The following is a 72,089-nucleotide window of genomic DNA, read 5'->3' as shown; positions in this document are numbered from 1 at the left end:
CTCCCTTCTATTCCAGTCTCGTATTGTTCGTGGAAAGAAGGATTGTCGGTATGCTTCTGTGTGGGCTCTAATCTCTCTGATTTTATCCTCATGGTCTCTTCGCGAGATATACCTAGGAGGGAGCAATGTACTGCTTGACTCTTCGGTGAAGGTATGTTCTCGAAACTTTAACAAAAGCCCGTACCGAGCTACTGAGCGCCTCTCCTGCAGAATCTTCCACTGGAGTTTATCTATCATCTCCGTAACGCTTTCGCGACTACTAAATGATCCTGTAACGAATCGCGCTCCTCTCCGTTGGATCTTCTCTATCTCTTCTATCAACCCTATCTGGTGCGGATCCCACACTGCTGAGCAGTATTCAAGCAGTGGGCGAACAAGCGTACTGTAACCTACTTCCTTTGTTTGCGGATTGCATTTCCTTAGGATTCTTCCAATGAATCTCAGTCTGCTATCCGCTTTACCGACGATCAACTTTATATGATCATTCCATTTTAAATCACTCCTAATGCCTATTCCCAGATAATTTATGGAATTAACTGCTTCCAGTTGCTAAACTGCTATTTTGTAGCTAAATGATAAGGGATCTATCTTTCTATGTATTTGCAGCACATTACACTTGTCTACATTGAGATTCAATTGCCATTCCCTGCACCATGCGTCAATTCGCTGCAGATCCTCCTGCATTTCAGTACAATTTTCCATTGTTACAACCTCTCGATACACCACAGCATCATCTGCAAAAGGCCTCAGTGAACTTCCGATGTCAACCACCAGGTAATTTATGTATATTGTGAATAACAACGGTCCTATGACACTCCCCTGCGGCACACCTGAAATCATTCTTACTTCAGAAGACTTCTCTCCATTGAGAATGACATGCTGCGTTATGTTATCTAGGAACTCCTCAATCCAATCACACAATTGATCTGATAGTCCATATGCTCTTACTTTGTTCATTAAACGACTGTGGGGAACTGTATCGAACGCCTTGCGGAAGTCAAGAAACACGGCATCTACCTATGAACCCGTGTCTATGGCCCTCTCAGTCTCGTGGACGAATAGCGCGAGCTGGGTTTCACACGACCGTCTTTTTCGATACCCATGCTGATTTCTACAGACTAGATTTCTAGTCTCCAGAAAAGTCATTATACTCGAACATAATACGTGTTCCAAAATTCTACAACTGATCGACGTTAGAGTTATAGGTTTATAGTTCTGCACATCAGTTCGACGTCCCTTCTTGGAAACGGGGATGACCTGTGCCCTTTTCCAATCCTCTGGAACGCTTCGCTCTTCTAGAGACCTACGGTACACCGCTGCAAGAAGGGGGCAAGTTACTTCGCGTGCTCTGTGTAAAATCGAACTGGAATCCCATCAGGTCCAGCGGCCTTTCCTCTTTTGAGCAATTTTAATTGTTTCTCTAGCCATCTGTCGTCTATTTCGTTGTCTACCATTTTGTCATCTGTGCGACAATCTAGAGAAGGAACTACAGTGCAGTCTTCCTCTTTGAAACAGCTTTGGAAGAAGACATTTAATATTTCGGCCTTTAGTCTGTCATCCTCTGTTTCAGTACCATTTTGGTCACAGAGTGTGTGGACATATTATTTTGATCCGCCTACCGCTTTGACATACGACCAAAATTTCTTAGGATTGTCTGCCAAGTCAGTACATAGAACTTTACTTTCGAATTCATTGAACGCCTCTCGCATAACCCTCCTCACATTACATTTCGCTTCGCGTAATTTTTGTTTTTCTGCTAGGCTTCGGCTACATTTATGTTTCCTGTGAAGTTGCCTTTGCTTCCGCTGACGTTTTCTAACTCGGTTGTTGTACCACGGTGGCTCTTTTCCATCTCTTACGATCTTGCTTGGCACATAATCATGTAATGCATGTTGTACGATGGTTTTGAACTTTGTCCACTGATCCTCATCACTATCTGTACTTGAGACAAAACTTTTGTCTTGAACCATCAGGTACTTTGTAATATTCCTCCAAATGAAGAAACAATATAATTTTTAGCTTAAGAAGTCATGTTTTAAAGCATAGATTCCTAGGACATTACGTAAACAATTTCGGAAAGTCGGTAGAGGAAGTTGGTGCCACTTACAGATACCTGCTGACGCATTGACGAATATTGGTCACAATTAGCCGAGCTTAATGAGGATTTCTTACTTTCTTTGGAATCATTATCAACGTGCCCACCTGCTGTGACCACAACCGGACTAGTTCCTTGATCACAAGCGGAGATAGAATCTTCTATATATATTCCTTATTCGAGCTTTGTAGCTCACAGTTACCGAGCACACAGCAATGGTTGGACAAAAGCTGTTCGGACAGGTAAAATAGTTTCACTTGACTATTTATACTTGTTTCGGTACGTCTGTATACCTTCGTAACATGTGGTATGGTCTTAGATATTTTGGGTCTAAAACCCATCAGTTCGTTATGAAGAGCAATGTCCCATGGAGGTTAACCGTCTTACATCAGTTCATACCTTAATATAGTTTTCAGACTGATGAAACTACTATCTACAATTCCCGCACCCACAATATTTCCTTAAGTTTCATCTCAAACGAGCTGTTACTTCTAGTGGCAAGTGTATATATTCCGGTTATTTATTTTTGTTAATTGTAACTGGTAGAGTATTTAAATTAGCAGTGTGCTCTCATATTTCGTCACCGGTGTTTCTAATCCTGAGATGCTTTCCCTCAGTCCTGGAATTATCCCTTCTATAAGGGCAAATGACTCAAGATGTAACCAAGTGCTTCAAATACTACTCGATCACTGTAGGCCAAATTCATTCTTCTCCTACCCATACCATGTAAGTATGTAGGATACATATAAAAAACAGAAATATTACATATTCACGACGCACAATTCTCTCGTTACAGACATTGGCGATGTCAGCGCTGGTACTGGTAGCTGTGCTGGTGATGATCGGAACAGTGGACGCCCAGGACAGCTCGACCACGACGCAGAGGTCGGCTGCCATAGATATCGGCTTGGGAGACACCGTTGGCGGTGTGGGAGACTTACTAGAGGGACTTCTGGGAGGAGGCGTACTGCACGTGAGCCGAGCTGGCAGGGCCCAGCAAGCGTCATCAGCCCAGAGCGGCGCCAAGAAGGTTCACTCGTAGACAAAGAAAATTATCACAACTTACATTAAGGTAGCCACTTTGATATCTGAGAGGGATATGTTGTACATTGAACAATAAATAAGGAATAAAAATAGATATCGAATTCTTTTAATTGTGTCAGAAAACCTATTTCGAACTATTTGTTTTTGCAGCTATTCGTGACACTGACACTCAAGCTACCACTACTTACAGTTTCTTTATTAAACTATACATACAAGCTTTCCAAAAGCCTCAAAATTTAATTCGTGATTCGCTCCTCTTCTCGGATTGGTCCAACTTCGAAAGTGCAGCATATGTAATCCTTAAGGGGATGAGTAATAAGTTGCTGAAAGTGTAGATCTGATCGTGTGGATTGTGGAAGTTAACAACGCGTCCCTGCAGATTCGGAAAAGAAAACAAAAATCTAAAATTGTTAGAAATATTGTCCTTTCGAAGTATGTTTAAAGTTTCGTGAGCAAACAGAATATGGAATGCAGTAGAAATGGAGATAATGGATTAGGAAAAAAGTCTGTTAAGGTCTATTACCAAAAGTAGGGATTACATTACTTTATCTTTGTGGGGATATGTCGTGATTCGATCACTCGTGACATATTACAATTGCGCTTGCGATCTTAACACGAACCTGCGTCTTTCACTGGCAATAGTCAATTAATGTACCGACATTTTCTTGTATTGATGGTACATCCGCTAAGGTATTGAAGATTAATTAACCTGCCACTAGAAAAGGCAAAAAAGGTGAAATCTGTAGCAATGGGTGAGAAGAAACAGATCGAAGTGGAAACACGAAAAGCTATGACAACGCTCATCGTCTTCATCCAGCGACAGTACAGTAATCTTCTACGTCGTTCTGTTAGGTTAAAGCGGCCTGTCTACCTCAAAGAGGTTTAATATACCTTAGTATTTCTTCTAGTAAAGTGCATGTTGCTGTTACTGTAATTCGTATGTGAAACTAGAGAAGCAGAAGATCGTTGCACCCATCGACATGTGGTTGTGCGAACACAGTACGAGACGGAAAGTATCTCTGCCGTGCAGCATAATTGTAATCAAGCTCCAGGATAGATCACTCGCTACAGCCAATCAAGCAATCGATCGGCACTGCACACTGCAAATTGTCACAGTAAGAGCTTACTACCTGAGAGTGATGTCCAATCGCTGCAGAAATTTCAGGTCATGTGGCGCACGCATCTTGTATCGGTAATACTACTGTATATAGCTATTGAATATATTTGGAAGCACGACTGTTTAAGATCTTCTCAGACCATTTCCACTGAAAAACTTTTTCGTATATTTCCATTACCTTCGCAAGGGGTGTAAGATAGAGATTGTGGAATGCACTCTGGACAGCTGAAATTGCGTTTCTGTGTACTTTGTTAGTTGATGCCGTCCCGTATCACGTAGAAGTGACACAAGGTCTCTCATAGACATTGCTCGGTTTCCAGTGTTCGTCGCACGGGCAAATAGTTGTTGAGCTGACGCAAGAAAAGTAGAGCTTGACGTTAAGATTCAAGACAACAACATTGCCGTAGACATAGGCTTGGTGTTCCGAAATGATTGGAACTCGGCTATTTGGAAACTAATGTGTGGGGTGGTTGCGGATGGTGAGTACTGAGGTGACAAAAGTAATGTGATACCAATAAGCGCATACACAGACGGCTGTTGAATAGCGCAAACAAAGTGTACAAGGGCAGTGCAGAAGCGGATCTGTCATTAGTACTCACGTGATGCATGTGTAAAAGTTTCGGACGAGAGTATGGCCTCCTCATGCGAATTGACAGACTTCGAGCATGGAATAGTATTTGAAGCTAGACATATGGGACATTTCATTTTACAAATGTTTCGGGAATGCCATATTCCTAGATCCACAGTGTCAATACTGTGCCGGGAATATCCCACTTCATGCATTACCTCTTACCATGGACAACGCTGTGGCTGACATCTTTCACTTAACGAACGAGAGAAGCGGCATTTCCTTAGAGTTGTCAATACTAACAGACATACAGCACTGCGTGAAATAACAGCAGAAATCAATGTGGGAGGTACGATGAACTTATCCGGTACGACAGTCGGCGAAATGTTGCATTAGTGGGCTACAACAGACGCAAGTGCTTTTGATAAGTGTACATCACCTACAGCACATCTCCTGGGCTGGTTGACCAAATCGGTTGCACCCTAGACAACTTGGGAAACTTGGCCTAGTCAGATGAATTCCGATATCAGTTGGTAATAGCTGATGGTTCTGTTCGATTGCAACACTGATCCCATTTTGCCTTCCACCCAAATTGCGAAGGCACTGTGTAACCTGGTGGTGACACCATAATAGTGTGGGCTGTATTTACGTGGAATGGAATAGGTCCTCTGGTCCAACTGAATTGGTCATTGACTGGAAATGATTATGTTCCGTTACTTTGGGACCATCTGCAGCCCTTCATGGACCTCCTATTCCCACACTAAAATGGAATTTTTATGGATGACAATGCGACACATCAGAACATTCTGGACAGTTCCAGCGAATGATTTGTCCACCTATATGTCACGACATGAATCCTATCTAATATTTATGGAACATAAAATAGAGGTCAATTCGTGCACAAAATGCTCCACCTACAACAGTTTCGCAACAGCAGACAGCTGTCTTCAACCTGGAGCATCGGTGACATGATATCCCCTTTGCTAGATGCAGTTTTGTCTTATCGCCATGTTGGAAATTGGAAATTTGTGGTTAGGTCTTATGGGACCAAACTGCCGAGGTCATGGGTCAATAGGTCTACACACTACGTAATCAAACTTCAACTAATTTACGTGATGGATAACAAACACACCCATGCCTGAGGGGGGACTCGAACCTTCGAACCTCCGCACGGAGTATATCAAGGCACCTTAGACCCCGCAGCTACCCCTCGCGGCTGGCATACCGATTCTGGAGTGTATGGTCTTTCAGCGAAAACTTTTGACGTCCTTTGCAAAATTAAACAACCAACATGCATATGTACTCGTAATTCAACTGAAGTTGACATTTATGTTTTAGTCTGTGCCATCTTCATAGTGTCCATTTGCTCAAGTAATCGATTCTAAAAAGTCATATTTCCTTCAACACGAAGTTTCCGCAGCTCACATTACGCCCGCCATTAGCAAGAAGAAAAGACAACAGACTGAATTATTAGTTTCTTCTGTCATAAATATAGCAGTGGAAAGCTTTCATCTATACTTGTGTGAGGCTTTAGTGTCGGCTAAAATGTCACGGATTGTGCTAAAGAACAACACATTTTAAGAGCTTCCTGCAATATACCTGATACACTATGTGATCAAAAGTATACGGACACCCCCGAAAACATATTAGGTGCACTGTGCTAGCACCTACTGCCAGGTTCGCAATATCAGAGACCTCAGTAGTCATTAGACATCGGGAGAGAACAGAATGGGGCATTCTGCAAGACTCACGGACTTCGAACGTGATCAGGCGATTGGGTGTCACTTGGGTCATACGTCTGTACGCGAGATTTCCGCACTCCTAAAAACCCCTAGGTCCACTGTTTCCGATGTGATAGTGAAGTGCAAACGTGAAAGGACACGTGCAGCACAAAAGCGTATAGTCCGACCTCGTCCGTCGACTGACAGAGAACCGCCGACTGTTGAAAAGGGTCGTAATGTATAATAGGCAGACATCTGCCCAGACCATCACACAATAATTCCAAATTACATCAGGATCCACTGCAAGTACTATGAAAATAGGTGGCAAGTGAGAAAACTTGGATTTCGTGGTCGAGCGGCTGCTCATAAGCCACACATCACGCCAGTAAGTGTCAAACTACGCCTCGCTTGGCGTAAGGAGCGTAAACATTGGACAATTGAATTGTGGAAAAAAGTTGTGTGGAGGACGAATCACGGTACACAATGTGGCGATTCGATGGCAGAGTGTGGTATGGCGAATGCCCGGTGAACGTCATCTGCCAGCGTTTGTAGTGCCAACCGTGAAATTCGGAGGCGGTGGTGTAATGGTGTGGTCGTGTTTTTCATGGAGGGACTTGCATCCCTTGTTATTTTGCGTGGCACTATTACAGCACAAGCCTACATTGATGTATTAAGCACCTTCTTGTTTCTCACTGTTAAAGAGCAGTTCGGGGATGGGGATTGCATCTTTAAACACGATTGAGCACCTGTTCATAAGGCACGGCCTGTGGCGGGGTGGTTACACGACAATAACATCCCTGTAATGGACTGGCCTGCACAAAGTCCTCATATGAATCTTATAGAACACCTTCGATGTTTTGGAACGCCAACTTCGTGGCAGACCTCGCCGACCGATATCTATACCGCTCCTCCGTGCCGCACTCTGTGAAGAATGAGCTACCATTCCCCAAGAAACCTTCCAGCAGCTGGTTGAACGTGAGTGGGAGCTGCCATCAAGGCTAAGGGTGGGTCAACACTATACTGAATTTCAGGCTTACTGATGGAGGGCGCCAAGAACTTGTAAGTCATTTTCAGCCAGGTGTCCGGATACTTTTGATCACATAGTGTAGGTGTAATTTGCGCTAAAATTATTAGAAACAGATATATTCGTGACCACTGTAATTGACTTTCAGTCGATGAGACTACTGACATCTTTGGCAGAACTTTCAGCCTGCAAAAATGTACTGAGAGACAGTAGAAAAAGTTTCAGAATATACAGTTTACAAATGTGGATCACTGCGTACTGCAGAACCAAAATGTAATATGATTGTAGCGTTAGGCCACGGATTGCGGTCATACTCATGTACGCATCTCAAGTCTCTGTTTTTATATGAGTGACATATGAAAGGAAGTTTTCGTAAAAGACATCCCGTTACAATATTATGAAAAAAGAAAATAGTTGTACGAGCGGCAAATATTTGAAGCACATGTGAATTTTTTCGAGTTTTTATGTAGGAATTAATTATTTGTTCATTTTTCACAAAGAAATAAACTAACTGTGCCAAAAATATACTAAAATTTCCTACGTTAATTTTGGAGTTCAGTAAATTTTTTATTAAAGGACTCTAAAAATGCTAAAATATTTTCCAAGAAGATAAAGTCCTAAAATCAATTTTACAAAACTTAACAATCCGGGCCTCAGTTATTCGCGATGGTCGCTGCTTTTAGCATCGGTCGCAGGGCAGGCCCACAACAATGAAGATGTCGCTCGTCGTGACATTGCTGTTGCTTGGCAATAGTCTCCTTTGAGAGCTGAAGTTAGTCGGACGTATAGCCGCGGATTTCGAAAGGAATATAGTGATTAAAAAGTTTACTGTATATCTTTGCGAACAGAAGTTAAGCGAGACTTTGGAAGAAGGTTAACTATTGAAGAAAATCAGACTTGTGAGGTACAAGACATCAAAGCCAATAGAGGTAAGTGAGCAATAGGCATTAATACTGAGCTATCGACATACATCCACGATGAAATCCTGTACTGTAGGCAACAGCTTCAAAAGCTGCTACTGCTGAGAGCTGAATATACTATTAAGAGAAAGATACAGCGAGAATCCGATCCACACCAACAAAGTTTTGACTGCTTTTTACAGACATTTTCTGAGTATTGTGGCGTGGAAGGCTCGTGTGAATCGTGATTCACTCTGCTATGCTCCGTAAGCCACTTTGTGGTGTATGGCATTCCCGCCTTTCCTCTCATATTCACACATGGTGCACGATAGGGTCTCCTGAAAACAAACCCTCGCAACGGCTCTAATTGCTCTGATTTCCGAGTCGTCAGCAATGCAGGAGACCTCTATCGGAGCAAGTAATATGTTTCCCGACACTCTTCAGCACGCACGCTCTTGGAATTTCTGCAGGAACCACGTCGTGATGCACAACGGCCTGCGACTGAAGTATGTATGTAGAGGAAACCCGAACGTTCTCGCTCCTACTCAATGATCCTTTGACAAAATATACGCGGGCTTAGAAGAATGTTTGATAGTAGCCGTTGCCTTTTAGCAGTGATGTAATGGGTGTTGTGAAGTCACGTTGTGGTACGTATTTTGAATTGAACTTCTGTGTAGCTTTACGTTCTGTCGATAATAATCTCGTTGGTTTATACAGAAAGTAATAAATTAATCTTTGCCCATGATTGGATATTGCTTTTCGAGTATTAGTAGCAACACGAAATATTAGCCAAGTGCCTGCTTCTGATTTTGAAGATGTGGAAAACCGTGGGAATGGGGATCAAAATATTCCTCTCGTCCGTTTCTCTGTTAGGCAATTAGCTGATGAACTGAGGGAACCAATGAATGTCATCAGTTTTGTCAGACAGTACAAATTAACTGCTTACTATTTTAAGTGTAGTGCTTGTGGCTATGACATGACATTTTCCTGGGTTTCGAGGAAACACGCGGGCGATTTGTTTACATGACGGAACGCAGAACATCGTTGGAGGGACGTGGTTTGAGAAATCAAGCTTCCTATGAGAATTATTTTAATATTTGCTTACATTTTTGTTTGAGATCTCCTATTTGACTTGCTCCTCATGAGATAGAAAGAGACCATAAAAGTGTTATAGACTAGTACTTATTTTGTCGGGGAGTATGCTCCGATTTCGTTATAAGAAGGGAGAAACTGGTGTACTGGGATTACTATAGAAATAAATAAGAAGAGAGCGAGAGGGATTAATAGAGGGCATAGTGTTGTTGGACGATAGGTCAGTTTATACTATGTTTCAGTTAGTAAAAGGTTGTTTAGCAGATGGGTCAACAATAAGGTCAGATGGCTGAGTCAGTTGTAAGGGATTAGACGAAACCGGGTAGATCCATAGATGCAATTGGCTGTGAACCATTGGGTTGAGTTTAGGGACAAAAATCAGGGGCATGTACAAACACAAGTGAAGGATTTTAGGGTGAAATAAAAAGTACTATTGGGTTGGAGAAAAGGCTAATTTGAGTACTACATAGTCATCTACATGAGCAAGTCTCTAGGAAGAATGTACCACAAAATCGGTGCCTGTCTGAGCTTTTTTTTTTTTGGAAGGTGTGCGTAAGTTAAATTTTCCATGAAAGAGAGTTAAGTTTCTTATTTCAATGATGGTGTATTTTTTGTTTTTTATTTCAATTTTTGCAATTACTTTTGTTTCGATATTTTTGTGTCATGTTTGGTTTTGAAGTATTAGGATTGTTTATTTTAGTAGTTCAGAGATAGCTTTGATTTCTTGGACGTCAACCTATTAATATCCACTAATCTGTTGGTGGTAAGTACTGGTGCCTACCTTATTACTGTAATTTTCGTTTTCATACCAATTTTGTGTAGCAGTGATGTTTCTTGCATTGTGCTCATGTTGGCAATTGTTTGACGTTGGTGTTAGCAAATTTGCAGATAGCAATTGAGAACATGTCGAGGAGGAGGTGGAGTGAAAAGAGAAATGTATTTTTTGGAATTATTGAAGAAGTTGCCGATTCCCGCAAAAGTGGTTACCTCGTGAGTCAGTAGAAGAGCTTTATGTCAGGAAAATAGGCTCGTTTAGCCGGAGGTCTTGGTTAGGATGGAATGTGACAAGTTGGATGTAAGTTGGCAAAGTCAACGAATCTTACAGTGGAAAATGTTTCTGTGGTGACAGGCTGATCTGTAGCGTATCATTAGGTTATGCTAGGTTATAATTCAATAGTTTTCTCGTTAAAGCCAAAAATACTACATGCGGTAAGGGAATCGCATGTAGTGTAGCAAGAGATCTGTGATGGCTGTAACGTGCAGATTTCCTTGAGGTGTCGAAGGAAAGGAATGGCAGCACGAATGTACGGTGCCTGGTTGATTCGCATCGTATGTCGTGAAATATGATGCTTTGCGCAATATCCTACTTGTGTTTACGACATCGCTGAATATTTGTACTATGTGGTTCAATTACGAGTTATTAATAGAAAACTGCAGCTGATATTATGAACCAATGAATGCTGTTGTCATTGCCTGACAACCTACTAACGATTTAACTTTAGTAGTTTGTTCGTGATACGTATTTGGCTTAGTTCCAAATATGATTTGATTTACGAGCAATTACTAGAAACATTTCGCTGTTTCCGAGTATAACATGAACTCCGGTTATCTGGGAAGAAAATATTATTTCTGAGCCGTTATCGCAGTAGCAGGCTTTGGAAAAGTAGCTGAGCCTGTAACTATATTTCTAGTTTACTCTTGAGTGACAGTTTGGACTCTTTCATTTAATAGCCTGTTTTTTTCAGTTACATGGGCTGTATTTTGAGAAAATTTATGTATTTTTTTTATTTTGGTAGTTTCTGGCGTTTTTAACAGATGCCGGCCGAGGTGGCGGAACGGTTCTAGGCGCTACAGTCTGGAACCGCGCGACCACTAAGGTCGCAGGTTCGAATCCTGCCTCGGGCATGGGTGTATGTGATGTCTTTAGGTTTAAGTAGTTCTAAGTTCAAGGAGACTGATGACCTCAGAAGTCCCATAGCGCTCAGAGCCATTTGAAGCATTTTTTAACAGATACCGTTCGTTACAATTCTCAGTTATGATTCGATTTAGCGTCTAGCCGTTTATCTATAGTATTTGTAAGTTCCTAATGAAATTATATTAACAGAAACCGTGAACCTTCGTTGAATCTTCCCAATCTCCTCTATTTCTCTGAACGGACAAATGCCCCAAACTGATGAGCAATCCTTAAGACTCAGTTGAACAAGATGTTTGTAAGCCACGTCTTTCGTTGATGAATTAGATTTCCCCAAGTCTCTTCCAGTGAATACCAGCCTGGCATCTTTTGGATTAGTTTTATGTGATCATTTCACTTTGGATCTTTCGGACAGTTAATTCTAGGGATTTAACGGAAGTATATGTTTCCAGGGACTTATCACCAGTCCGCAGCTGGTGGTCGTGCGGTAGCGTTCTCGCTTCCCATTCCCGGGTTCGATTCCCGGCGGGGTCAGGGATTTCTCTGCCTCGTGATGAGTGGGTGTTGTGTGATGTCCTTAGGTTAGTTAGATTTAAGTGGTTCTAAGTTCTAGGGGACTGATGACCATAGATGTTAAGTCCCATAGTGCTCAGAGCCATTTGAACCATATTTGAACTTATCGCCAATAGCGTAATCGAACAGTAACGTATTTCTTCGCCTAGTCACACACAGTCTGTTAAAATTCACTTGGTTTTTAGGGCCCTGCCTGTCCCTGTACTACTTATCGTCTCTCCCCAGATACTTCTGCATTTGGCTTACAGTCTTCTGACTTTGCAGGCTCATTGACCTTCTGACGTTCTCCACCTGTGTTTATAGAAGACTCTTTTACAGATTTTCTTTCTCTAGAAACATCGTAATAAGTGAGCATAAAAGGAGTTCCACAATTCTACAAAAGACTGTAGTCAGTAATAAAGCTGTATAAATATATGCATCTACCCGACGACCCCTCTTGAATACGCGAATGACCTACGCTTCTTTTCCAAGCGCTTGATACTCTCGGTTGCTACAGCTACTTACAATAAACTGTTACTTGAAGGGATGTGAGTAATCTGTGTAGAATGTCGGTGTATCTCATGCAGCCACACTGTGTTTCCTCTGATGAGCGATCACTTGTTTCAAAACTAGCTCCTCGGTATTTGTGCGATGATGGAAAGAAGCAATCGTTGTACGAACTTTCGTGGTGAAACTTTTCGGAAAATTAAATACAGCAATACGACCTTCTTTTTATCATCATCTATTTCTGGGCCAGTACGGTTGACACAGCGACTGATTAGAAGATTACGATTATTTAAAGGGACTTGCGATGAACTCACACATCTTCACTAGAGTAACGCTTACGTTGGTCTCAGCATGAACCTGTTGAGTTCCACCAAACTGACAAGAACGAGCGTAGGATACCGCTTCGCTAACTTACGTGGAACTAGTTTCAACAGTTGACAGTGTAGATGCAATAATCGAATATGTACGCCGTTAAATTTTAATTCCATCTAAGGTGTGTGCATGTTTCTCCAAACAGCAGTAAATATAAATCCGAAGGAAACAGGTCTTTTCAATGGGTCATCCGTAACTATCCGACCTGCTCCATTTGTAGATAAAACCTTCTCGCCATGTGTGCTACGCAAACAGATCGCCTTACATCCATTGTCAACAAACTTGTATTGAGAATCAGGAGGGGAGTGTTATTTGATCAGTATAGTTTGCTACATACGTATTTTACGCGTTAGAAGATCAATACTCTGCCCCATGCGTGTCCAACCAATGCCGTCGTCGGCTGTACGTAATAATCTTTCTCCCCTTTGTAGCGTTTTGTATCCAAGTACGATAAGTAAGATGAAAAGCTACATTTTAAAAATTTCTTTCTGTGTTCCTGAAACCACGATCTTCAGTAGTCTTATTCGGCCACACATCAGTCACAGACAACGATGTAATTTGCATATAATTAAATGTTCTTAAGTCCGATGTGCATATAAGCTGCAAGATCTCCTCTGAAAGGTCACCGAATTTTCTCATTATGACGTGGCTCCACATTGAGCTGTTTTCAAACACTGACAATTATTTATAGTAAACGCAACTCGCAGTTATTTTGCGAATCTCAAATGTTTGATCACCATCTATTTATCGTCGGATTATTTAAGACTAATGTAGTGAAGGAAAGTGTTTAGCTTTGTTGATCATAGGACAAGTTAATTACTAGAGGGAGACAACCTAAACGCAGAAAATACGGATGGATATGGATGCTAACCGTGTCCGATGTACTCTATGAGGCATTTCAGACAGTTTTCACCATTCATCTCAAAATAAAATAATGAATGATTTTAGTAAGCCCTGGGAAGTAGGTAAGATGGTTCAGACTTGATCTCTAGGACCAAAACTACCGATTGAGGATTCAAAAATCTACCGCCTGATTAAAAGAATTTCTAGAGCTCTGTTGGAGCTTCAGCCAGCGCTGTGAAGCTCTAGATGGCAGACCGGAAACTTGGTTCTGAAGTCTCGTCGACGTCCGGGTAGGGCAAAAACGTACCATTAAATGGATCATGAAGTTTTCAGGTTAACCATTCCGGCACTTGCTTGAAGTGACTAGAGGAGTGAATTAGATTTCAAGTGAGATCACTGAATGACGGTGTGAGTAGCTTTAGACGTATAAACCTCCAGCGCGCTCACCACTTCGCCAGCAATTCCTTCTCCACCTTCTCTTAGTGTCCATAACACTAAACTTACGCCATTGCTCGTTAAGAAAACGAATATGGGCTGCTGGATATTAGATACATTTGCACACCTGTCATCTTTTTCTTTCGAGGTCGTAATGTCACAAAAACGCTGTTAGTCCTCTTATACCATGTGACTGAAAAAGGAAAAAAAATGAAGTAGTTTATTACACATTGGATAGAGGAAGACGTTGTGAGGAAAAAAATTAAGTGGTTTATGACACATTGAGCGTGTCACTGAATAGAGGAAGGTTCAACGTTTTGAGACGGCTGCGCTGTTTGTAGCAACGTGGCGACTGCACCACCAGAGGAATCATTTCGTGTGTTGGAATTTGCGCGATTCAGTCCATTGTTCATGCGCAACGTCCATATCGCCGCCGATACAGTAAGAGGCACCTCTGCTCATGCAGATTTATCATTGCCATACCAAATTCTTGGAAGTCGGTTGCATATGCACAGGGAAGAGTCCTGATCGGCTACGCACGTATGACGGAAAGGTCGAGCGTGCCCGAGATGCGTCCACCCGGAGCCCTCGGGAGTCCACAAGACGGGCAGGCCACGAACTTAAACTTCCTCAGACAACGGTGTGGCGTGTTCTGAAACGACGTCTGAGGATTAAGCCTTACAAGATGCATTTACTGCAGCAATTGCGTTCCGGCGACCATAACGGATGGTACGAATCTGACATTTCATTTCTCCAGAACATGGCATAGGACACTTTTTTCGGGCGACCCAACTTTTCAGACGAATCGATGTTTCACCTATCGGGTAAAGTAAACCGCCATCACACAATATCTGTGGGAATACATAGTCGTGTTGTCGTCCTCGAATACTGAAACTGCATGTGTTTCGTGCCGTTTCTGCTCGGAGAGTTTGTGGACCTTTCCTTAATGCGGAGGAAACTGTGACAGGAATGTCGAGAAATGTCGTCCCAGAACATAATGGAAAATCGGTTATTTCAGTCACCTTCACGAAGATTCTAATGACTTTCTTTTCTTGCAAGACAGTGCCGCTCCCCACTTTTACCTTAAGGTACTGCGTTACTTTGACGCCATGGTCCCACAACGATAGACTGGAAGTGGTGGACAACAAAACTTTGTTCATTGTTTTTGGCCTCCCAGGTCACCAGACGTCACACTTTGAGATTTTTTTCTCTGGGGGTGCATAAAAATACGGCCTTTGTCCCACCTATGGCATCTAATCTTCAATAGCTGGTAAATTGTTGAAGCTGTCACTTCAGTGAACAGGGGCCTGTAGATTCATGTTTTACATGAAATGGACACCCGTTTCGACGTTTCTCGCGCAATGCGTGGTGCTCATGTTGAGTGTATTGTACAGTGTCTGTACGAGCATAAGATTTTCGTCCTCCCCTTATCCAGTGACATGCTTAAAGTGTTCTGTCTTTCATAGTTTGTCTCTAGTAAACAACTGAAAACTATTATTTCTTTGCCGCGCGGGATTAGCCTAAGCGGTCTAGGGCGCTTAAGTCATGGACTGTGCGGCTGGTCCCTTCGGAGTTTCGAGTCCTCCCTCGGGCATGGGTGTGTGTGTGTGTGTTTGTCCTTAGGATAGTTTAGGTTAAGAAGTGTGTCAGCTTAGAGACTGATGACCTTAGCAGTTAAGTCCCATAAGATTTCAAACACATTTTTTTTGTTACTTCTTTACGAAACATCCTCTATATTCAGCTGTCTAAATGGCTTTAATCAGAGCAAAATAACCAAAGTGCAAAGTGAAGAAGGCGTTAGCAGGACGGGGAACACACACACTGTTCGTTGCAGTTTTATTATTATGGCTATTTTTATTTGGATGGGTTTATTTTTCCATACTGTATACAGCTTAAGTCAAATATAAACTCACATACGCAGAGAAAACGAAGTGTAAATAGTGTATACAGAGGCTTTAAATTATTTTACTATTTCTCATAGGTTCGATATATATAGATAAGGAATCTTCACATATCAACTGAAGACTGAATATAGAACAGCTTTGTTAATCCACTTTCGTCCTGAGCTTAGATTATGTGAATGAAAATAATGGTGGTCAATGATTTGTTCTGGGGCCAAACAAGACAGAAACACTAATTTTTTTAACCCTTCTGAGTCAATTTCGTGCCCTTCATTGGGACATGTAGCATGTAGGCAACATCATAAATCAACCTCATTTTTCATCATAGCTATGACATATTATCACTGATTGCTTTAATAAATTTAATTTGTAATCTGTGAACTGAAGTACATCAATATATTTATGTAAGTATCACAAAAAGTTAGTTATTATATCTGAAAATACTCTCCGAAAGTTATTCGTACCAGGGCTTTCAAAAAGTAAGTCACACATTATCACGGCAGACGAAGTAACTCGTATTAAATGCTGCTTTGCAGTTTCAACTGACACAAGTACATGATACTATTTTGCAATATAATTATCAGATCTCTGTAAGAGAACCTCGAAACGTTTCACCAGTCGCTCAGTTCTCCGCCTATCGAAATCAGCATCCTGGTCACTGAGATCGCTTCAAATCATTTGCTCGACAGCCTTCACATTGTCTCCTTCCTTCCAGACCAGCATCGGCCACTCCTGTGCGGCCTTGTTCAAACTGTCGGCACCATTTCACTGTGGTTGGACGAAACATTGCATTTTTTGGCCCACATCCCACCAGAACTCAATGGCAATTTGTGTGCAAATTCGACGTTTTGCCCACTAGAATCGTACTGTCCTCTGTAATTCAACTTTGGCGTTCGTCACCAGTTATTTCGTCATTTCACTCTCACACTGTGGGGCACCTGTTATCTCTACCACAATGAACTGTGTGTGCAGGACAACGCGTCACTCTTCTTGCAAAGTGGTCTTAGCAAGGGACGATATGTGTCTTTCGTACTTCGTTCTGCTATTGCTTATGGAATTGCAATAAACTTCATTCTATCTCTGCAGCCAAAACATATTTTTCATTTAGTGCACTGCACATATGTTAAACCCATAAAATCAAGTAAAGTACATCAGAGTACACTAGTACATCAGAGTACACTTTCATGGGTTTTATTCAACATTTAATATTTAGTTGACACACATCTCGCGTTTTCGTTTGTGTAGGAAAGTTGTGGATTTTGCGACATTTACAAGTTCCTAAATAAGAGCGAATTATTTAGTCACACTTGTATACTTTAGTAGTTTAATTTTTAAGTCTTTGTTTGTTAATTTCTTCAATTTGACGAAGTTTTTCCACTTACGTCAGTGTCTATAGTAGAGTTTCAAGGTGTGTGTCGATAGTCTTTTTCTGTCTGTGCAGTGTAGTTATCCACCATCTTTAGTATGGATAGGTCCTGTGATTTATGTGTATGGGTGCGAGCTGAGTTTCAGAGGAAACTTCTCAGCCTGCAAGATCCGGGAAACAACAGAGGGTGGGAGTATTGGTAGTTGTTAGCTCCAGTGTTAGGCCTGTTATGGGGCCCCTTAGGGACATGGCTGCCAAGCAGACGAAGAAAGCCAGTGTACACTCTGTCTGTATACTGGGTGCAGTCATTCCAGACGTGGAAGGGGTCCTGCCGGACGCCATACTGAGCACGGGCTGCCACGAACTTCATGGGGCTAATAGAAAGCACTGATGCTCAAATCGCTAAAGGCACTGAAAACTCAGCCAAAACATTTGCGAAGGACCTTCTCTGAGGGGCCATCCAGAGCCTCAGTGATCAGTATCCGGTTCACCCTTTCGTGCACCGGATCCAACGCTCTCTTCAGGAGCTGGTGGACGATGGGTCTCCAGTTAACTTTATGTGGGTTCCTGGCCATGTCGGTATCCCTGGGAACGAAGCTGCAGATGCCGGGGCCAAGGCTGCGGTCCTCCAGCCTCGGACGGCTTCTTGTTGTGTCCCTTCATCAGATTGTAGGACGGTCATTTGGCGGCGCATTTTATCGCTGTGGCATGCCTATTGGGCTGCACTTACGGACAACAAGCTTCGGGCCTTGAAACCTCTTCCCGCGGCTTGGACTTCCTCCTCACGTCCTTCTCGGCGGGAGGAGGTCGTTTTGGCCCGGCTACGAATTGGACACTGCCGGTTCAGCCATCGCCATCTGCTGACGGCAGCGCCGCCGCCGTTCTGTCCATGTGGGCAGTTGCTGACGGTCCGCCACATTTTAACGTCCTGTCCGGATTTTACTACACTGCGTCTTGATTTTGTCTTGCCATGTACTCTGGATGCCATTTTAGCGGATGACCCAGGAGCTGCTGCTCGCGTTCTTCGTTTTATCAACTTGACACACCTGACTAAGGACGTTTGATTATGCTGTAGTTTTTTAATCCTATGTCTGTTAATACGTCTTTTATAGTGTTGTCCCTTTTAGTTGCTGTTTTAACCTTGTGCCTCGCGGTGCATTCCTAACTTAGTCAGGGCGCTAATGACCATTGTAGTTGTGCGCCCTAAAACCACAAAACAGTATCGGTGTTCAGAAAGAATAGGCTATATCATTGGCTGTGGCGTGATTGTTACCGTTAGAAGTAGTTTACCTCGTACCTAAACTGAAGGAGATAGATCCTGTGGGTTAGTATGGGTAGCTAACACTCGTGACATCTGGAATAAAGTAATGACTGGATCCTTTTACCGAGCCACCAACCCTGATGACACAGTTACTCAATGGATCTAAGAAAACTTGAGTCTAATATAAAACACGTACCTGACTCACAATTTATAGTTGGTGGTGACTTCAGTTTACCCTCGAGATGTTGGTGAACACACTTGTTTAAATCCCGAGGTATGAATAAAACATGATCCGAAAGTGGACTGAACGCATTTTCTGAAAATAATTTAGAGCACTTAGTTGATGAGCCCACTCGAATAGTAAATGGTTGTGAAAACACACTTGATCTCTTAACAACAAATAATCCTGAGTTAATAACGAGTAAAATAACCAGCACAGGGACTAGTAAACACAGGGTTGTCGTAGTGAGGCTAAATACCGTAACGCACAAATACAACAAAAATAAACTAAAAATATATCTACTCAAAATATCAGGAGGTTGCTCAACAATGCAGTGCGAGCACAGTGAGAGATGGTATGTATCTCGGCCATAGAGCCAAGAAATTGACACAGTAAGTGTGTACTTCTGAACAGCGGGGTGCAGGCGCTACAAAAATTTCAGGTCGTGTGGTGTACGAATCTTATGTAGGTAATACTATTGTATACAAATTTTGAGGAATGTGTTTGGAGACATGACGGGTTAACGTCATGCTCAGTCCATTTGTGCTGAATGACATGCTCGTGTGGTTCCATTACTGTAGCAGAATATAATATTGTAATTGTGGAATGAACTATTGTCAACTGAACATTGCACTTCTGTGGTGTCGAATGTCATGTGGAGGTGGTGCAAAACCTCTCTTAGTCATTGCCGGATTTCCAAAGTTCGTCACACGGACGAATGATTGTTGACCCAACGTAAGGGAAGAAGAGTTTCTCATAAAGGAAATAAAAAACAACACTGCTTGAGTCGGAGCCATGGTGTTCTAAACTAATTGGGGAAGCAGACTAATTGGGGAACTCACATTAGTACTCAGGTGATTCAAGTGAAAATGTTTTCGACGTGATTTTGGCTTCACGATGGGAATTGACAAACTCTTAACCCTGAATGGTAGTTACATTTCGGAAAACGGTAGGTTAAGCAATATTCATAGATCAACAGTGTTAAGAGTGTGCCGAGAACACCACATTTCAGGCGTTACCTCTCACTGCAGATATTGCAGTGGCCATCCTCCTTCACTTGCCGAACAAGAGCAGAGGTGTTTGCATAGAGTTCTCAGTGCTAAATAACCGCACAAGTCAGTGTGGGACGCACGAAGAACTTATGTCGTAGGACAGGTGCTGCTAAATGTTGCATTAATGGGCTAAAGGTGACCGACGCGAGTGCCTTTGCTAATAGCACAAAATCACCTGCACCGCCTGTACTGGGCTCGCGACCACATCAGTTGGACCCTAAATGACTGGAAAACTGTGGCCTAGTCAGATTAGTCCGAATTTCAGTTGGTAAGAGCCGATGGTACTACTCGACTACAGCACAGACTCCATTACGTCATGGACCCAAATTGTCAAGGCACTGAGCAATCTGCTGGTTGCTCCATAATTGTTTGGGCTGTATTTGCATAGAATGGACTGGATCCTCTGGTCCCACTGAAATGGTGATTGACGGGAATTGATTACGTTTGGTTACTGCGGGATCAACTACAGCCGTTCATGGAACTCCCTAAACGAAGGTGGAATTTTTATGAATGGCAGTGCGCCATATCAGAACATTCTGGACAATTGCAGCGAATGATTTGTACATCCAGATCGCCCGACATGAATCCTGTCTAACATTTATCGGACGTAATCGTGATGCACAAAAACCTCCACCGACAACAGTTTCGAGATTTATGGACAGCTGTACAGGCGGCATGGATCGATATTTCTGTAGGTTGCTTCCGGCGACTTCTTCAGACCATGCCACGTCGAGTTGCTGTACTACGCCGGGGAAAAGAAGATTAAAGTCGATTTCAGGAGGTATACGGTGACTCTTGTAGACGTTAAGTAGTAAGTCCCAAATCTTGTCTATCTAATTACTGAAAGAATAACGGATGCGCAAGTCGCCATGAAACACACTGAAATCTCCGACCTCAACGTTAGAGATGCGGATGGAGATTTTCACAAAATTTCTAAACGTCGATCCCATTCGTCTCTTCATCCGCTAAAATAAATTTCAGATCCCAACTGCTGCTAGTGCTGCCCTCTCGTCTCAATACAATGTATACAAGAATACAACAAGCAGAATTAATTCTTCTTACAAATGACATTAGTGTTGTAATCAAACCAAGCATACAGACGTAGAAAAAATTCTAAACAATTTTCTTAGTAGTATGATTGGTTTCCTGCTAATGGCCTCACTCTACATTTTAAAAAGACCACATGTTTACACATACACATCTAGGTGCTCAAACCAATGATTACCGTAACATGGTGGTAGCATTTCGATGGCAACTGAAACAAGAAGAAACACATTTTGAAACTCTTAAAGTAGTTTAGCTCAGCCACATTTATACTTAGAACCATTCTACATGGCTACGAAGATTGTGTAAATACATGAGCAACAACTGTGGGCTTCAGACTGAGCCTTCGGGAACACCATACATGCCTTCAAAATGGTTCAAATGGTTCTGAGCACTATGGGTGTTCACTTCTGAGGTCATCAGTCGCGTAGAACTTAGAACTAATTAAACCTAACAAACTTAAGGACACCACACACATCCATGCCCGAGGCAGCATTCGAACCTGCGACCGTAGTGGTCGCTCGGTTCCAGACTGTAGCGCCTAGGACCGCACGGTCACTCCGGCCGGCACATGCCTTCCTGGATTCCTTTGGTTAGATACATTACCCTTTGGATGATTATACGACATCCGTCACGTTCCTTAAATAGGGGTTTGACAACGGAATATTTTAGTCTCTCAGGAAAATGCCTTGAGTTAGTGGTGTGTAACATATTTCAGATAAGACAGGCTTAATACGTGAAAAAATCTTTTGTTCTCTATTGGAAACACTGTCAAAAGCAGATGAGCTTTTATTCTTGATAGAATATAGAATTTTCTTAATTTCAAAAGGAGATGTTAATACTATTTTCTAGTTTCTTTTGCAAGATACTTCTCTGATTTTTCTCTTGAATTGTTTGTCCCTATATATTCTGCTATATTTAAGAAATTGTTATTAAACATATTTGCTGTCTGTGACTCATTCCGTTTGTGTACCGACCATTCATTTTGTTAATGATGTTATTCTGTTACATGGCTGGTTGTCCTGCCTCTCGTTTCACTACATTCTGTCTGTTCCCAGAATAACTGATTTCTGACACTATGCGCATGTTCACTGAGTCCTTAATAATCTTTCTTATCTAATTGTAGTTGGCAACAGAAACATTTCCCTTTTGGTTTCCGAAGATACTTTAATCACCTCAGTGAGTCATAGTTTAAAGTTGTCGGTAATCTGAATGACTACGTGAACCATCTCATCGCCAAGACTGATGAATCAAGACTGGTGTGTCGCACACTGATCCTGGACGCCGAGGAGAGTACCGAGACTGTTAGAAAGGCAAGCAATGACCCTGAGACACAGCCCGAGACGTATTATATGGATTTTTTACGACTGTGTGGGAAGTAGGGCTGACGCAAAACGTACCCTTGTTCTGCTTTGCACTGTATCGCTTGCATTTACACTCGTCGGACGACACATACGAAATAATGATATCAGCACCAAGCAGAGAAAATCTTAGACATCGTCATTGTCCTCACATGAAGGCCTACTACATCTCTGAGGAAGGGATGCACAGTGGGAATTTCTTGTTCAGGGAAACAGAAGGCCCACTGGATGATCACAAAGATTCGATGGGAGAATGTGAGAACAAGATCAGAACACGAAGATCTTTCAGCGTTGAAATTCATAGGATCTTTGTTGAGCTCTAGATGAGCATGCTGTGGTTTGGCTCCAATCAGGATCTCTGGAAGAGCGGGTGGTCGTTGTATGTGCAGGCCAAGCAGCAACGATACGAGCTGTATCCCATCAACTGTGTCGTAGTGGTTAGCGGCGCTGTCTGGCGTGCTGCGAGTCGCCATTTCAAAACACGACCACATAAAATTTTGAATTTTGAGTGTGTCTGGTACCACCTTAATTATTTAATTTAATGTTATTAGAAATGGTGATCACTGCTTTGCTCAATAGTTTGCTTTCGTAATTGACTGAAGAAATAAGCAAAAATTTACAAAAAAAAAGTAGCTAAAATGATTGCTGAACGCCACTTAAACGGTTTCTTTCGAGGAGGGTATAATCGCTGTCTGTGTGAAGTCGATAATACGTTGGAGCTACAAAGTCGATCACCAATGTTTGCTTCAATAGCTCAATGTAGGTAATGCTATGGGGTATACTATGAACTTCTGAGAAACTAGATTAACCGTAGGCCTGCTACTACAACATGAGTCATAGAAATAAGATAAATTATTTAATTGTTAAAATGCTTGATTTCAGCTATAAAAAAAACTGTAACTATCAACTCCACTCCACACATTGCGTAATAACAGAAACTCTGCTTCCTGCCAGTGTGGGATATGCCTATCGTCGTTTTAAATAGCCAGAAACGTTATCGGAAAACTGTTTACGATTCATTCTTGTTCACTGTTTCTGTCGTGCGCACGCAACAACTGTTAAATACTAAAAACTACGTTCCTTACATGAACAGCACAGTACTATGAAGCCAGTACCAGAGGTTTTTCCGTTCATAATTTCGTATTTGCTCTAGTAATAAGACTCATTTCCTCTCGTTCTCGTAACTTATTTTGTGTTGGTATATTTCAAACACACAGGAAGAGCAGGAAGTAATGTGAAAAGCATGCTTTCGTCAGCAATTTGGTTCCACTTTTATTGTATTTGTATCGTTAGCAAATGAAGCTGGAACTTCGAAACCAATGTTTGTTTACTTCTTGGTACTGCTTCTTGTTCATTAGAATTTCAGCTTTTAACTCGTATGAAGAACATTTTTAATGTTCAAGTTTCCGAAAGACCTACCTACGTGTTCTTAGCTAGGCCATAAAGGTGTGAAAAGAGAGAAGACGCAAGATATGTTATCGTATCCTGCGCACGGCAACAAAGTCAACGATTATTGAAATGTCAAAGAAACAGAACAGCATAGAGGCGTATCTCAGTGCAGAATAGAGTTGTTCTTGTTTTATTATATTGTCAGTGCATTAGTTTCACTGTAGTTTACACATCATCACATTTCGAAATCTTACCTCCTATACATCATTCAATGTGTGACAAATAACAGCAATTTACAGGATAAACAAAGAAAATAATTTTTAAACGATGTTGCCTCATTCTGCAATACTATAAATGTGATTAAGGGACTGGTCTCAAACGCGTAGACCTCGTAAAATCGATATTTCTCTGTAACACAAGTATCTTTCCTACAGTAGGCAGTTGGCTTGTTTCCCCATAATATTTCTCGCTACTAACTCTGTTAGTTTTTCAAGAGTAACCAAACATATCACAACTGGGAGACACAGATACGTTGACCATCTCCTTTGTTTTACTTTTGAATAACATGTTTGGTGATATACCTAAATTTTGTTTGTTTCATGTTTCAAGTATCAATTGCTCGATATATCTTAATCATGTGGAACGAGTCACTTTATGTTAAACATAATTTTTGTAAATATGCCTCCATGGTGATCATTTATTTGTTTTGAGTTTTTTAATTGAAGACAGACACTTAACCAGATAACGCCAAATAATCGATATATTTACCTTTACTCCGTATAAGATCTCTGCTGACATTGTACACTAGGGTAACTGCGTATTCAAGATCTTTGGTTATATTAAGATGTAATAATCATGTTAATTATTGCAATATGGATGAAACAGATAGATATCTACATAACGAGAGCACCAAACACTATTGGGGAGAAGACGACAAAAGTCAATACACATCGCCGACGGTAAAAAACTAGCGTGGGCTCGTCTGAGTATCATCACGGTGAAGTATCAATGCAGTGTACAATGGAGGTACACATGTGGTGGACCTAATGTTTTGGGCTATATAAGAAGGCGGACATTGGCTTTCAGTTTGCAACGTCATGACAAATCCCTTCCTTTTTTACCTCCATGTGTGTTGCGTGATTTAAGTTAAATTTCGTCTCTGGTTACATCATGGTTTATCTGGGATCTTGGTGGATGATGTCAATAAAGTTTTCGATAAAGTGTCTAATTTTGGGGCAGTTTGTTGATTGGGGATAAAATGAGGATAAATTCTTGAGTGTAAACGTATCAGAATTTCCCCCAGTATATGCATCATCGATTGTTTTGGTGTTGCATGTCAAGCATCAAAAACAATTTCCAATACGTCTGTTGTGCATCACTCATTTTTAATGTCGTGGAAAATATGAATGAGTTGTTGTCACTTAATCCTATGTGTTCTCGATATCTTGTGGTGGCATTTCTGTCCCTGGAAGACACTTTCTATGAAGCAGGCCCAGAGGATTGCAAATTACTTACAGCAATAACAATAATCATAATAAAAATAGCAATAATACTGACCATTAAGAAGAGACGATTGTTATTTTACGGTAATCTCATGAGGATGGACGGTGATCACTAACAAAAAGAATATGGAGTTTCATCCGATCTAAGAAAAAAAGGATACGATGATTCGAAAAATGTGAGAAAGATCTTAGGCAGATTGATATCTCAAAGAGAGAAATTCCTGACAGGAACAAATTTAGAAGATTTGTGAACAACTACCAAGGTTTTTAAATGGCATCAATGTCCAAAAGAAGGAGAGGACCATTATCTGAAGAGCATAAACAGGCACTTCTTGGTGGGCTCAGAAGATACTGGCAGAACAAGACCTGGACACTAGAGTGAAGTTGGTTGTTACCACGCTGTCCATATAGGCTCAGTCCAATAGTAAAGAAAAAAAAACTAACAATGTTCGGGACAGTCTATATCTTGTTCGTGAAAATAAATAAGGCAGCATGTATTACACATACACTTAAGATTTGATGAACTGATGGGATCCACCTACTAGATATGTTTAAAGTCCCTTACGGTGAGCTATATGCGATTCTGTAGGCTGTAGGCACAGGAGCACATGAGACGAGACATATTTCTACTCCTTTCTGATTTCCTTACTGCTTTACAGAGACTTCAACAAATGTTGCCAACATTTAAAAAAATCAACTATGTAAAAGACTCTACTCATGCTGTAAAAAGAAGGAAAAGTGTTACTATTTTGCTGAGCACCCGCGTGCATGAGAATGAAGAGAAACTAGGAAGTTGATATGGCGTCCAAGGAGGCCTTCTTTGATCAAATGAAGGAGCTTCGCAAACTGAATAAATCAATAATTCGTTGTTCCGCATTTGGTCTTTACAAAAACAGTTACTGGGCTTGTCATTGAGTAATAACATTGCTGGATGTCATCCAGAGGGATACCGTGTCTGATTCTGTCCAAGTGGCGAATTAGATTGTCAGAATCCCTAGTTAAACTCCTGCTCATAATGCTCCAAACGTTCTCAACTGGGGTCAGATCCCACGACTGTGCTCAACAAGATAGTCCGGAAAGCACGAAGACAAGCTTTAGATATTAATACCATGTGCAGGCGGGCATTATTTTACTGAAATATAAGCCCAGGATGGCTTTCCATGAAGGTCAATTAAACGGACCATAAAATATCTTCGGCGTACCACTGTGCAGCAAGGGTGCCGCAGCGAGCCACTAAAGGGGTTTGACATGAAATGAGACCATCACTCCTGGTTGTGCGAGACGCTCAAGCTGGTATTAGCTGTTGCCAGACACGTTTTCGCTGGTCGTCTCGGCTCCATTGGGAGCATGACTCACCACCGCAGACAATTCTTTTCAGAGCGAATGACATGTGATTGTCATCCGCGGCACTCTAACACCACAGCGGTACTTGCACGCTATTCTATTCCCCGTTTCGTTGCCCTTCACTAAAAGCCACCTCGGGCTTACATTTCAGCAAGATAATGCCCTTCCACACACGGTGAGAGTTTCTATGTTTGTCTTTGTGCTTGTCACATTCTACCATGTCCAGTAAGGACGCCGGATATCCCAAAATTGAGAACGTGCCTTCCAATCAGTGACGGATTTTGATGATCTGTTCCGCCAATTGGACAGAACTTGACTCGATATCCCTGTGGAGGATATCCGACACCTCTGTCGTATAATGTGAAGTCGACCTCCTGCTTGCATAAGGACCAGAGGCAGACCAACGCGTTATTGATTTGCTCAATATGTGTAGCTATTTCTCTAGCATAAATCACCCAATTTTACTGAACCTGTAATTATCTATTTGCCTGTACAAGTACATCAAACCTATCGACTTCTGCCCCAATTCGGATAATTCCTTCGTTGTGGGTCGTTTTCTTCCCTTGTTTCTTTTTGGTCTAAAAACGTACTTTTTTACGTCTGTGACTATGACTTTCCTGTTATACCTGCTTATTTTCGAATTCACGTTTGTAGTGATTTTACTGTGTGCATACGAGTGTGTGTGTGTGTGTGTGTGTGTGTGTGTGTGTGTGTGTGTGTGTGTATGTATGTATGTGTGTGTCTGTGTGCAAGTGAGAGAGAGAGAGAGAGAGAGAGAGAGAGAACGTTATCTTCACTAATAAAAGGACGTTTTTTTCCGTGATCGACAGATGTCACTGATAATCACTCCTGTTGTAAACGCTCTTGTGGTTCCGAGGGACTGAAACACAAATACACACACACACACACACACACACACACACACACACACACACAGACACTTACGCCACGGGTTTAGTATTTTTACAGCAATAAATCACGCAGTAATCTCGTCCGTCAAGCTCGTAATTAGTGGAGTTGGTGAACTGTCATAATAGTTTAAGAAGCATGCTGTTATCAATAGACGGAAATAAGGAAAAGGAAACTGCAGGTACTCACAACTTTAGCCGCTTTCTGAAAGAGTGGTTATCTTTAAAATGAGTCAGTATTTTGCGCAACAATAACTCGTCCACTCCAATGTTAGTGATGCCAGTGACTTCAGTGAAGTTAGGTGCTGACAATGAGTCACCTACTGTGTGTTAATGGGACCTTTGAAGATAAAGAATAGCCGGAACTTCGTTCTGTATCGTTCTTGGGCAACATTCGTTCGGTTTCAAGCACGTATCTAGAGAACTCTGCTAAATTCCACAACTGCAAAAATATGCACAATACGATCCTCGAAGCGATTAATATTAATACTGTTTGTCTTGCTACAGATTTCTACCTTTTTCGGTTCCTTTATTACATTCCTAAAGTGTTCATTAGGCTGCTTTCATAGGGGACATAATGTCACTGGCATCACGCTACCATTATATTCCACGGCGTTACTGAGATGGGACCCCATCAATCAAAATGTATTATCTGCAGAAAATAAGCAGCCGAGGGTTTTCTGTTGGTGGCTCTGTATAATGTGACAAGATAACGGAACTTGTATAACAGCAACGTGGCGTTTACTCGCGACACATTTATATTGTGCATGGTTCTTCTCCCCTGAAAATGTATATTGGATTATTTTTAGGAAACAAATCAATTAAACAGTCTGAAACTTTGTACCCTTACAATCTCATATTGCAGCTTTGGCCTATGGCATAAAGCGCCGTTCGTTTTATTACGGGACTGGGGAGTGAGCAGAGCCACATCGAATCATCACGAATAATAAGCGTCCTTGGGTCTTGTATGCTTCTACCGCCCAGCCTGACTGGACGTTTAAGTGGCTTTCCATGTTCGTTTAGGCAAATGCAAGGCTGGTCTCCAACCTCTTACTCAGAGAATACGATATAGATATTTATATACATCCATACACAAATAAAAGTTAATACATTTTCCATACCAGTGGCGCATACGGATTTCCTCCGTTAGGTTACTGACGATTGTCGTGAGAGAAAAAGTCAAAATAAAAATAGATTTTTGCAATCTATATCCACATGCACACTGTTAACCCGAATTCATGCATGTTTTCTTAGTATTTTGTTATAAGGGACCCCTGGCATCTGAGAGCTCATTGTAGAGCAAAAATGTGCACATGGTCTTCCCAGTTTGTCACCACAATTATCTTTCGTGCTGCAATAATGTTTCCTTATCAGTGAGCAACCCTGTTGTATACAATCAATTGAAAACGTCGGGATTCGGTCTCTCGTAGGTGCCTGCAAACATGCGTGACAATCGCTGAAGTAAAAGCTTAGCATAGTGACGCTGCGTTGTACTCCAGAGCAAAGTGAGGGTTGTAGTTGCCAGTGAAGGACTCACAATGCACATGGGGAGCACAGCAGACACTTACGCTGACAGCAACTATTTTCAGTGGCACTCAGATTCAAAGATATGGGAGTAAGAAGTCAAGCAAAATGCAGTTACAGTACTAACGAGCTATGGGAGCCCACGAGTGTATCTACTCAGAAAAAATCTCTGAAGAACCTTCGAAATTTTGCCTATCTAGTTGTGTTCATTCTATATATACTGAGCACAACTGTACAGTGCATAAAGAAGGGTACAATCGACTTATCTGTCGCAGTACCTTCGAGCTTCGAGGACGAAATGACTGCAGGCACTTGACCGGGCCCAGTCATCATATTCTTAACGTCCTAAACCCAGGTATACATGGCAGCATATGGTAATACAGACATCTTCAAATACGGGCTCTCTAAATTTATTGAACAGAATTTCGCGCACAATACATTGTCTATCTTCTAATAATTCACAATTAATTTTCCCCAGTATTTCTGTTTCACTTTAGTACGGACAATGTAATGTAGCAGTACGGTACAGGACATAACGAACAGATAAATACCAAACGTTTCGGACATTGCGATATTATTATGTGATGTTTATAGATATTATATACATCCAAGACTTTCAGTTGCTTTGTTGCACACTTGCAACGCTTATTAAAACTGATAAACTTAGTGAAATTTGGTGCAAATACACCCCTTTACCTTAAATAAATATTGCCCTATAAATTCCAACTATGTTAGACCTAATGTAAAAGCACACTGAGATTAATATTTATTAGAACAGATTACGGAAAGGCACTAATAATAAGCACAGACACTTACGCGATGTTAGTATCAGGAGTGATAAAGGGATAACAAAGTAGTTAAAGAATGTAAATGTTTTATTGTTTACAGTATCTATCGGTGAAATTTATGTGTTAAAACCGATTTATTTAAATCTACTGATCATTTCAAAATTGTTACCGCTACTTGTGAAGCCATATTCTTTACCCACTTTCGTGAAAGCACATGGATTTCAACTGTAAATTTAATTATGTACAACCAAAACGACACACAGAAATGCTTTCAAATTTTTTATGACATGAAATAAACGTATCTTAATAACATTGTTTTGCGTTTTCGTTTGTGGTAATTTTGTTGTTGGAAACGTCGCACGATATTGGTCAGTGCATAATAACTGAGCCTAAATGATAGTTTAATTACAGGAATTATACTGGAACTGAATTACGCACCCAGCATCTCTTAGACAATCAGCAAAATGTAAGTAACTTAACTGTAAGAATCAAATATGATTATGTTTTAGAATGGTGGGATACCTGAGATCGCTGAAAATGTCAGGATGGACATGATAATCTACCTTTAGAGTTCCATGTTCCTGTGTCACAAAAAATTTAAACTATGGGTATATTGCAGTAACATTATTGGACAAAAATGAAACATCATGAATGGGAAAAGAATGTGTTAAAGCGAATGACTGGTATTAACTGTGTGTTTCATTATCATCATGGACATCGAAGAAGGTAGATACTGTAATCTTCAGACTTTTCTGTACAGTAGTGAAAGACAGTGATTAGGGCATCTGAAATACTTTTTTTTAGTAATTTTGTGTTAATTTTCATTAGCTAGAAAATGAAAAACCATGAATAAGCAGTCAACAACGAACCAGTTTTAAATGGAAATATGGATCTCCAGAATGAGATTTTCACTCTGCAGCGGAGTGTGGGCTGATATGGAACTTCCTGCCAGATTAAAACTGTGTGCCGGACCGAGATTGGAACTCGGCACCTTTGCCTTTCGCGGGAAAGTGCTCTACCAACTGATCTACCCAAGCACGAATCACGACCCGTCCTCACAGCTACAAGTCTACCAGTACCTCGTCTCCTACCTTCCAAACTTCACAGAAGCTCTTCTTCTCGGTTGACACTGAACCTGATAAAGTGTAGCATATTTTCATAAACATGCTAAGAGCATGCGTTACTGTTCGACTTACCTGTAAGTGACAGGTGCGTGTTACATGAATAGAATGTCCGTGAAACAGAATATACATTGTGATGAGGTTCAATCCTATATCTATGTGGTGAGCTGTGCAGCGGAATACACAAATACTGGTCTTGATTGAACCGCCAAAAACTATTTGTTTTAGTGAATGAAGGAGTGCTACATCCGTCTCTATGGTTTGGTTGTCGGTATCTGTCTCAGCTATGCAATCATTCTCGTTCGACTTTAAGGAAACTATTTAATAAAGAAAACTGGTTCTTCTGCATCTAAAAGTCACACATCACGGCTTCATAATCTGCTGGTTAACTTTTCATTATTGCTCATGCTTATTATGATATTTCGAGATTTGTTACTCCACCGCAAATGTTTCGGAAAGTTTGAAGTGAAAAATGTACGAGGTGCATCCCATTAATAATGCAACATATTTTTTTCTGAAAGCAGCTCTTATTCATGATTACAATACGTCATTTTATTCCCCACTCCTTAGGCTACAAAACACTTTACAATACGTCATTTTATTCCCCACTCCTTAGGCTACAAAACACTGTTTTTCGATATAATCTCCGTAAAGTGCGGCATAGTTACGCCAACTTACTTAGAGGTCCTGTATGGCCGTATAGTAACATTCCACTGGTCGATATCAGAGCCTACATCTTGCAGCATCAATAACTTCACCGTCATTCACGTATTGATACTTGTGGAGTCCATTCTTCATCAGGCCAAATAGGTGGAAGTACACTCCTGTCCATTAAAATTGCTGCACCAAGACGAAATGCAGATGATAAATGGGTATTAATTGAATAAATATATTATACTAGAACTGACATGTGATTACATTTTCACGCAATTTGGGTGCATAGATCCTGAGAAATCAGTACCCAGAACAACCACCTGTGGCAGTAATAACGGCCTTGATACGCCTGGGCATTGAGTCAAACAGAGTTTGGATGGCGTGTACAGGTACAGCTGCCCATCCAGTTTCAACACTATACAACAGTTCATCAAGAGTAGTGACTGGCGTATTGTGACAAGCCAATTGCTGTGACACCATTCACCAGATGTTTTCAATTGGTGAGAGGTCTGGAGAATGTGCTGACCAGGGCACCAGTCGAACATTTTCTGTATCCAGAAAGGCCCGTACACGACCTGCAACATGCGGTCGTGCATTATCCTACTGAAATGTAGGGTTTCGCAGGGATAATGAAGGGTAGAGCCACGGGTCGTAACGCATCTGAAATGTGACATCCACTGTTCCACGTTCCGGCAATGCGAACAAGAGGTGACCGAGACGTGTAACCAATGGCACCCCATACAATCACGCCGGGTGATACGCCAGTATGGGAAGACGAATACACGCTTCCAATGTGCATTCACCACTATGACGCCAAACACGGATGCGACCATCATGATGCTGTAAACAGAACCTGGATTCATCCGAAAAAATTACGTTTTGCCATTCGTGCACCCAGGTTCGTCGTTGAGTACATCATCGCATATGCTCCTGTCTGTGATGCAGCGTCAACCGTAACCGCAGCCATGGTCTCCGAGCTGATACTCCATGCTGCTGCAAACGTCGTCCAACTATTCGTGCAGATGGTTGTTGTCTTAAAAAGGTCCCCATCTGTTGACTCAGGGATGGAGACGTGGCTGCACGATCCGTTACAGCCATGCTGATCAGATGCCTGTCATCTCGACTGCTAGTGATACAAGGCCGTTGGGATCCAGCACGGCGTTCCCTATTACCCTCCTGAACCCGTCGATTCCATATTCTGCTAACTGTCATTGGATTTCGACCAACGCGAGCAGCAATGTCGTGATACGATAAACCGCAATCGCGATAGGCTACAATCCGACCTTTATCAAATTCGGAAACGTGATGGTACGCATTTGTCCTCCTTATACGAGGCATCACAACAACCTTTCACCAGGCAACGCCGGTGAACTGCTGTTTGTGTATGAGAAATCGGTTGTAAACTTTCATCATGACAGCACGTTGCAGGTGTAGCCACTTTGTATGAATGCTCTGAAAAGCTAATCATTTGCATATCACAGCATCTTCTTCCTGTCGGTTAAATTTCGCGTCTGTAGCACGCCATCTTGGTGGTGTAGTAAATGGCCTGCAGTGTATGAAGGTGCGAGGTGTGGGCTGTAGGATGGATGAGGAAGAACAGTTCAATGTAATTTGGTGAGTTACCCCGCGAGAGAGAGGTTCGTTCGTATTTTTGTGGTGACGAACGCGCTGAAATCGTTTCTACAGATTCCTGAGGCTGTGTGCGGCCGGCCGCCATGAGGGAGATCGAGCAGGTTTGAACGAGCTTGTTCCAGAGGTGACAGTTACCTCTCTCAAAGAGTCACTGTGCCTTTGTTCACTGAAGGTCAGTGTAGATATTCTGCAAGCGGGCACGAACATGTGTGATGCCCTGGTTTCCCACTAAACGGAACTCAATGACAGCTTTCTACTTAGGGACACGTGCGTTACAAACGCGTTTTTGTATACTACGTTCACTGAAGCGACAAGTCATCGTATAGTTACTAACATCGTGCTGGACTCCCTTTCGTTCTGCGAAGTGCAGCAGCTCCACGTGGCATGGACTCAACCGGTTATTGGAAGTCCACTGCAGAAATATAGAACAATTCTGCCTCTATAATCGTCCATCATAATGGAAATGTTCTCAATGCGGGATTTGGTGCGATTAGTCATATAAAGGTTCGATGGGATTCATGTCGGGCGATCTGGGTGGGAAAATCATTCGCTCGAGTTGTCCAGAATGGTCTTCAAAGGAATAGAGAACAATTTTGGCCCGGTGGCGTGGCCCAGTGTCATAAATAGGAGTTCATTCGTTGTGTCCATGAATGGTTGCAGATAGCCTCCATGTATCCGAACATAACCGAGGACCCAGTCCATTCCATGGAAACACAGCCTATACCATTATGGAGCCACCACCAATTTGCCCAGTCCCTTGTTGACAACCTGGGTCCATGGCATCGTGGGTCTGCGACACACTTGAAGCCTATCATCAGCTCTTATAAGCTAAAATCCTGACTCATCCGATCAGTTGTATAAGTTCCAATCCATATGATCACGAGTCCAGGAGAGGCGCTGCAGGTAATGTGCTGTCAGTAAAGGCACTGTCGCCAGTCGTCTGCTGCCATTGCCCATTAACGTCAAATTTCGCCGCAATGTCCTATTGTACATGTGCATCGTAAGTCACACATTTATTTATGGGGTAATTTCGTGTTCTCGGCACTTTCCTGACACTGTGGATATTGGAATATTGAATACCTTAACGATTATTGAAATGGAATGTCGCATGCGTGAAGCTCCAATTACCATTGTGCGTTCAAAGTGTGTTAATTCCAGTCGTGACTCCATAATCACGTTTGAAACCTTTTCACACGAATCACCTGATTACAAACGACAGCTCCGACAATGCACTGTCGTTTTATATCTTGTGTATGCGATCTTATCGAGATGTGTATGTATACATATCACTCTCCGATGACTCTTGTCACATCATTGCCAGCCCCCCCCCCCCCCCCCCTATTGGAACGTCTTGAAACTATACGGTCCGAAACGGGAATGTTCCAAGATGTCTTGCAACAAATTCCGCATTTTTTCAACTGGCACAGGGCACTATGGGACTTAACTTCTAAGGTCATCAGTCCCCTAGAACTTAGAACTACTTAAGCCTAACTAACCTAAGGACATCACACACATCCGTGCCCGAGGCAGGATTCGAACCTGCGATCGTAGCGGTCGCGCGGTTCCAGTCTGTAGTGCCTAGAACCGATCGGCCAGCACGGCCGGCCCAAATTTTTTTCAACCGAAAAAATATATTGTATTATTCTAGACAGCCTTCTTAACTGCTAGTCAGTTTCCCATTTCATGCAATTCAAATCGCACTGTGTTGCGCACAAAGTGTAGTTAAAATATTGAAGGCCGCTGGAAGGATGGCCGCACTTCTTTCGAGGCTCGAATAAATAGGTGATGTAAAGTGGTGACTGGACACGATGGACTATGGCGTACCGCATCCCTTTAATATGGCGGTTTATGTGGTAAGTTACAGTCGCACTGAATTATAGCTTACATGAAGAGTTACAGTCGTTGTAAAACCATAAGCTTACAATAACAGATTCAGGAGGAGGGTTAGCTGTTAATTGTACATGTTTTTTTCCTCCATGCGCTAACGGTTTCATCCATGAAACTTTGAATTACAATAACTCAGAGTACTAGTATAATAATGAAGAGGTGAGAAAAAAATTGATATTTCTTCACTTAACTGCTCTGAGAAATCTATAAATAATTCACACCAAATATTTTGCTATGTCATATGTGTCTTGTTTCTATAATTTTTTCATACATTCTCTTTTCCAAATTATGCGACCTCTCACCAAAACTTCTATGTTGATTTTCTGTACAGTCCATTCCCAGTATTAACTGACACTCTTACACGGCCATGTTAACGGTCCCATTGATTATCGAGGCCCATGGCATTGTGACTAACGCTGAGCGATATCCGTCCTGTTATTAACGAAGCTGCCGGCAAACTGCTAAATCCCACAGGTGAAGAATTCCCTTCCCGGTCGGACTGCTGCATCAACGAAGTGCCCCATAACAGTGAGTCCATTCACAGCACAGTTGCCGCTTCCCATCATTCCACTAATGGGAACCCAGTTACCACAGTAATGCTCTGGAGCATTTTAAAGTGGAATGACCGCATTAAACTAATTGTAGGAAAAGTCAAATTCCAGGCTGAGATTCATTAGAAGATTCTTAAGGAAATGGATTTAATCCTTGAAAGATATGGCTTATAGAGCAATTGTAAGGCCGATACCTATTGTTTATCAGTCGGTACTTTCACCTTGTTGCATTAATAGAACAGCTACAGAATACTCAAGAAAGGGCGGTGTGTTTCGTCTCAGGATCGTGAAGTAAGCTAGAATGTATTAAGTAGATGTTCAGCGAACTGCAACAGAGGCCTTGTTTATCATGGGGAGGTTTACACTGAGATGAAAAAAGTCATGCGATAGCGATATGTACATACAGGGTGTGTCTAGAAGAGCTTGAAAAAATGTATCAGGACCTAGAGAATGCTTGACTAAACAATTTGAGGTGGGGAATTGGGGACGGAGAAGCCAACTTCAGAAGGTAACTTGTCTACCACTTTGTCTAGCATTACTGTTTTCCAGCTTATTTATAACTAAATAAGTATGAGTTTACACGTACTGTGCTGCTTATTTACATGTACATTCTTGATTACCTGCAACGAAACAAGGAGAACGAGCTTGACTACTAACAACTCATGATGAAGGTTTTATTTACTTTACTTGTCCATAAGGTGGCTCTGTTGTATCGTATCCCATGACAGAACGTGCCACAGGTCAACGAGAGTACTACTCAGTACAAATGGTACGTTCATTATGTCAGTGACGGTATTTGAAGTTAACTGTAACTAATGTAAATAAAAAAGTACACAGTAATAAGATTTTATTCCTATTATCTCCTTAAGCTGACTTCTCCGACTCCAGGCTCCCTATCTCAAGTTGTTCAGTGGAGCATCCTCTATGCCCTGTTACATTTTAGCACGCTCTTATGGAAACACCCTGTATACAAATGACGGGAGTATATCGGATGGACAAGATACGAAACAGCAGTGCACCAATGAAGTAGTCATTTCAGGTGATTGTAGCCGAAGGGACTAACAGACTTTTAAAGCGGAATGTTTGTTGCAACTAAACACATGGGACATTTCGTTCCTGATATCGTTAGGTAATTCAATATTCCGAGAGACTCAGAGTCAAGGTTCCGAGAATATCACACTTCAGGCACTACCTCTCGCCACAGATAGAGTTGTCAATGCTAACAGACAAGCAGCACTGCGTGGCATAACCGCATAAATCAATATGGGGCGCACGATAAATGTACCAGTTCGGACATTTCGGTGAAATCTGATGTTAATGGGCTATAGCAGCCCATGAACGACGCCAGTGTCGTTGCTAACAATGTGACATCACCTGCAGCGCTTCCACTTCGCTCGTGAACATATCGATTGGATCTTAGACGACCGGAAGACAGTGAGCTGGTTAGAGGACCCGCGATTTCAGTTGGTATGAGCTCGTGGTAGAGTTCGGTTGTGGTGCAGACCCCACGAAGCCATGAGTCCCAATTGTAAACAAGAGTATGTGTAATCTAGTGCTGGCTACAAAATGGCATGGACTGTGTTTACATGGACAGCTCCAACTGATACGATCACTGACTGAAAACGTTTATTTTCAGCTACTTCGAGACCATTTGCAGCCAATCATGTACTTTATGTTCTCAAACAACAATGTCACGTGTCTGCGCCACGGTTGATGGAAGAACATTCTGTACAACTACTCGAACGAATGATCTGACCATCCAGATCCCGTCGTACATTTATGAGACATAATCGTGAGGTGAGTTCCTGCACCGGCAACAGTTTCACAGTTATGGACTGGGCATCAAGAGGTTCAACAGGATGAGTTATATCATGTCAGTATAGCGTTGAAATACTGTGAGTGTGTGTTCGAAGAGGAGCTGATCAAAATATTACCTCCTCTTCATATCTTATTAGTTGAGCACGATGAGAAAATGAGAGAAATTGTTGTTCATGCTGTGAGTTATCATTAGTCGTTCTTTCCATGCACCATACACTAATGCAGGGTGGTAGACGGCTTCAGATACAAATTTGAGTATAGTGACACAGACCGAAAGAGACCGGGAAAGGCTTTAGCGCGTGCGGAGACAGGCATACTGGCCGAGGGCGGGTACTGCTAGCCGCCAGGGAGCAAACAAACAAATGGCCCTGAAAAATAACGAGTCCAGCGAGTAAACCAAGATCGAAAACCTGAGACGTAACGAACCCAGAACCAAAGCAAAGCAATGATGAGTAGCGATATCAATTCAACAGCGCAGTGGAATGACAACAAACTGACTGAGCCTTTTCATGTGTGTGTTTTTTGTATGAAGTCTTACTACCTTTGGTGATCTGAACTTCTGCATTGTGTGACAGGAGTAAAAGCTTGATCTTCTACACTCCTGGAAATTGAAATAAGAACACCGTGAATTCATTGTCCAGGGAAGGGGAAACTTTATTGGCACATTCCTGGGGTCAGATACATCACATGATCACACTGACAGAACCACAGGCACATAGACACAGGCAACAGAGCATGCACAATGTCGGCACTAGTACAGTGTATATCCACCTTTCGCAGCAATGCAGGCTGCTATTCTCCCATGGAGACGATCGTAGAGATGCTGGATGTAGTCCTGTGAGACGGCTTGCCATGCCATTTCCACCTGGCGCCTCAGTTGGACCAGCGTTCGTGCTGGACGTTCAGACCGCATGAGACGACGCTTCATCCAGTCCCAAACATGCTCAATGGGGGACAGATCCGGAGATCTTGCTGGCCAGGGTAGTTGACTTACACCTTCTAGAGCACGTTGGGTGGCACGGGATACATGCGGACGTGCATTGTAATGTTGGAACAGCAAGTTCCCTTGCCGGTCTAGGAATGGTAGAACGATGGGTTCGATGACGGTTTGGATGTACCGTGGACTATTCAGTGTCCCCTCGACGATCACCAGAGGTGTACGGCCAGTGTAGGAGATCGCTCCCCACACCATGATGCCGGGTGTTGGCCCTGTGTGCCTCGGTCGTATGCAGTCCTGATCGTGGCGATCACCTGCACGGCACCAAACACTCAAACGACCATCATTGGCACCAAGGCAGAAGCGACTCTCATCGCTGAAGACGACACGTCTCCATTCGTCCCTCCATTCACGCCTGTCTCGACAACACTGGAGGCGGGCTGCACGATGTTGGGGCATGAGCGGAAGACGGCCTAACGGTGTGCGGGAGCGTAGCCCAGCTTCATGGAGACGATTGCGAATGGTCCTCGCCGATACCCCAGGAGCAACAGTGTCCCTAATTTGCTGGGAAGTGGCGGTGCGGTCCCCTACGGCACTGCGTAGGATCCTACGGTCTTGGCGTGCATCCGTGGGTCGCTGCGGTCCGGTCCCAGGTCGACGGGCACGTGCACCTTCCGCCGACCACTGGCGACAACATCGATGTACTGTGGAGACCTGACGCCCCACGTGTTGAGCAATTCGGCGGTACGTCCACCCGGCCTCCCGCATGCCCACTATACGCCCTCGCTCACAGTCCGTCAACTGCACATGCGGTTCACGTCCACGCTGTCGCGCCATGCTACCAGTGTTAAAGACTGCGATGGAGCTCCGTATGCCACGGCAAACTGGCTGACACTGACGGCGGCGGTGCACAAATGCTGCGCAGCTAGCGCCATTCGACGGCCAACACCACGGTTCCTGGTGTGTCCGCTGTGCCGTGCGTGTGATCATTGCTTGTACAGCCCTCTCGCAGTGTCCGGAGCAAATATGGTGGGTCTGACACACCGGTGTCAATGTGTTCTTTTTTCCATTTCCACGAGTGTATTTATTAACGTCGGTCAGCCGAGGTATGGGCACTGTTTGGGGTCTCTGAAAACTGCTGTTATGTGCCTGATATGTTTGTTTAAGGCTTATATGTAAAGCTGCGAAACATTCTTCCGCCTGGAGGGTGGGGCTATGGCAGATCGAACATAGTTTCTTTTGAGTTCTTTATACTCGTGCTATCGTGCAAGGGAAACTGTGCCACTCGAACCTAACTGACGTATTACTCCTCGCAGGACGTTCAATTTGCCAAAATTTCTTCTGGGTTTGTCCTCCATTTCTTCTTTGAGGTACTTCTTTGTCCTCCATTTCTTCTTTGAGGTACTTCTTTCATATTACTTTACCTCTCTTGGTCCCGTTCACACCAAGGCGCTCCTGTGGTCCATGTGAGGCAGCGTTTTTGTAATACCTGTAGGTTCTTGAAATTGGTTTCGCTTGTATCATGTCGAGCCGTGATTTACAGTGGGGTCTACTGTGGCACGGTAGAGCTGTAATTTAGTACGTTATATCAAATCAGAGCATTTTAGGAATTGAGTGAGTACCCTCTTCATCCTCATTCCATCTGTATTCTGTTGGATGTGCGTCGTATAAAGCTACGTAATATCAAGATGTACACTCTAGTACTTGACAGCTTTTAACCGTGGGAGCGGTTGCTCTAATATCCGGAGCTTGCCGTTGACAGTGGGGTTCCTCTTCGGAAAGGCAATGGCTGCTGTCTTGATCGGTTTAGTTATCATTTTTGTTTTGTTTTTGCTCACTGCTCCATAAATCTTAATGGCCCTTGCAACGTCTTTATGAGGTGAACCAGTCTCCTTCCAATAGTAAGGAACACTGCGCCATTTGCATATAAAAACTAACAGGCAAGCGTGGCGCATTGGGAATGACCTTAATATAAAAAGTAGTGGCGATGAGACACAGCCTTAGCGAATTCCGCGGTGACTAGTCATGATGCAGAGTTCTGATCTTCGATGTAAACGTAGAGTAGTTTGTCAGGGAGAAATCTGTAACTGATTATGAGGTAGCAGTCCGGCAACGGAGTGGGCTGAGACAGTTTGACTATTCAGTTCTGGCGACATATTTTATCACAGGCTTTCTATAGATCTAGGAAAATTATGTTGGCTGAGTTTTTTCTGCTAAACCTGTCTAGTTCTGTTTCTGCTACCCTTAGGAGCTGTTGTTCAGCAGAGAGTTTCTCCTGAAACACAAATAGTCCTCGTCTTATGACGTCATGGAATATGAGGCCGTCCTGTATCCGCCTAAGTACTACCCTCTGCAGTACCTATTCCAGATTTACGGAGGAGGCTAATTGGTATGTATAATTTTCCCTCAGGGAAAGGTCTTTTCTTGTTTAGGAATAGGAACTACCTGCTCACATTCCAAGACTCAAGGAAGAGTCTTAGTAGCTGCGTAGCTGGCGTTAGAGCAGCCACGATCGTTGATAAGCTGACAGGATGGGCGTGTACGCGACACCAGCGGTGCAGCGCTGACAGCAGCGCTCGCGATTTAAAGAAGTGCCGCCTAGCAGATGTTAGCCAGATCGATGCCCTCGGGCGGGCTTGCTAACTCGGTGGGCCGGGATGCCAGACTAGTGCAGACAGTAAATATTTAAACTGAATCCAACTGCCACACTGACGACACAACTGGTGGCACCCTCTGTCTTACCTTATATTACGAAAAATCTACACCCGTGTATGAAAATCACCTTCCTATTCAAAATTAGTAGTATGCGCCTACCAGTTAATTATACCTGCCTAACTGCTTTCTCCTCAACTCCTACCCAATAGTATCTATATCTTAAACATTAATTCTGTCAGTGGTATCTCGACCTTTAGGAGTGCACAGTCGGTAACCCAAAAATATACTGTAGACACCACCTCTATGACCTCCTTCGTGACAATAATCCCTCCAACTTAAATACCATGGACTAACACTAGAATATAAACTACGCTGGTACCAACCCTTAAAATGGCATAAGAGACCTATTACTGGTCTCCTTGCCTGAATTGTGACTTACATATCTCTAAGCGTGGCGCACTTCCATCAAATTCATCTGCTCTACCTGTGGGAGCTACAGTTACAGCTGCGAAGGTGTAAGCTCCAATATCATGGCCAACCCCTCAGCAGAGGAGCACCAACGAATGGCAGAATCGGTCACTGTGTAACATACTTTATCCTCAGCACCCTAAGTTTCACTCCACAAATGCCATTATCACACCGCCCACCTGTGTATTTCGTAAAGACACTACTAATTTCGAACGGTATATTTTATATCTTCATTTTGCTGTATACATATGTTTGCAGCTTCAGATAATTTCTAATACAGAGTAAACTGTAACTACAAATTATTATATTATGATGGAAAGTTCCTACTAGTATGTTTGTTTCCATTATTTCAACGTGCAATGTTTCATGTTTTTGTATGTACTGGCTCCGACGAATAACGTGTAAAAGGTAACTGAATTAGGAACCGCGAGAGCGAGAGCTATATCGATAGTGAGAGGCTCGAACAGCAAGTGCAGGGGCTAGTTTGCGCACGCAGGGAGCTTGAGTCGGTGTTATGTCGGATGAAAACGCACATGAAGTACTATCGGAAGCTTCCGCTCTGAATAAGACATTGACTTAGTATTAGCGTCAGCCCTTTGGGAAGAAGGTTTTTAAAGTGTGTCAAAAGGTGTGACCCTTGTCAAGGGCTACAAATGATATGACAATGGGCATGTTAGTGGATAGTGGCTGTTGTTTGTTTGACAAAAAGTTTTACTGTTTTTTTCAAAAACCAACGTATCCTAGAATCTTTCTAGTTTGCAACTTAATGAAGACGTGGAGACCGGCTAGTGGTTGACGGCCATATTTGTGGGCCGATTTGAATCCGTGCCTGACTTCGAGTGGCGACTTCATGCATAACCTGCCCAGACGGCCCTGGGACATGACACACCGATAAGACAGTTGAAGACAGTTTTGGTGTGCTGAATTCTGGGCCCCTTTGAATTGGCAAGCTTCAACTTTGATTCGTAAACTACAGTTAAGATTTGGGTTTTGAAGTCTTAGCTGTTATTTTCCTATCAATTCGTTTGGGACTGTTGCAATCATTACGATTTCTTTCCTGATGTATTTCACCACCATTTGTTTCCTTGAATTGTGGCTTTTGTTGGCAGTCCTGAGTCGATACTGGACTTTGTTTGTTACGAGGGCATCTTAAACTGCGTGAGCCGATGCTGTTCTCTGAGGTGGAGCGATAACGTGTTTCCTCTGTACTGTGGCCGCCCCGGCCCCCATCTTCCTCTTCGCGTAGTACCCAGATAGTTGCGTTGTAGCCGACTTCCCTGCCAAACCTCTTCCAACACCAGATAGGCACCTTTCTCTTGTAATACGGACGACTGCCGGTTTCGTGGAAAGCCGGACATTTGCCTCGCCGGTCATTTGCCACGCCGGACACTTGCCACACTTGCCCCTTCGCCAGGTAGCGATCCTTCAGGTAAGGGACGCCCTTCCTCGTACTACTTTTGCCCACTTTCAAATCGCCGTCTCCACATTTTACTCGATACAGCCTTCTTCTTCGACATCTTGGCCAAATACAGAGCTTCTTTTCCGAAATCGAAATATTTATAACTTTTGCGAAACGAAAGTAATACCGACGATTATGTCAGTATGTAATTAGTTCTTCCAAGTATAAAGATATATCCCTCTGTCTGTACGGTAGCTTTCTTTCACGCGTACTGATTGCGATAGAAACAATCAATCGCCATGGGAGCGACAGGAAAGGGGTGATGTAAAGAGAATGCGAATGTACGCTAACCATTTCTTTTTGATCACAGCATTTGCGCCTACTTTAATTACTACAACTGCCTGCACAAAAGAAAATAAGGATAGAACAAATGAGTATGTGAATGCGTGAAAAGAAGAACGACATACTCCATATTAATTTACTTTCTAAAATGCTATATCCCCTGCGGCGAAACATTAGTTAAAGTGTAGAGGGACAATGCTCAAAATATTACTGACAATTCGTTCACTAAATAGAGATAAGACCATTTATGATTGACATGTCATCTAAAGTCGACGTACAACTATAAAATGTTAGAAACAATGAAATGAAGTAATACAGAATGCTATGCTTGTAACGTACGTTGCTGTTCCACATTGTTTAGCTCTGGTATTTACAGGGTTACAGACAAAGCATCCTAGGTTTTGGAGCGAAAAGTCATAATAGTAATGATCTGCACAACAGGAACAAGAAGCACAACTTACGGAAAAATTATGTAATTTGTGTTCCAACTCACAGGCGACATAGAAGCAGATAGTTTCTGTGACATAGTATGGACAGAAGTTATATTAGACAACCGGAATAAGTTCATAACTGGCTTCTTTCACTGAGCCCCGGTCTCAGATGAAATAGTTGCTGAACACTTCAAAGAAAACTTGAGTCTCATCACAAATACATTTTAAGACTGAATAGTAGATAGAAAACAACTTCTGTAACTGTTCTAAATGCTTTTTAAAATTATTTTGAACGCTTAGTTCAGGAGGACATTCAAATTGTAAATGGTTACGAAAACACACTTGACCTCTTAGCCACAAATAATCCTGAACATCACGACGGATACAGGGATTAGTGAACACACAGTCGTAGAGAGGCTCAATTCCGTAACAAAGAAATTCACTAAAACTAAACGCGAAATATATCTATTCATAAAACAACTAAAAATTCGGTTGACGCCTTTCTAAGAGACAGTCTCCAATCCTTCAAAACTATCTAAGTGAAGACCATAAGTGGCTTAAATTCAAAGAAATAGTATCAACAGCACTCGAGAGATTCATACCAAATAAACTTATAAGAGACGGAACTGATCCCCTATGGTACACAAAATACGACAGAAAGCTGCTGCAGGAGCACCGAAGAAGGCAAGTATAATTTAGACGAACACAAAATCTCCAAGATCGGCGAAGTTTTACTGAGGCTTGAAATTTGCTGCGGATTTCAATGCGAGATGCATTTAATAGTTTCCACAACGAATCTCTCGCTAGACATGAGGGGGAAAATTCAAAGAGATTCAGGTTATATGTTAAGTAAACCAGCGGGGAAAGGCTCAGTAAGCGATGAGGAGGAGGAGGAGGAGGAGGAGGAGGAGGGGGAGACAAGGGATCCAACTCTCGGGAGCAGGTAAAATCGTGGCAAATGTCCGGCGTGGCAAATGTCTGGCGTGGCAAATGTCTGGCGTGGCAAATGTCCACACACCGGTTTCGAGATACCTTCAGGTATTGCAGAGGTCATCTCTATGTTATATTGGCTTATGAGGTGCCTGGGTCTCAAAATTTGCAATTTCTGAGGCTATGTAATTGGGTTTGGCAGCCTAGTTTCCTTTCAGGCGCTTCGCCGTCGTTCTAGAGACAGCACCTAGCAATAACCCGAGTATACCGTTTGGCTGGTTACTGTTGCCTTCACATAATTAGCCTTAGTGTGTTAATATTTCTTTTTCCAATCTGCACTTGGACGTTCGGTCCCTTTCTTGTAACCTTAATTTGCCTTCCTGTTTAGTGCAGTTTATGCTCCTTGCGTGTAAGACTTTCGGTGCTCCACTTGGGAGACGGTAATTCAAATTTTTGCTTACTTAACTCAAGCAGTTATTCATGAAAGCCTAACTGTTTCCTATTTGGTAGTCTTACCTAACTGCAGCCTGTTATTAAAGGACGCCTGCTTGTTTTCTCTCTGGTACACATATTTAACTGAATCTGTTTTTATTGATGGCCTGCCTATTGTATTTGGTAATTTTACGTAGCAGAGGCTGTTATTATGGAAAGTCCTCCTGTTTTCTATTTTGTAATTCTACTTTACTGAAGCTGCTGTTTAAGAAGGAAGGCCTGTTTTCTATTTGGTAATTTTACTTAACTGAAACTCTTATTAACGAAGGAAGATATATTTTATATTTGGTAAATTTACTTCCCAGAACCTGCGATTAAAGAAGGGGAAACTGCTTTCTATTTGGTGTTTTGAGTGTATCTGTCATTATTGATGTCCTGCCTGTTGGTATTTGATAATTTTAATTAACTGAAGCAGGAATCATTGAAGGCCTGTCTGTTTGTATTTGGTTATTTTAACTAACTGAAGCTCGTATTAAAGGAGGCCTGCCGCTTTTCTGTTTGGTAAATTTACTTAACTGAAGCTGTTATTGAAGGAGACCTGGCTGTTTTCTATTTATTGATTTGATTTAACTGAACCTTTTATTTGAAAAAAGCCTGCCTGTTTGTATTTGGCTATTTCACTGAAATGAAGGCAATTTTTTTTGAAAGCCTGCCTGTTTGCATTTGTTAATTTGATTAACTGAAGCTCCTATAACTGTAGTCGTGCCTGTTTTCTATTTGGTAAGTTTACTTAGCTGAACCTATTATCAATGAAGACTTGCTTTTTGTATTGGTAATTTTACTTAACAGAAGCTGTTATTATTGAAGGCCTGCCTATTGTTTATTTGTGCAATTCTACTGAACTGAAGTTACTGTTGTCGAAGGCCCGTCTGTTTTCTATTTGATAATTTTACTTAACTGAAGGTGTTATTATTGAATGCTTGCCTGTTCCCTTGTTATTAAATTAACAGTTAATTCGTAATTTGATTTTGATGAAACACTTATTAATCAAGTCTACCTGTTTTTATTTCCCTATTATTGAGATCTGATATCTTGCTCAATCTGTGCTACAATTAATTGAAATTAATACTGCCAAAGGCCTACCTGTTTCAGAGGTATAGAGATATTTTTGTCGATTGCGTAGTAACAGGAAATGACACATCATGGTAAGTTTGGCCTTACACCTCTTTGTCCATTATTGCAGGTTTCAACTGTTAGCAGAGCGTGATTGCTTTCTGCTGAATTGTCTACCCTTTAAATCGTCGTCATTTTCTGTGAGCGTAAGCATTCCTCACTATCTATCGAGCATTTTATTTATTTATTCCGTTGTTGTACTGAGCTAGCTTGCTGTGGATCGAAGGGCTGCCCCAGAATGCTACTAAAGAAGGAGCACTTGCAGTATTAGCACATGAATTGGGGAGTTTAGCACCGAGGGTAGTTACATGTGATGTTGGGCATCCTGCTTCTAGTTTTGGCGAGCACCATTTGGGAGGTAGTTGTTTCTCTTCGTAATATTTCGACAGCACTGGATGAGGTGCAGTGGAACCTTTCTTTCCTGAAGGTCAGTGAACTTACTGTTAGCCAAATTGGTAGAATTCAGGCTCACCTAGCGCGTTTGGGGAAGTTTGGGGGCATTACCTCCTTGTGACTTAGCTAGCCTGAAATTACCAGGGTGGAGCAGTTAAATGATCGAGCGAGGGATTTGCAGGTTGAAGCAGCGCCCTTAAGCCTGGAAAGTCACGAAGTGGGAGTGAGTCCAGCAGCTGTTCCACTATCAGTTCTTTGATCATGCGTCCGGCGCCCAATGTTGAGGTTTCACTCCAGCTAATCATTTCGCTATACTACCCAACACAATTATGTGTCTACTCAACGGTATTACAGATCTTTCACTCGATATCTCGGGCTGTATCCAGCAGTTTGTATGGTTATTCGTGCGATTTGATTTTCATGCGGGTTCCTAATGGGCGCTTCACCATGTGATATTAGCATTACTTTATCCCTTAACGAAAGATATTGTGAGTGTTTTTATATCTGAACTCCTGAAGCGGAACAGCTCAATAGAACAACTAAGGGCAGTTAGGAAGCCCTCACCGTGGATGTGGAACGATTTTGAACGCAAATATTAATGGCAGTGCAGGTATCATTGAACAACTAAGCCAGTATGTCGAGTGGGTGCACCTAGCCACCGTGGCTCTTAGTATGTCGGTTTCGGATCTAAATATTGTATCAAACGGTTTGGAGGACATTCTCCCGAGGATATGTTGTGATTGGCCTTTTTTCCCGCCCCCCTCCCCTAGCTTTTGGGAATTTCAAACACTGGTTGATTCCATTGAATCCTTCTCATTAGCCGATGAGGAGCTATGGTAACTCATCCACCACGTCAGAAATAATAGAGCTCCTCAAGTATCCAACGCCTTTTCTAGGAATGGTTGTTTTCGGTGCAGCGCCCGCTATCACTTCATGCAAGAGTGTCCAATAACCGGCAAATAACGCCGAGTGAAGGATAGTTTCCGTAGGAGGCGTGCGCTATGGTGCGCATATTTTCAGGCTCCCTCCGTGTTATTTGCGCAGGTCTAGGACAATAACTCTGTTGCGGACTGTTGGATTCTGGTAGCTCTGTGTCCTTGTTGAATTATAATCGATAATTGGGGTTTGAGCATTTGTGTAAATTACCTTCCGTGCACCACTGCCCTCAGAGATGTCGTGTGGCCAATGGACGGATCTGCCTGTGATCCGCAAAGTGTGCGGTAGTTTGTCCGTTTGTAATTTCTCAAGGACCTTTACGCTCTTCCTTGTTAAAGATCTAGCACTCAGTTTCTGATTTTATTCACAAAACTGGATTAGTTATCGACTTTGCGAGCCGCACCTTCTGTTTTTTCGCCTAGTGACAAGATAGCCTCTTGCTCTAGCCGTTGCGCAAGTGTGGCGGATTCGATAAATTGTAACTCTGGTGAATATGATGTGTCACATCTTGGACCAGCTAAGGCGGGGCAGTTGTTGAATTTATTAGAGGAGTTTACCGAGGTTTCCTCTAATATGTTTGGGGTCACTAATATAATGCTGTACCACACACGCTTGTCCGACGACATTCCTTTGCGACAGTCTGCTTATAGCCTCTCGCCACAAAAATGAAAATCTTAAGACAGAAATTGACAATTATGCTGACGGAGGGGGTCATTAAACAGTATACCCGTCTACATCTCCCTACTCGTCACCAGTGTTTCTCGCTCCTACCCCTCAGGGGCAGGACTATAGGCCTGCGGTTGATTATAGACTCCTTAATAGAAATGTTATCATGGAATCTGTCCCCTCAACGCATCTTCACAAATGCTTTGCCTGGTTTTCGTGGACTAATTGGTTCATGTTGCCTCAGAGCAGTGAAACTCTTGAGTGTAGACTGATCTTGACGTTTCCATGAGCTACTGGCGGAATAGTTTCTGGAAGTTTATAATACGAGGAATATTCGGAAAGTAAGTTCCGATCAGTCAAGAAATGTAAGCCACTGTCCAAATCCGATAAAGCTTTGGACAAGTGTGTTCGACAGTGTCTCTAGTATGCCTGTCTGTTACATGACTTTGCTCTTTTCAGCTCTGAGTGCATGGTGAGCACATAACTATTCGTAGAAAATGAGGTCCTGGTGAGAGATTTCGCCTGATATTATGCAGCACACATTACAGAACTGTCATGCGATTCCTACTTTGTGACAATTCTCGGTCACGATTTGCAGGGGCAATGAAAATACTGCTGCAGCGTTTTCGATGGGAAGTGTTTGATCACCCACACTACTGCCCGTAACTGGCTCATTCTGTGTTTCATCTCTGTTCACATTAACTACTAACTATGAAGGCAACATTTTCGCACAGACAACGAGCTACAGATGAGCGTAGAGAATTGGCTGGAAGCACAGGTGGCTGTCTTCTGTGACGAGGGTATTGGAAAGTTGGTATAATGGTGCGACAAATGTGTAAGTCTGGGTGATGACTGGGTAGAGCAGTGGCAGGAAGCTATAGCTAACTGCTGCAGATAAAATATTTCTGATTTTCAAAGTGGTATCCATTTCATTATTAATCGGAACTTATTTTCCGAATAGCCCTAGTATTTCAATATGATAGTTGTAGAGCATACCTCAAATAACAAAAATAGGTGACCGAGTGAATCGCCTTGAGCAAGCTTTCAAAACAGGCACTACGAGGGAAGATGTACAGCAGCCTGTACAGTGACAAGGGTCAATGTCAGTTCAATTTTTATCTGCGGGTTCCTGTTTATGTGGCGGTCCACACAATCCGAACAGAGACGTGATCATTGTGCACTAGGAGATCCATTCTGGACTAATAAGAGAAGCAGCCCCGGACACACTTAGCAGTAATTCGGGTTCATATGTGGTTGCTGTAGATATGATTTAGTACGTCATGACGAACCTTCAGATATTATTCCATGGTATGTTAATGCATGGAAAAAACACCTGCATTCTATCACAAACACTTACTATCCGTCTTGAAATTTCAGATCTTCAAAGAGGTAGGGGGCACCTTTTGCCTTAAGACTTGGCTGGGGAAATTTCGCAACTAGTTCCCCTCTTCGTGCCCGCTTAATGCGAAGCTGGAGTTTATCTGTGCCCACATAGATCGTGTCGCTGTAGTTCTTTGGATGAGTTTAGAGATGCATTTCTCGCCACACACCAGTCGCAAAAAATAATGATGTGGCCGGATCTAGAATCGTTCATGTTCAAATCCCCTTCTAAATGTTGGACACATTGCTTAGAAATATCAGTCCTTCGGCTCCCCATCAAGCTCGTCCCAGATAATTCAGTTTCCCTTCATAAAACTCCCTACCCGCTACCAGCAAGCATTAGTTCGAAGATGTGGTGACAACAATGAATCGTTCAAACGTTCGCTAGTGGAACTGGAACTTGCGTTCGACAAACAAAATCCAGTGGAAAGAAGAAGAGCGAAGGAAGAGTATAACTAGCAACCCCACAAGAATAATGACAGGAGAAATGAGAGAAGCCGGCCGCGGTGGTCTCGCGGTTCTAGGCGCGCAGTCCGGAACCGTGCGGCTGCTACGGTCGCAGGTTCGAATCCTGCCTCGAGCATGGATGTGTGTGATGTCCTTAGGTTAATTAGGTTTAAGTAGTTCTAAGTTCTAGGGGACTAATGACCACAGCAGTTGAGTCCCATAGTGCTCAGAGCCATTTGAAATGAGAGAAACGAACCGCACGGAGTGAGACAGAAAAGCGTTGCATGGACAGACGGGAGGCATTTCGGAGTCCAGGGCTACGCTGCTGAGAATGCTAAGAGGTCTGACAGAAACGCGCCAACAGGGGCATAGGCAGCAGAGAGACAACCTATTGGGCAGACAGACCCAAAGTAATAACAATGGCGACAGTGTTAAAATTAGGGTTGTGACGGCAAAAACGGACGAAGGGTCATTAGAATAACTCCGCAATGAGAATCGTTCAGAACCGCCTAAATGTATCGGTTATTAGGACACACTAGAAGTGCTTCTGGAAGGAAAGGGGTTGGTTAGCAGGAAGGACTTTCACCCAGTAATTACAGTTCCAGTAGGAAATCTTAAACTGCATGGGATTGTTGATAGCGAGAGCAATATTACTGCCATATCTACACTCCTGGAAATTGAAATAAGAACACCGTGAATTCATTGTCCCAGGAAGGGGAAACTTTATTGACACATTCCTGGGGTCAGATACATCACATGATCACACTGACAGAACCACAGGCACATAGACACAGGCAACAGGCAACAGCATGCACAATGTCGGCACTAATACAGTGTATATCCACCTTTCGCAGCAATGCAGACTGCTATTCTTCCATGGAGACGATCGTAGAGATGCTGGATGTAGTCCTGTGGAACGGCTTGCCATGCCATTTCCACCTGGCGCCTAAGTTGGACCAGCGTTCGTGCTGGACGTGCAGACCGCGTGAGACGACGCTTCATCCAGTCTCAAACATGCTCAATGGGGGAACAGATCCGGAGATCTTGCTGGCCAGGGTAGTTGACTTACACCTTCTAGAGCACGTTGGGTGGCACGGGATACATGCGGACGTGCATTGTCCTGTTGGAACAGCAAGTTCCCTTGCCGGTCTAGGAATGGTAGAACGATGGGTTCGATGACGGTTTGGATGTACCATGCACTATTCAGTGTCCCCTCGACGATCACCAGAGGTGTACGGCCAGTGTAGGAGATCGCTCCCCACACCATGATGCCGGGTGTTGGCCCTGTGTGCCTCGGTCGTATGCAGTCCTGATTGTGGCGCTCACCTGCACGGCGCCAAACATGCATACGACCATCATTGGCACCAAGGCAGAAGCGACTCTCATCGCTGAAGACGACACGTCTCCATTCGTCCCTCCATTCACGCCTGTCGCGACACCACTGGAGGCGGGCTGCACGATGTTGGGGCGTGAGCGGAAGACGGCCTAACGGTGTGCTCGACCGTAGCCCAGCTTCATGGAGACGTTTGCGAATGGTCCTCGCCGATAACCCAGGAGCAACAGTGTCCCTAATTTGCTGGGAAGTGACGGTGCGGTCCCCTACGGCACTGCGTAGGATCCTACGGTCTTGGCGTGCATCCGTGCGTCGCTGCGGTCCGGTCCCAGGTCGACGGACACGTGCACCTTCCGCCGACCACTGGCGACAACATCGATGTACTGTGGAGACCTCACGCCCCAAGTGTTGCGCAATTCGGCGGTACGTTCACCCGGCCTCCCGCATGCCCACTATACGCCCTCGCTCAAAGTCCGTCAACTGCACATACGGTTCACGTCCACGCTGTCGCGGCATGCTACCAGTGTTAAAGACTGCGATGGAGCTCCGTATGCCACGGCAAACTGGCTGACACTGACGGCGGCGGTGCACAAATGCTGCGCAGCTAGCGCCATTCGACGGCCAACACCGCGGTTCCTGGTGTGTCCGCTGTGCCGTTCGTGTGATCATTGCTTGTACAGCCCTCTCGCAGTGTCCGGAGCAAGTATGGTGGGTCTGACACACCGGTGTCAATGTGTTCTTTTTTCCATTTCCAGGGGTGTAATAGACGTTCTGTCGATGTGATGTAGACAGGAACTGGCCGACTCTCGCAATGGGTACAACAAAAATAAATTATTGAATGACAGGGAGAGGGACTAGCCTGAACCTGCAGAGCAGAGTCGAATTTAAGTGTCAAGTGAACCTTCCGCAGACAAATTTTTAGTGATTCCCAATCTCTTGATTAATTGACTATTAAATGATAATAGGGATGAGTTTTCAGAGGGAGCATCAAGCATTTCTGAACTGGGAAGAGTTCTGGTTACCCTTAATAAAGAAACCTAGATGACTATAAAAGCTATTGGAGCTCAGCTACTGGCTGCCACAGTCGCGACCACAGTCATGACGGGACCATTAGCGCGGACCAAGATGGGGTACTGCTTCACCTTCGTATTCACTGAATTGAAGTTAAAATTCGCCACTTTAACGCCACTAAAGAAGGGGACAACGCTAACCGTTTCAAGGGCATGCTTTCACAAGCGAGACATCTCAATAAAATGATATCCGATAACAGGCCGCAATTCCGGGCGCTATTGTGAAAAGACGCAATGAGCAGACATAAAATGTCGGCAGTTCATAAGTCATCCCACCACCCGATCTCAAACCCAGTGGAGTGGGTGATGAAAGAGTTACAGAATCTCTGCACAGATAGACTGCAGAAGGCAACACCCCACCTGCGATACCTTCTTGAAAGATTTCCACGTTGTGTTGAATGAGGCACTGAACAAAGTCACGCAAGTGGCACCAGCGACGGTTTTGCTCAACAGACAACCTGTGGATCTCATCAGAAGAATTACGGACTTCCTGCCCAAGTCTAGCGTGAAGCATTTAGGTGTAGTTGAAATCACCTTTAAACGGATTCAGGCAGCTGCGTGGAACAGAAAGACATTTGCTGATAGAACGGCGACAGAATGGGAACTTCATATTGGTGACAAAGTACTTGTCAAGTACTGTAGTCTGTCAAATAAATAAAGCGAAAACGCCGTAAGTGCTTGTTAATTTACAAAAGGCCATTTCATAACAAAAAATGGTTCATATTGCTCTGAGCACTATGGGACTGAACATCTGAGGTTATCAGTCCCCTAGAAATTAGAGCTACGTAAACTAACCTAAGGACATCACACACATCCATGCCCGAGGCAGGATTCGAACCTGAGACTGTAGCAGCAGCGCGGTTCCGGACAGAAGAGGCTAGAACCGCTCGGCCACAACGGCCGGCCGGCCATATCATGTTCAAGAGATTGCTCACACAAAACCCTTCAGTGTGGAGTGATTAATAAGATATATGTGCATTGGACTCCAATAGGTCAGAAGTGTCAGACAATTTCTAGAATAGGAAATTTATCAGTTGTTGTTCTCGTTGTTTTGTCAGTGGTAGGTATGACTGTCTCATTTTCCTGAAATTTTCTTTGTGTGTTGCTGTGTCTCTAGAATATCTATTTTTGGTGTCGGTTTGTGTGTTTTTCAAGGTTTTATTTCGTGATGAAAGTTGGCGTCGGACTCCATTCCTGGATATGTTCGTACATATGTCAGGGCAGGTTCTGATTTTCTGTTGTGGGCAGATATGCCGATGTGTTCATAATCTGTCTGCTCCGTAGAGATCGACGCCTTTTACTTTCGTGTAGGTTGTAATGTTTTTAGTCGAGCTGTCTTTGATTTGATTAGAACTTTTGGTTTAGTACTGGGTTGTGTTCTAGGTGAGAGTGTAAATGAACGTGAGATTGAGGCAAGCTTAGTTAATGTGCCACATTTATAGTTTTGTTTTGGATGAGTACAGCCACACATTAGTGCAAAAGTCCATCCCCGGAAGATTTATTATGTGGTTAGGAAACTAACCTATCCAGAGAACCCATCCTCTAAACAAGTGTGCACGGCCACCTAGAGTTGTCTTAGAAAGGAGCATGCTGCCTAGCCAGTTATGGGTGTGGTACGTTCTATAGTGGTATTCTTAAGCCGTTAAAGGGACTATAGAGTCCACCTTCACCACAGATGCAAACGGTCATGCCATCGTTTTGTGATGGGCATTATGTCACAACGCCGTTGTGCGCGAGCAGAAATTATCGTGGCTGCAGTTAGGTGTTCGTTGTGCTAAGTACGTAAAACTGATTTCAGAACTCAGCCTTCATTACTGACTTACAGGCTTCGCAAATGTCTTGTTCACTCGATCTGTAGTAGAATCTAGCAAGCATTCGTGACTTAGAACGTCTTATGAGTTTAAAGGAAATCAGATCATCCTGATCGTCAGAATGCATACCACGTACAGACCCAGAACTCGCAGAAACCACACTGGAGATATACTGTCTCACGTGGAGATTTCCTACCATTGCGCAGTAGGGACAGAAAATTGTTTAATATCATGGAATGAAAAGTATATTTTTTATTATGTTGGACAAATACGTATACTCATTTACCATTTTGACTATGTTGATGAAAGTGGTGGCTAAAGTCCATTCTGATTTTTTGCAATTATGTCCACAGGTGCTGTCATCAGGGAAGGGGAAGAGTAAAGCCAAAAAATCGTTGGCCAGACACACACACACCGACCCTACCGACACACAGACACTCAGACACACGGACACACGGACACACGGACACACGGACACACCGACACACGGACACACCGACACACACACACGCACACACACACACACACACACACACACAGAGAGAGAGAGAGAGAGAGAGAGAGGGGGGGGGGGAATTATTCATAATCTACTCAAAGAAACTAGAATTAAATCTGTAAAAAATATATAAATAAAGTAAGTTACATTATTTCTTTATTATCTTGATAATAACAAGAACATGATAATTTAATTTTCAGTTTGTAGATTCTGTATGAATGGCAATTCATAAGGGTAAATATAGAAGTAGGGTGGTGATGTGTGGCATCGGATTTGTGATTTCGTTAATGATAAGCACAACTTTAAGTTAGTCCCAACCTCCCCCCCCCCCCACCCCACTCTTTCCATTCACTACTGACTCCTACAGTTGTGAAACCTAAAAATTGATACACTAGTTATGGCACACCCTAGGATGAAGTTTCATATCATGTTCATTGTTAGATATCTGTGACTATAGAAATTAGTTTATCCTTGTCTCATGCTCAGTTACTCCTTTTTACAGTTCACGAGCTTGAGGATTACTGAGATCCACAGCATGTGTGGTTCTTTGCTTTCATGCACTTGCACAAGTTTGTAAGTGCTGTGGACAGTGCACAAAAAGCAGAATTCGTCATTGTTGTACAGTAATCCGCAGTGGAGCTCTAGAAGCGACACTGCATGGCCCAGTGTGTGACTGGTCGTCAGCGGTTTGAGGTGGAGGGAGACAACAGCCAAACAGCCAACATATGTACAGTGCAATGGTGGTAGAGACATTACCCAAGTGGCCAACGTGACAAAATCCCTGGCAGTAACAACTTCTGTTGTCGTCGACAAGACATGGTGAACACAGATGCAGGATCCATTCACAGATTTGGGCCTCCAGCCCCCCCCCCCCCCCGCGACATAACAGCAACACAGCCCCCACCATGACGTATGGCGCCGGGGAGGGGGGGAGGTCGTGGAGGGAGGAATGGCATGCACCAACACCACCGGACTCCTGATCCAGGAGTCTCCCCATGGGAGGCAGACAAGTACGCTCAATGCTACACACCCAGGTGTAAGCCGCCTGTAGCAGTCAATGCACGTCGCCCTCTTCTTGACACTGGCGTGGGGCAGTGTTTGAGGCACAACCCATGCAACTGCTGGCATCTGGCTCACAGAAGAGGACTGAAATGTAGTATTTAATGGAGTCATCCAAGGTATGCCTCATCACTTAATTTGTGCACCCGACTCATAGCACTCAACATGGGGCAACCACATATCACCATGCGTCAAGGACAACAGCTGATTACTGTTCCACAATATATTACCACCAAAGAGCTGCCCTACGGCTCCCAGACGAGGATCTTTATGGTTGAGAAGTGGATAGCTTTAGAATGTTCCCCAGTGTGTGGTACATGTGACTGCATGCCGTCTCCAGTCTCCTTTCCCTCTCCCTCTCTCTTCAGGTAAGTGCTGGGATAGATCCTTTACAAGGTCCTGGCCGACTTCCTTCTCCATCCTTCCATAATCCGATGGGAACGATGACCTCGCTGTTTGGCCCGTCTCCCAAACCAACCAACCAACCAACCAATGACAGTGCCTACCATACTACACCCAAGACACTGCGTGTGACAAATGTTCTGTGTTGTGGTATGCATGTGGAGCTTTCTTTACACTACAGCCATTACAGTAGGCATTTCATTGCTGTGATGACTAATACACAACCCAGGTCCCACTAATGTATATTTTCACACATTTGCGCTAACTTAATGGCACATTTCAATATACAGTTCAACGTTTCGCTTTTTGAAACAATACACTTTTCGTGTGCATATTATCTCTTTCCGTTTGTATTTAATTAAAACATTTATCAGGCTTATGCGGTAGGGATACTTTCAATTCACATTTTTTGCTGATAAATATTTTGATTATTTTAATGGGTAAACATAATTCTCCACTGGCTGTTTTTAACTCATTCGTGCCAGTAATTTGTTCTCAGTTACAGACAGTTTATGGTTATGAAACATTTTACTACGGTCATTTTCGCCTTGTAAACTCTCGGTGAAATGGTTGCCGAGCTCCACGGGACATCCGACACAACAGCGGCACGTGTAACACCCTAATTACCACATTCCGTTGGCTCCCCTCTCTGTGAACATTCTCACGCAAAGTCCAGGCGGAGGCACGGCAGGAAGCTCGATTGTTATGCAAACGCACATTTTCTGTCACGATTGGGAATTCGTGTGAAAAATTGGTACTGGCGCGGAGGTTGACAGACAACGCTAGCGGGATCCTAGAACAATTTTTTGAAATGCCGTAATTTATGAAAGCTTTCTTTATTGGTGACGATCGTGTGAGCTTTTGGTGGGTACAGGCTGGAAGAGAATTTTGAGATGAATTGGTTCCTGGCCGTCACAGGAATCGGCAGCGTACTTTCCTGCCCTTGGTACAGAGTAATTTCATTCACCGTTTTCAGTTGTTCAGCTAACCAGAGAGACACTTGGAATTTTGCGCTCGAGCTTCGATGGACTCCAAGACGTAGCCCAGCTCCGTGCAGACGAGCCAACCACGAGTAACAGCCATCATCAGCGCGCAGCCGTATTGTCAGTAATACACTCCTGGAAAATGAAATAAGAACACCATGAATTCATTGTCCCAGGAAGGGGAAACTTTATTGACACATTCCTGGGGTCAGATACATCACATTATCACACTCACAGAACCACAGGCACATAGACACAGGCAACAGAGCATGCACAATGTCGGCACTAGTGCAGTGTATATCCACCTTACGCAGCAATGCAGGCTGCTATTCTCCCATAGAGACGATCGTAGAGATGCTGGATGTAGTCCTGTGGAACGGCTTGCCATGCCATTCCCACCTGGCGCCTCAGTTGGACCAGCGTTCGTGCTGGACGTGCAGACCGCGTGAGACGACCCTTCACTCAGTCCCAAACATGCTCAATGGGGGACAGATCCGGAGATCTTGCTGGCCAGGGTAGTTGACTTACACCTTCTAGAGCACGTTGGGTGGCACGGGATACATGCGGACTTGCATTGTCCTGTTGGAACAGCAAGTTCCCTTGCCGGTCTAGGAATGGTAGAACGATGGGTTCGATGACGGTTTGGATGTACCGTGCACTAATCAGTGTCCCCTCGACGATCACCAGAGGTGTACGGCCAGTGTAGGAGATCGCTCCCCACACCATGATGCCGGGTGTTGGCCCTGTGTGCCTCGGTCGTATGCAGTCCTGATTGTGGCGCTCACCTGCACGGCGCCAAACACGCATACGACCATCATTGGCACCAAGGCAGAAGCGACTCTCATCGCTGAAGACGACACGTCTCCATTCGTCCCTCCATTCACGCCTGTCGCGACACCACTGGAGGCGGGCAGCACGATGTTGGGGCGTGAGCGGAAGACGGCCTAACGGTGTGCGGGACCGTAGCCCAGCTTCATGGAGACGGTTGCGAATGGTCGTCGCCGATATCCCAGGAGCAACAGTGTCCCTAATTTGCTGGGAAGTGGCGGTGCGGTCCCCTACGGCACTGCGTAGGATTCTACGGTCTTGGCGTGCATCCGTGCGTCGCTGCGGTCCGGTCCCAGGTCGACGGGCACGTGCACCTTCCGCCGACCACTGGCGACAACATCGATGTACTGTGGAGACCTCACGCCCCACGTGTTGAGCAATTCGGCGGTACGTCCACCGGGCCTCCCGCATGCCCACTATACGCCCTCGCTCAAAGTCCGTCAACTGCACATACGGTTCACGTCCACGCTGTCGCAGCATGCTACCAGTGTTAAAGACTGCGATGGAGCTCCGTATGCCACGGCAAACTGGCTGACACTGACGGCGGCGGTGCACAAATGCTGCGCAGCTAGCGCCATTCGACGGCCAACACCGTGGTTCCTGGTGTGTCCGCTGTGCCGTGCATGTGATCATTGCTTGCACAGCCCTCTCGCAGTGTCCGGAGCAAGTATGGTGGGTCTGACACACCGGTGTCAATGTGTTCTTTTTTCCATTTCCAGGAGTGTATAAGCGGGTCTCTCATGGATGGCATCCACTTTGCCTCCGTATGTGATATCCTGGTACTGCATCTGGCCATCCACTTGTTTGTCGATATTATATATTCCTCCTATTATCTTAGCTCCTCCTCCTCGTAGTACAGAAGTACACTAGATTATATACAGTGCCGTTTGCTTGGTTCCCCTTCATTGTTTCTAATACAAACCCTTGATCTGTTTTTTGTTCCATTTAAAGAAAAGAAATAAAACTGTACTGTTTTTCGAATGGCACTTATCTGATAAACAGTCACTGTCAAACTGTCACACTCACCAAAATCATTTCCAATCAGCATTTTTGGATCAGAGCTTTGATTTATGAATAAATTTAATGAATAAAGTAAATGAGAGGCTATCCACGGCATATAGGATTTATCACAGGGTCATTAAAAGGTTTCCTTTCACACCTTGAGCGGTTTCAGCATAATCCCGCTTAGGGTTATTTCCTAAACATCGTCATTCCACCCCCTAGTTTCCGTAACAAGTAAGGGTCCCACGGTAGTAAACGCACGCCTAGTTTCCTAGTCTAATGTTTCCGACATATTATTCGCTTTGTGTTTAATAGAAGGCGGCACAATCAGCTGTAAACGTCTGTATTGTGTGTGGGGCGACAGATTTTGTACAAATCGCGTCACTAAAAGATTTTCTTGGTCCACGAAAGAGGAAGTCTTTGCCGCAATCAAGATAACTTGATGTTGTTGTTGTGGTCTTCAGTCCTGAGACTGGTTTGATGCAGCTCTCCATGCTACTCTATCCTGTGCAAGTACCTACTGCAACCTACATCCTTCTGAATCTGCTTAGTGTACTCATCTCTCGGTCTCCCTCTACGATTTTTACCCTCCACACTGCCCTCCAATGCTAAATTTGTGATCCCTTGATGCCTCAAAACATGTCCTACCAACCGATCCCTTCTTCTAGTCAAGTTGTGCCACAAAGTTCTCTTCTCCCCAATCCTATTCAATACCTCCTCATTAGTTACGTGATCTATCCACCTTATCTTCAGTATTCTTCTGTAGCACCACATTTCGAAAGCTTCTATTCTCTTCTTCTCCAAACTAGTTATCGTCCATGTTTCACTTCCATTCATGGCTACACTCCAAACAAATATTTTCAGAAATGACTTCCTGACACTTAAATCTATATTCGATGTTAACAAATTTCTCTTCTTCAGAAACGCTTTCCTTGCCATTGCCAGTCTACATTTTATATCCTCTCTACTTCGACCATCATCAGTTATTTTACTTCCTAAATAGCAAAACTCCTTTACTACTTTAAGTGTCTCATTTCCTAATGTAATTCCCTCAGCATCACCCGATTTAATTGGACTACATTCCATTATCATCGTTTTGCTTTTGTTGATGTTCATCGTATATCCTCCTTTCAAGACACTGTCCATACCGTTCAACTGCTCTTCCAAGTCCTTTGCCGTCTCTGACAGAATTACAATGTCATCGGCGAACCTCAAAGTTTTTACTTCGTCTCCATGAATTTTAAGACCTACTCCAAATTTTTCTTTTGTTTCCTTTACTGCTTGCTCAATATACAGATTGAATAACATCGGGGAGAGGCTACAACCCTGTCTCACTCCTTTTCCAACCACTGCTTCCCTTTCATGCCCCTCGACTCTTATGACTGCCATCTGGTTTCTGTACAAATTGTAAATAGCCTTTCGCTCCCTGTATTTTACCCCTGCCACCTTTAGAATTTGAAAAAGAGTATTCCAGTCAACATTGTCAAAAGCTTTCTCTAAGTCTACAAATGCTAGAAACGTAGGTTTGCCTTTTCTTAATCTTTCTTCTAAGATAAGTCGTAAGGTCAGTACTGCCTCACGTGTTCCAACATTTCTACGGAATCCAAACTGATCCTCCCCGAGGTCCGCATCTACCAGTTTTTCCATTCGTCTGTAAAGAATTCGCGTTAGTATTTTGCAGCTGTGACTTATTAAACTGATAGTTCGGTAATTTTCACATCTGTCAGCACCTGCTTTCTTTGGGATTGGAATTATTATATTCTTCTTGAAGTCTGAGGGTATTTCGCCTGTCTCATACATCTTGCTCACCAGCTGGTAGAGTTTTGTCATGACTGGCTCTCCCAAGGCCGTCAGTAGTTCTAATGGAATGTTGTCTACTCCGGGGGCCTTGTTTCTACTCAGGTCTTTCAGTGCTCTGTCAAACTCTTCACGCAGTATCGTATCACCAATTTCGTCCTCATCTACATCCTCTTCCATTTCCATAATATTGTCCTCAAGTACATCACCCTTGTATAAACCTTCTATATACTCCTTCCACCTTTCTGCCTTCCCTTCTTTGCTTAGAACTGGGTTGCCATCTGAGCTCTTGATATTCATACACGTGGTTCTCTTCTCTCCAAAGGTCTCTCTAATTTTCCTGTATGCAGTATCTATCTTACTCCTAGTGAGATAAGCTTCTACATCCTTACATTTGTCCTCTAGCCATCCCTGTTTAGCCATTTTGCACTTCCTGTCGATCTCATTTTTGAGACGTTTGTATTCCTTTTTGCCTGCTTCATTTACTGCATTTTTATATTTTCTCCTTTCATCAATTAAATTCAATATTTCTTCTGTTACCCAAGGATTTCTAGCAGCCCTCGTCTTTTTACCTACTTTATCCTCTGCTGCCTTCATTACTTCAACCCTCAGAGCTACCCATTCTTCTTCTACTGTATTTCTTTCCCCTATTCCTGTCAATTTTTCCCTTATGCTCTCCCTGAAACTCTGTACAACCTCTGGTTCTTTCAGTTTATCCAGGTCCCATCTCCTTAATTTCCCACATTTTTGCAGTTTCTTCAGTTTTAATCTACAGGTCATAACCAATAGATTGTGGTCAGAGTCCACATCTGCCCTGGAAATGTCTTACAACTTAAAACCTGGTTCCTAAATCTCTGTCTTACCATTATATAATCTATCTGATACCTTTTAGTATCTCCAGGGTTCTTCCACGTATACAACCTTCTTTCATGATTCTTAAACCAAGTGTTACCTATGACTAAGTTGTGCTCTGTACAAAATTCTACTAGGCGGCTTCCTCTTTCATTTCTTAGACCCAATCCATATTCACCTACTATGTTTCCTATTTCGAGACACGGTAGAGAAAGTTTTAATGTACTTGATTTGCTCCAGTATTAATCTGTGCGCTGTTATGTTTCGCATCCGTTAAAATAAATCATTATCACTTTTCATGTCCCATTTCTTGTAAGGCCCGACAGCGGAAGACTTCGGTGTTTACGATTGCCTTATCATGCCATGTAACCCTACTGTGTTTTTTTTTTTCTGTTACAGAATTTGAATTACATACTGTTCATTGTAAGCCGCCCCGGAGCCAGGGTGCGGCTGACGAGCACGTATTGCTTGCTTGCTTGTTCGCTATGAAGGTTGACTACAGCCTCGTATTCCACCTTCACGAGTAATTGCAGCCGCTACGTATCCTTAATGAAAGACTGTTACACTAACGTTGTGTTTATAAGTTTTGTATCTTGATCTGGCTAGAGAACAACAGTTTTACCAGAACACTTCTGGGTATGCCAGAGTTAAATTGGTAGTTGCGCTCTAATGATTCAGACAATTTACTTACCTTTCGAATTTTAAAATTTTTTATTGCAATTATATGTTGCATTAAAGAATTCAGTCAACCCAGATGCAAATTGACCCTCTTAGTGGTCGTCGTCAAATTTCCAGTTCTTAAATTGAAATAGCTTTTATTTAATTAACTAGCTTTAATTGTATTAATTGGACAAATATGTGTTAATTGCACAGCACCCTTATGGTTCTTTCTTCTTTGATCATCGGCTTCCTCTTGCTGATTGCTATGGTTAATGACAAAGAATATAATGACAGAATATAAATGATAGTAAAACCAGTCACGTTAATTATTACACAACAGATAACGTGGCCTGATCATGTCAACAAGAAGCTCAATTAGCGTAGTGGAGGGTAAATGTTTGTAATTTGCCAATTATGTTTACTCGTAGGTTTAGATTGTATTCTAGTTTGATCTTACTTACTTTTCAATTAAATGGTTAGAGTGAAATAGCATCAGTTGTTAGGAATTTACCTTGACAAGGAATATGGGGCTTAATTCTGTAACAAGATCAATGTTTACGTATTTCGTTATACAGATGTTAGCTATTTGCCAAAGAAAGCCCACAGTCTCAGTTACTGTTATGCTCAACACCCAAATAGAAATCTCACTTTTCTCCAAAAAAAAACCCGTAGTTTCAATTAATATCAATCACTTACACAGAATACTTCGCTTCCCATTTAGCATCTTGCACTAGTAATTCTCTGCTGGGATTTACTTCAACCCTGATAACTGAATTAATGGCATCACTGTGATAGGTAGTGAGTGGATTTCTGCAACGGTATGAATCTCAGTCCAAAACACACACAATTCAATGCCATTCAAAACACTTGATGATAAACATCGAAACAGAATGATATGGCATAGAAAATGAAATCTGCAAAGCACTGATTATCTGACCGAAAAACAACGCAGTTCATAATCAGTCAGTGAGCTACACCGGCTCTTGTTAGCACCAATAAATGAAAATTTAAATAAATAGTCTTGTTAACTACAACTTGCAAATATGGCCTAGCTGCTCGCTCTCCTCCTCTTAATTCCGTAAACTGTAAAGTGAAATCTGAAATAGACACAAGCGTTACGGAAAACTACCAAACATAGAAAATAAATCGAATTCCAGCACTTCGAGGGTACAAAAAACTTCAGAACTGGCAGGAATAATATTTTAATGGCTAGTTTTGAACTGGTACTCTAATCAAATTGAGTCTACTGTAACTATTACACATACATGGTACTGCTATCACAAAGAAATTGATAGGTTTCCCGGGCTGCAGTCCGTTAGTGAGGGCTTTTACTACGTTTCTGGTCAGATATTGTAACTTGCAGGTAAAATGTTCTGCATACTCTGCATTTGCAATATTATCTGGCCCATAAGGCTTTTGACAGCGAAAGTCATTACCATGAAATTATAGTTGGGATGTAATATTTTGATGATTACAGACTGTATGCCAGAAGATGGGAAAGAGGCATTCTATTTTAAGTTTTGTCGGTGAAAGAAGTTTGAGTTTTGTAATCATAAGGTCACCTTACGTGTATGTAAAGTTCAGCCCAGTAGGTCGGGATTCGATGTAGAGCATTTGGACGAAACCGAGCACGCCCTGATTTCGGAATTATTGTAACAATTTCCTGAAGTGCTGGCAGATGCGTTGGGGATTACTGATAAAATGAAATATGAGATTCAGTTACCAGACAAGGTGCCAGTGAGGCAGGCTCCCTACCGTCTCTCGCACTGTAAGACCAGGCAGCTCCAGGAGGTAGTAAACTGATTACTTGAAGATCAAGTCATAAAGTCATCCATTTCTCTGAACGTGGGGCCTTTCTTCCTTGAGCGGAAACCAAACACCACAGGATTTAGTTGCCACTGACCGCCTTTTGTGAAACCTACATCCTGTTGGGCTGTCCACCGGTCTGGTTGTCTCACGTCGACTTCTGGTGCTGTACTGGTTGACTTGCAGTTCAAGTGCTTGTGTAACTATGTGAACGATGTAGTCATCTACAATGCGAACTTTCAAGAACATCTAGAGCTTTTCGAGCAGGTTATAGGGTGCATGAGAGATTCTGGTTTAACTCTCAAATGCATGTCTCCTGAAATGTTGATAGATGGTTTGGGGGTTGCTGATAAACTCATGGCATGTTGGACTGCTCACAAATATCGTTTCTGGGGCATATTTTTTCCGCTAAATAGGAGTAGTCATGGAACACTCGCGAGCCCTTTCTATCCATAATATTCCGGTCCTATGTAATAAGGACATAGATAGGTCCGTAGCTACGGTAAATGTTTTTAGAAAATTCGTGCCTAATTCTGCCCGGATCTCTGCGGCTTTAATTCGACTACGGCGAAAAGAGAAGCTCAAGTGGGGCGACACCCAGTACACAGGTTTTGATGCAATAAAGAGTGCGCTCAGCAACGCATCAGTGCTGAGAACCCGCGATTTCAGCAGCCCATTCGTGGTCCAGACCTTTGCCTCCAACTCCGAAATATTGGCGATCTTGTTCTTAGAGCAGGAGGGAGAATGTCGCTCCCTGGCGTATGCACCGAGGGCTCTGTTTGGCCCAAAAGTTAACTACTCTGCTTTTCAGCTTGAGGACCTGGAGAAGTTCAGGTTCTACCTTGAACACATACGCTTCAAATTGCAAACTGTCAATGATGCTCTGAACCGGGTATCGGGAAGACCAAACAAAACTGGCCACATGGCATCCTGAGCCGTCAGAATTGTCACATTCCAATTTGATGCAGTAGATATAATGGGAGCACAGAATGAGATGGCAGATGTGGTTAGACGTATTTTCAGAAAGGAATAGGGAGACGTGGCGGGAATTCTGCGGTGAGGAGGAGAGGGATGGGGGGGGGGGGTGGAGGCCACGCTTCCAGAGAGCCACCGCGGTCTTCCTGTAGAAGGGTAGAAAAGCGATAACGATTTGGGGTTTATCTGAAAGCAGTGGGAGCTGGCGTGATTAATAAGAGAGGGTGTGCTATGCTACCACAGTCAGTTCGATGGATGTCTGAAGGTCTGTCTGAGCTCGCTACAAGCAGTCTTCAGTTATTTCCGTCAGCACCTGTGATGTGGGCACTTAGGGGTTCAGAAAACTAAGACGTAAATCCGCAAACATCTAACGTGGAAGGGCACTGGGGCAGAGATATAGAGACAAGAGTGTAAATTATAGAAGCCAAAGATGGCGCTAAGATGGGCTTTTTGAATCCACCAAGGGGTTCCGAACTATCAGCAAGCATTTTTGGACTATTTAGGGCCCTTCCTTGTATTGAACGGAAAATCGCTTTGTCTTTATCGTCACTGGCGCGTTTACTAGATTCGTGCGACTTATCCCAAGTAGGCGTACCACAAGTGTCTGAGTATTCAACATCAGTTGACTATCTTCTCTAGTTTCGGACCTCCAAGAGTATTGATCAGTAATAATGCGGCCATATTTGCATCACATGATTATTGGAAATGCTTCAACGATGGAATTAGAAATGTTACTACTCCACCTACTACCCCAACCATCATTCACTCTTCGTATAAACGGAAACTTAAAATCGGCCCTTACAGTCTACCACTCAGGGTCTCAGGAAAGGTGGGATCACTCTAATTGGCTTTGCATTTATCCCTGTTTGTCATGACTACTTAAAACCACTACTGTTAAATACTTGTTTTCATTTTCTATTAACTCTCATGTAAGCAATCTCTAGCCTTTAAGAGATCTGTTGCCGGAGCATGTGAACATGGAGGAACTGAAGTCCAAATGGAAGGCTGCAAGGAGATGCATCATGCATGCTCATCAGCGAGAAACTCAGGGATATAGTATATGGTGACATGCAGTGTCGGTAATGGTGGGTGACAGAGTATGTGTATGAAATATGCGGAATCAAAGCAACAGTATCTAAGGGATTACTGGTACAACACTGCACGCTTTGTGGATCCCTGCACTGTCGTTAAGGTTCTAACTACCGTCAGTTTCCTGGTCGAAAATACGCATACACACAGAAAGATCTGAGCCCATCTAACTCACTTTAAATCGGACATTGTTAAGATGGATGTCTAGGAGTAAGGGGATAAGGCAAAGCTGCCGCCCCCTCCATGTTTGGCTTTTAGGGGAGGAGGTTGGACTGTCGTTAGTTTTGGTGAGGTTCTTGAAGGTCCTGCCGTTGCGAGAGGGTGTGTGTGGCAGTAAGTAGGCCCGTGCACAAGCCTGGAGTGGAGTATTCTGATAGCTGGAGACAGGACAGAGCTAGCGGTGGTGCTGGTGTATTGTGGAAGACTTGGACTCCGGACGTGATCTTGATCCACAGGCACCAGCTGAAAAGGCCCCAGTACTGTTGTCACCGTGAACACCGCAGGCCAAGGCGACCTGCATGTCGACGACGATGGGCGTGGCGTGGGGGCTTGGTAACCACATCAAACCGAGGGCCATGATCCTAACAGCCCTTTAGCTTATCTGTGACTGGTCAGTATCTGGAGAAGTTTTTATTCCTGCGGAAACAAGGTCGCCTCTGGTTGTGACTTCGACTCTTAACATAGGCAAGTTAAAGTGTCTCTGTGTAGACTTTGTCCAGAACATTAGTGCAAGATGTATGGTCAGCTGTGGTGTCACTCAGGTTCATATTCTCCAAATAAAAATAAAATTTAGCATACGTCCGTAATGTTCCGTTCTATTGACAAATCGCCTGTCTCGTGGTAGTTATGGCCACTTATTGGCTCAGTGTTTAGATTCAGTATTAAACTGCGCACTATTATTTTTCTACATCAACTAAAACTAAATCAAATGTGTTATTTGTGTGCTGTTACTTGTGAGGCGCGGTAGAGGAAGATTTCGGTGTATAGGTTCAAAATGTATGTGAAACCTTATGGGACTTAACTGCTAAGGTCATCAGTCCCGAAGCTTACACACTACTTAACCTAAATTATCCTAACGACAAACACACACACCCATGCCCGAGGGAGGATTCGAACCTCCACCGGGACCAGCCGCACAGTGCATGACTGCAGCGCCTGAGACCGCTCGGCTAATCCCGCGCGGCGTGGTGTATAGGAATGCTTTATATTGACAGATAGGCTTACTGAGTTTTTTCCCTTATAGAGATTTAATTCTATATTGTGTATCGTAAAGTTTCCCGATATAGATTGTGGCTCACGAGTATGTCTTACTTGCGTAGTGATTGCAAAGGGTGGCTTCGACCTGATAAAACACCTTCACGTGCAACAGCCATCACTGCGTTTTCCTTAGAGATTATTACAGTAAGGTCGTGTCTATAAATATTGTATCTTGGTATGGCCAGATTACTAATATTATACCTAATCATTTTGGGCAGTGCCGTAGTTAAACTGTCATGTTTCCATCCAGTTTAATTTCGCAGTCTTTCTGCAGTATCGCAGAAGGAACATCCGACAATTGGTAGCCGTTTTACACGACACTGTTCAACCTCAGTGAGATGTTGATAACGGCGTCTTCGTTGCCTAACAGGCTTTCAACTCACCACGTCCAGTCTCAAAAGTTACCAACTCTCATAGCGTTACAGCATCCGTTTAAAACAAACCTGATTGGCAACTTGATAGTGGTGCTACTTTTATGCCGCTCGCACGAAATTTTAACATACATCATCTGCCAGATACAGTAACACGCTTACCATCTTTGATTAACTTCACACAACTCGTTCGTGTTGTTATTGTTTTTTTCCGCCAGTACATATTCAGTGAACATAAAGCTATGACGAAAAAAATAACAAATTTTATATAAAATGGAGGCTGAACTGCTTCTGAGAGGTTTTTGACAGACGATTATTTACGTAATCTAGAATGGAAGAGAAACATTGAGGAAAATTAATATTTTGTCTGTTTTGCCTCTCATTACCGAAGAAGGAATTTTTTTTTTAAAAAAATATCATTCTTCTGAGAGTTTTTTGACAGAAGAATATTTACGTAATCTAGAATGGAAGAGAAACATTAAGGAAAATTAATATTATCTCTGTTTGCCTCTCATTACCGAAGAAGGAATACCATCCTAACATCCCCTTCGATTGTCTTGTGGGAAAAATGTAGGACGTAGTTGAGTACCAATTTTTTAATCAAACAACCTTCTGCCAAACAATACGTAGTGTTCTACCTGAGTGTAAAGTGTAGTTACCTGATTGCACTTGATATGCAGTATTATTTTTTCCAATATTTCGAGACAAAATTTAAGTTAGGTAACTGTGGAGAATTATTTCGTGGCTGTGCATAGCTTTTTGTTCTGATCGAGTTATCTTCTAACATAAAACAGGCAAGTTCCTTTCCACTTTGCTAGTAAAAGAAATTCGCAGGCCGCGAGGGATTAGCCTAGCGGTCTGAGGCGCTGCAGTCAGGGACTGTGCGGCTGGTCCCGGCGGAGGTTCGAGTCCTCCCTCGGGCATGGGTGTGTGTGTCTGTCTGTAGGATAATTTAAGTTAAGTAGTGTGTAAGCTTAGGGAATGATGACCTTAGCAGATTAGTCCCATAAAATTTCACTCATAGGTGAACATTTTTTTTTGAAATCCACAGTTGCAAGGAAAAAATAATTTTACTATAAACCATTTTCTCCTCGTGTAGCTCCTCGAGAAAAATATCCAGAGGGGAAATTCACTATTTCTTTTTACTGTAGTTCAAGTGTTCAAATGTGTGTGAATTCCTTTGGGCCTACTAAAACTAACTTATGCTAAGAATACACACACACATACACACCCATGCCCGAGGTAGGATTCGAACCTCCAGCGGAAAGGGCCGCACAACCCGTAACATGGTGCCTCAAACCGCGCGGTCACTCGGATCGGCTTTTACTGTAGTATTACACACACGACGCTGTTGCCTGGAGCCATGGATAAAATCTAAAATCACAGACTATCGTCTGCTTCCTTCCACTTTCAGAGAAAATACAGGAGACGTCAAGTTTTAGGACAGTGAATCAGAGCTGCCATTGCGAGTAGTAAAAGGGGGACTCGCCACCTGCGGCAGAGAGAAAAATTTTCGTCTGCCCATAATGCATTACAACTCACTTACGGTACACTTCTCGGCTTTATAAGTGATTTACGCGCCATTCAGTACATTTTTTGGGAATTTTAGTCCTTGTTAATCGAAGAGCTACTCGACGTTACAAATGTCTAATGGAAAGTATCTATCAGGATATACTTAATGCATCTGAAGCTTCGTCAAAGATCGTTGCAGTACATCGAATCCAATGGATAATACATGAACCCTAATTGTGACTGGAAGATGTTCTTTGTTTATGTACGTAGGAACAGGAGTAATTTTGTTTATTACTTGACTCATTTCGGAAAACATAGTAATATTCAGGACTGCACACATTTCAATGGCACAGCACTTGGTGGCCGAATTTCCAGGAATGGGGCCTCAAGACCCGCTCATTTCATTTCCACAGGCATTTTATAGTAATTACATAGGAAATATTCATGAATTTTGTTGCATTCAGTAACACTTTACCTGATGTATGACTAAGTCACATTATGGTTGTGTAGAATATATTTTGGCCTACTTTACGCCAGTAGCTGAACTTTGTCACATATTCGAAAACACATTTTGAAATATGTATAAAGTTAACTGAATCTCCTGTTAGTGTTTGGTAGAACATAATAATACTGAGAACGAAAACATTTCCTAACTTTCTGCAGAATTATGTTTATTGTCATACGAACGGGCTTTCGGATTCTCAGGTCATCTTCAGGTGACAACTCAAGACGGCCTGATAAACCAGAAGCCGGGTCAGGACAAAATAAATATAATTTAACACAAGGTTGGGAAGTGTTTTCATTTTCATATTACGTAGGAAGTGTTCTCTGTGAAAATATTGCTTCTCACGGAGGCTGAGAGACCGAGTATTGAATACAAAGTTACCCAGTAGAAAGTTAAAACCCAAAATAACGCCATTAATATTATCTTTCACAGGAAGAGTTACAGGAAAATATAGCGACGACTTGGCTTTTGTATATCCGAGCGAGGTAATAAATTCAGAAGAAAAAGCTTTGTTCGTAAGTACAACTGCCCTTGACCTCGTTCCATGTGTTAGTTCCTAGTGTCTTGACAGCTAACACCATTAGCAAGGCACAATGAACATTCGTTAAAATGCCAGTTTCCTTTGACTTACTATCGTAAAACTCTCTAGCTGTGACACGTATTCTGGTGATTTGACTGACTAGTGAGTGATAAAGGTTCGTGTAAAATATAGGTGTCATTCGTTCCCTGGCAGAACTTGTCGCAAACGAAGAGTATGTTTCATTGTGTTTACTAAAATACGTACAAAGTACAGTGTTTATGCATTTCATATAGTGGTTTCTTTTGTCTCTTGAAACATGGCTTATGTCTTAAAGACGTTTTATTAATATTATATAGTTTCTTGTCACCTACGTTTTATGTAACACATTCCTCTTGAACGTCCATTACAAGGTGATTTCCTCCCAAAGTCTATTTCGATAGAATTTCAGGATGCTTCGCTCCGCCGGCCGGAATGGCCGAGCGGTTCTAGGCGCTACGGTCGCAGGTTGGAGTCCTGCCTCGGGCATGGATGTGTGTGCTGTCCTTAGGTTAGTTAGGTTTAAGTAGTTCTAAGTTCTAGGGGACTGATGACATCAGCAGTTAAATCCCACAGTGCTCAGAGCAATTTGAACCATTTTTGCTTCGTTCCATATCCTATTACTTAAACACAATAGCGACTTCAGACTGAATATTGGCTGTTGACCTGGCGTCATGCAAACAAAATTCAATCCTGCCACAAATTCCACTTGAGGATTTCATTAATTTAATATGAAAAAATTAATGACCGCAGTCAATTCTAGGTCTCTGGTCACGATTTTCACTTTCGCTCTCAGGTTTTGTAGCTATATGCACTGTAATGTTGGCAGAACATGTTTTCATAGCACAATATTAATTTCGTAACCAACTTACAATCAAAGTTCAGTCATAGTTGACATCGGACATGCATTTGCACTGTATCCAACATACATTTGCCTGGCATTCACAAAAATTAATGTAGTTCAGGTCCATACAACATAACCACAACATCAGTTCAGTCTGAAATGCCGTCTCTATAAAATACATTCGCGTACAATACCGAAGGACAAAAATATCCATTGCTTGGCGTGTCATACCCAAGTAACATAGCTTGATAAAGCGTGGATCATACGCAGAAAGAACTGAAATAACTGTAAATAATACGCAAAGAGACTAACAGAATTCACATTTTCATTCAAAGACATTTATTACATGGAAAGTTCGCCGATGACATTGTAATTCTGTCAGAGACAGCAAAGGACTTGGAAGAGCAGTTGAACGGAATGGATAGTGTCTTGAATGGAGGATATAAGATGAAGATCAACAAAAGCAAAACAAGGATAATGGAATGTAAGCGAATTAAGTCGGGTGATGCTGAGGGTATTAGATTAGGAAATAAGACACTTAAAATAGTAAAGGAGTTCTGCTATTTGGGGAGCAAAATAACTGACAATGGTCGAAGCAGAGAGGATATAAAACGTAGACTGGCAACGGCAAGGAAAGCATTTCTGAAGAAGAGAAATTTGTTAACATCGAGTATAGTTTTAAGTGTCAGGAAGTCGTTTCTGAAAGTATTTGTATGGAATGGACCCATGTATAGAAGTAAAACATGGACGGTAAATACTGTGGACAAGAAGAGAATAGAAGCTTTTGA

This window comes from Schistocerca gregaria, chromosome 6 (assembly GCF_023897955.1).
Source record: "Schistocerca gregaria isolate iqSchGreg1 chromosome 6, iqSchGreg1.2, whole genome shotgun sequence".
NCBI classification, from domain to species: domain Eukaryota; kingdom Metazoa; phylum Arthropoda; class Insecta; order Orthoptera; family Acrididae; genus Schistocerca; species Schistocerca gregaria.
This window is presented reverse-complemented; position numbering follows the sequence as displayed.